The following is a 62,777-nucleotide window of genomic DNA, read 5'->3' on the forward strand; positions in this document are numbered from 1 at the left end:
AAACCCACAAAGAGCACACCAAAAAGATGCTGGCCAGTACCACCAACACAGAGTCCCAACGCATACAGCAAATTAAAAACAAGCAGTAGGGAAAAGAAAGACTACATGCAACCCAGCAACTCCTCAGGAAAAAGACTCACCACAAAATGAAACCACCCACAGATTGCAATGACAGTAACTTGGGAGAACTTCTGAGCCTTCCAGAAAGAGAATTTCAAATTGCTGTGATTAAAAAACTGACAGAAGTCTTAAAGGAAAACAATGATAAGGGAAAAATAATCAATGATCAGAAAAATGAAATTGAGTCCCTAAAGAAGGAAGTAAAAGAAATGCAGGAGATCAAAGAATTAATGGAGGTGCTAAAGAATTCTGGGAAAAGCAATGAAAGCAGAATAGATGAAATGGAAGAACAAATAAGTACTCTCAAACACACAGAAATATAAAGAACCAAAACTGAAAAAGAAAGAGAAGTACGAAGGAAAAATACAGAAATACAGAAGTACGAAGGAAAAATAATGAAGAAAGACTTTGGGAACTATCTGACTCCATGAGGAAAGGAAATATAAGAGTTACAGGAATCCCAGAAGGAGAGGAGATAGATGTAGGAACAGAGAAAATATTCAAGGAGATAATGGAAGAGAACTTCCCAAACGTGAAGAAGGAGCTGAAAATTGATATACAAGAAGCAAGAAGAACACCAAACTTCCATGATGAAAGGAAAAATACAGCAAGACACACAATAGTAAAGCTCCCAAGAATCCAAGACAGGGAAAAAATAATGAAGCGGACAAGAAGGATGAAACAGATAATATTCAAAGGAAAATGAATCAGACTGACATCAGACTTCTCCGAAGAAACACTACGGGTGAGGAGAGAATAGAGGGATATAGTCAACAGACTCCAAGAAAACAGATGCCAACCAAGAATACTCTGTCCTGCAGGCTCTCCTTCCTCTATGAAGAAAGAATAAGGACCTTCCCAGACAAACAGAAACTCTGGAATTTCATTACGACTAAACCCCCACTCCAAAAACACTACAAGGAGTCCTAAAGTCAGAACCTCAGAGGGACGAATAACAATGAAAGAAGGCCAAAAAAAAGTTATTAAAAGAATAAATAAATAAAATCAAAGGAAAGACAAACACAATGGCAAATACAGATGCTAACATATCAATATTAACTCTAAATGTAAATGGACTAAACTCTTCAATAAAAAGACACAGAGTCACAGGCTGGATTAAGAAACAAAACCTAACCTTTTGCTGTCTCCAGGAAACACATTTAGCTACAAAAGATAAAAATAGGCTCAAAGTTAAAGGATGGAAAACAATCCTACAAGCAAATGGACCAAAAAAGAAAGCAGGAACAGCTATAATTATATCAGATAAGACAGATTTCAAACTCAAAAATGTAAAAAGAGACTCCAACGGTCACTACATTATGATCAAGGGGACAATACTTCAAGAAGAAATAACACTCATTAACATATATTCACCAAACGAAGGAGCAGCAAAATATATCAGACAACTATTCTCATCTTTGAAAACAGACATCAGAGAAACACATACGTGGTGGGAGAATTCAACACACCACTACCAAAAATGGATAGATCAACGAGACAAAAAATAAGTAAAGACACGAAAGTTCTAAATAAGGATGTAGAACGCTTGGGCTTAACAGACATCCATAGAACACTAAACCCAAAAAAACCTGAGTACATGTTTTTCTCAAGTGCACATGGATCATTCTCCAGGATGGATCACATACTGGGGCCCAAGACATACATCAACAAATACACCAAGATTGAAATCATACCAAGCATCTTTTCTGACCATGAAGGCATCAAACTAGAAATAAACCATAAAAAGAAGGCAAGGAACTCTCCTACCTCATGGAGACTAAAAACCACACTTCTGGAGGACCACTGGACTAATGAGGAGATCAAAGAAGAAATTAAAAAAATCTTTGAATTGAATGACAAGGAGGACACCAATTTCCTAAATGTATGGGATGCAGCAAAAGCAGTAATAAGAGGAAAATATATTGCAATAGAAGCTCACATCAAGAAACAAGAAAGATCTCAAAGAAACAGCCTAATCTCGAAGCTCAAAGATCTAGAAAAAGAACAACAAAAAAAACCCCAAAACCAGTAGAAGAAAAGAAATAATAAAAACCAAAGCAGAAATAAATGAAATTGAAACTAAAAAAACAATCCAAATGATTATTGAAACCAAGAGCTGGTTCTTCGAAAAAATAGGTAAAATAGACAAACCCCTAGCCAGGCTCACAAAGGAAAAAAGGGAGAAAGCACAAATAAACAGGATCATAAATGAAAGAGGAGAAATCACAATGGACACAGCAGAATAATGAAACAAGTTCAACAATCTAGAGGAGATGGACAAATTCCTACAACTCTACAATCACCCAAAGCTAGATAAAGAAGAAATAGAACATCTAAACAGGCCAATTACAAGCAGCGAAATTGAAATGGTAATCAAAAACCTCCCCAAAAACAAAAGCCCAGGACCTGATGGATTTACAAATGAATTCTACCAGACATTCAGAAACGAATTAGTGCCTATCCTTCACAAACTCTTACAAAAAATTGAGAAGGAAGGGATAATACCAAACACATTCTATGAAGCCAATATTACACTAATACCAAAACTGAACAAGGACAACACAGAAAAAGAAAACTACAGGCCAATCTCTCTAATGAACACTGATGCAAAAATCCTCAATAAAATTTTAGCTATCAGAATCCAACAATGTATCCATAAGATAATTCACCACGACCAAGTAGGATTCATGCCAGGAACACAAGGATGGTTCAACATCCAAAAATCAATCAACGTTATCCAACACATCAACACACAAAAGGAAATATAAAAAAACATATGATAATATCAATAGATGCCGAGAAAGCTTTTGACAAAGTGCAACTCCCATTCATGATAAAAGCCCTTGAAATTCTTGGGATACAAGGAACATACCTCAACATCATAAAGGCCATATATGACAAGCCAATAGCCAGTATCATTCTCATGGCAAAAAGCTGAAAGCATTCCCATTAAGATCTGGAACAAGAGAAGGATGTTCACTCTCACCACTGCTTTTCAATATAATACTGGAAGTCCTAGCCAGAGCAATAAGACATGAGTAAGACATACAAGGAATCCAAACAGGAAAAGAGGAAGTCAAACTATCACTATTTGCAGATGATATGATAATATACATAGAGAACCCCAAAAACTCCACAGAAAAACTAATTCCATTAATCAATCAGTTCCGTAAAGTGGCAGGATACAAAATCAACACGCAAAAGTCAGTAGCCTTCCTATGCACAAACAATAAATCTGAAGAAGAAGAAATAAAAAAAAATCCCTTTTATAATTGAAACAAAATAAAATCAAATACTTGGGAATAAATCTAACAAAAGAGGCAAAGGACCTATACAAAGAAAACTATAAAACACTGTTAAAAGAAATAGAAGAAGACACAAAGAAATGGAAAGACATAACCTGCTCATGGATTGGAAGAATAAACATTATTAAAATGGCCATCCTACCAAAAGCAATATACAGCTTCAATGCTATTCCAATCAAAATTTCAATGTCATTCTTCAAAGAAATAGAACAATTATTGATGAAATTTGTATGGAATCACCAAAAACCCCGAATAGCCAAAGCTCTCCTGAAAAAAAAAGAAGGGAATGGAGGCATCACTTTCCCAGACTTCAAACTGTGCTACAAAGCCATAATCATCAAAACTTCATGGTATTGGAACAACAACAGACACACAGACCAATGGAATCGAATAGAAAATCCAGAAATAAACCCACAGATTTAAGGTCAACTAATCTTTGACAAAGGAGCAAGGAATATGCATTGGAGTAAAGAAAGTTTGTTCAATAAATGGTGCTGGGAAAACTGGGTTGCTACATGCAAAAGAATGAAGCTTGACTACTACCTAACACCATGCACAAAAACCAACTCAAAATGGATTAAAGAACTAGACAGAAGACCTGAAACCATAAAATACATAGAAGGAAATATAGGCGAAACACTCCATGATATGCACCTGAAAGACATCTTTACAGGCACATCACCCAAAGCAGTGATAGTGAAGGCAAAGATAAACAGCTGGGACTACATCAAATTAAAGAGCTTCTGCACAGCAAAAGAGACAATAACCAAAACATAGAGAAACCCCACCAACTGGGAGAACATTTTTTTTTTTATAATCTTTATTTTTTTTTTTTAATAGAGGCATGTTTTTATTTATTTATTTTATTTGTTTGTTTGCTTGTTTATACATGCACTGGGTACAGTCAGAAGTGCGGGAGGGTGAGAGAATTCACCAGATCCAGAGCGGGGAGCAGAGCAGGCAGAAGGACCGAAGTACACTGCTGAGGGGAGCAGCGGGCGGCAGGAGAGGTCTGCGCGCCATGTGGGACCCTCCTCTGGTGGCCGAGGAGCAGCTGGGGATTGAACCGGCGCCGCAGAGGCCGCGGGCAACTTTGCAACCCAGCGCTCAACCGCTGCGACACCGGGGAGGCCCTGGGAGAACATTTTTGCACACAACACTAATGATAAAGGACTGATCACAAAAATCTGCAAATTGCTGATGAGACTCAACAAAAACAAAGAAAATAATCCAGTCAAAAAATTGGCAGAAGAGCTAAAAAGAAACTTCTCTGAAGAGGAAATGCAAATGGCCAACAGGCATATGAAAAATGTTCAACATCACTTGTAATCAGGGAAATGCAAATCAAAACTACCATGAGATACCATCTTACACCAGTGAGAATGGCACATATTAAAAAACTAGCAACAACAAATGTTGGCGAGGATGTGGAGAAAAAGGAACTCTTCTGCACTGCTGGTGGGAGTGCAAATTGGTCCAACCACTATGGAGAGCTGTGTGGAGATTTCTGGACCTACTAAACATAGAACTTCCATATGATCCAGCAATCCCACTACTAGGTATTTACCCAAAGGACACAGAAACCTCAGTTCCAAAGAGCACCTGCACCCCTAAGTTTCTAGCAGCACTATTTACAATAGCTAAGCTTTGGAAACAACCCAAATGCCCAAAAATAGATGACTGGATCAAGAAGATGTGGTACATATACACCATGGAATATTACTCAGCATTCAAAAAAGATAAACACATGCAATTTGCAGCAACATGAATGGCGCTGGAAGGGATCATGCTCAGCGAAGTAAGCCAGAAAGAAAAAGAAAAATACCGGATGGTCTCACTTATAGCAGGAACCTAGAAAACTTAAATAAGAGACAAGGAAAAGAATAACTATAAGAAAGTAAAAATCAAAATCAACAAACAACTATGAGCCAGAGACACTCTATGGGGCATGGGGTCCAGGGAAAAGAGTGATTGGGGTCAAAATAAGGGGGTTGCAATTGTATGGGGAATATAAAAATAAAATTTAAATTAAAAAATAAATTATTGACCATCTCTTCTATAACAAAACATGCTTTCCAATACAATAATTTAGTAAGGCTACATTTTGAAATCAAATTTTCTCATTCCATTAATTTATTAAAGTACAGAACTTAGGAAGTTCACCTTTATACCTTGACTTGTACACAGGCTTCACTCACTTCCATAAAACTCTAGGGTCACTATTCTAGCATATTCACCTCTCTACTTCCTCCTACCTCTCCTGATCTACCCTTTTGTAAACACATGATTTTCAGAGTTTAAAGTTATTTTTGTTGTGTTTTACCACTTTTATTTTTGTGTTCCTTTCGTGAGTGAACAGTCCCTTAATGCTCACTGACAGATGACTAGATAAAAAAAAAAATCTATTTTGTCCAAAAATTATAATTCCACCTCAATGATGTTAATTTCAACATGAATATTGCTGAAATTTCCTGTGACTCCTATGGTGCATCCGGTCAATTCTTGTATTTCTAATGACTAATAACTACATTTAAAGTTACTTCTGCATAATGATTTGTCTACTTAGCTCAGGGTTGATAGCTTTCTTAATTCATGCTGTGATATATGGTTCTCTACAGCGTTATGGAATACAAGTTCCATTTACAGACTGACATGAACTAGTCATTCTCATTTTGTTTTATTCTTGTAAAATTAAATCATGCTTAATTGAAGAACATTTGTAAAATGATTAAAAAGAAACAAAAAGTATATTCTTTACCTGTACCCTAGACAGCAATAAATCATTGCAAAATGTCCATGTTTTTCATCTAGTGTGTGTATTTGTCCTGTTGAAAGGAATTAGGGAAGACAAAAAATGGAAAGATAGTCTGTGTTCATGCATTAGAGCAATGACCTCTTTTCTTAGGTTGATTCCCAGGTATACTATTTTTTTGTTTCAATTATAAAACAGATGGTTTTCTTCTTCATATTGATTGTTTGTATATAGGACGACCACTGATTTGTGTGTGTTGATTTTGTATCCTGCTACTTTACTAACCTGGTTGATTATTTTGATTAGTTTTTCTATGGAGTTTTTAGGGTTCTCTATGTATATTATCATGTCCTCTGCAAATAATGGTAGTTTTATTTCTTCTTTTCCTATTTGGAGTCCTTATATGTCTTTCTCTTGTCTTATTGCTCTGGCTAGGACTTCCAGTATTATATTGAAAAGCAGTGGTGAGAGTGGACATCCTTGTCTTGTTCCAGATCTTAAGAGAAAGGCTTTTAGCTTTTCACCACTGAGAATGATATTGTCTAATGGGTTTGTTGTATATGGCCTTTATTACATTAAGGAATGTTCCTCCTATCCTGAGGATTTCATGGGCCTTCATCATAAATGGATATTGAACTTTGTCAGATGCTTTCTCAGCATCTTTTGATATGATCATATGATTTTTCTTTTTCTTTTTGTTGATTGATGTGTTGGATTACACTGATTGATTTTCATATGTTGAACCATCCTTGTGTCCCTGGAATAAATCCCACTTGGTCATGGTGAATTATCTTTTTGATGCACTGTTGGAGTCTGTTAGCTAGGATTTCATGGAGGGATTTTGCGTTAGTGTTCATTAGAGAAACTGGCCTATAGTTTTCCTTTTTCATCTTGTCCTTGTTTGGCTTTGGTATTAATGTAATGTTGGCTTCATAAAACATATTTGGTAGTATACTTTCCTTCTCAATTTTTTTAAAGAGTTTGTGTAGGATAGGTTTTTATTTTTCCCTCATAAAGGTAGGAGAGCTTTGTGGGACAGAGTATTCTAAGTTGGAATTTATTGATTTGGAGTTTGTTAAATATGTCCCTCCATTCTCTTCTTCCCCATAGTGTTTTGTCAGAGAAGTCTGATGTCAGCCTAATTGGTTTTCCCTTATAGTTTATCTGTTTCTTCTCCATCATGAGTTTCATTATTTTTTCCTTGTCTTGGACCTTTGGAAACTTTACTATTTTGTGTCTTGCCATAGTTTTCCTTTTATTGTAGTTATTTTGTGTTCTTATAGCTTCCTGTATGTCTATTTTCATTTCCTTCTTCATCCTTGGGAAATTCTCTTCAATTATCTCCTTGAATAGTTTCTTGGTTCCGTTTTCTCTCTCCTTACTTCCTATGACTGTTATATTTCCTTTCCTCATGGTGACACATAGTTCTCAACGTGTTTCTTCATTCTTTTTTATTTGTACTTCTCTTCTCTTTCCTTTTCTTTTTTGGTTTTTTTTCTGTGTTTATCTTCAGGAGTACTGAATTGTTTCTCCATTTCTTCCATTCTATTTTCATGGGTTTTCCATGAATTCTTAAGCTCCTCTGCTAATCTCTGGATATCTTCAAGTTCCTTCACTTTCTTCCTCAGTTCATTGATTATATTCTTATCTCATTCTGCACTTTTTCTTAACTCTTAAATTATTTTCATTATGGTTTTTTTGAATTCTTTGTCTGGAGGGGGAGATATTTTTCTGTGTTCTGTTATTGGGTTCTGGAGGTTGACTTTCTTTCTGTGGCGTATTGTTCCCAGAAGAGCCTGCTTGATCATTTGTAATTTTCTTTCTTCCCATTGTTAGCCTTTGACTTTGTCCTGTTCATAGTGCCTCTGTACTGCAGTGCTGGTGGGCATTACTTCTGACTTCTCTTACTCAGGCACTGACTTCTCTTACCTGCCTAGTGTCGCATATGCTGTGGCTGCATACACATCCAGACACTCTTCAATTTTGGTAGGTGTTATCCTGAGCTGTGCTTTATACCAGAATCCTTGCTTTTCCAGCCCCACTATGTAGAAGGGGATCTGATGTCTCAGCCTGTGGTAATCCAGTGTCTCTTGTGGAGTATTGCACCTCCAGACACATGCTGAGGCCATGTCCACAGGGAGGTGCCTGCAGTCTGGGTGGAATGTATTTCTCTGTTGAATGTATTTCTCTGGCCCATTTAGGTGTGTCTTAGGAAAATACCAGGATCAAAAGAGAATAAGGAGAGAAAGATGGGATGAGAGGAAAGAGGAGGATGATACAGAAATGTAGAAGGGAAAAAGGTGAAAGAAAGAAGGGATTAGATGGGGGAGGAGGAAAGTGGAGGAGGAGGGAATGTAGCAGAAAGAAAAGAGAAAGTGATGGTAATGTTGAATGAGAGAAAGAAGTAAGATAGAAGAATCAGAATACAGAAATAATAGAGAGGGAAATGAATACTAGACCAGCAACAGAATGATAAACAAAAACACACACAAACAGATGGGGGAGAATTGCTTCTCAGGACTCTGATGGTTCTCAGTGGGGTAGTTGTTGCTCTTTTAGTCTTGTCTCCTGGGGACCACTGTGGGGCCGAGTAATGCAGTCTTCCCAGGGAGGATAGATAAAAAAACAAGCACAAAAGGGCATGGAATGAGCTGTAGCTGTTTGTGTGGGAGGATCGGCAGAACTTATGGGCCCATGAGGTGTTGGGTGGGTGATGGTACTCCTACAACCTCCCTCATGTGAAGGTTTTGAGTACCAAGCACCCCCAATGTCAGGACCAGCCCTATTTGGCACCCCTGATATTCTTCCTGCTTAAGTGCAACAGAGTGGTTAAATGATTCCACCGGTCTCTAGGAGGGAGGAGAGGTAGGCACCATAATAAAGGGGCCTGATCCCAGCACTGCATGTTTGTGGAGAGACCCTGCTTGTCCACCTTTCATTGTCTGGACCCCTCAGATGTCTCAGGATTCTCCTGGCTTCTTGTCTTCAAGCTGTTCCTCCCTTACTTCTAGATGTAGTGGGCCGACTTTGTGGGTGGGTAAGGGTGAAGGGTTCTGATGATTTTTTGTCTTCCCTTCTCCCGTCTTTCCAAATTCCCTGGACGGTCTGAGAGAATCACAGGTGCTGCCAAGTCTGTCTTACATGTCTGGGTCCTTCCATTATCTTGCCATTATAACTCCCTATCAGATGTTTTCATGGGGACTTTGATCCCAGTGTCCCTTCACCGCCATGTTGATGACATCCTAACACTGAAACCTTCATGGTGATTTCCACACGTCATGCCTGCCTGGACATCCCTTTAAGAATCCATTGTATTCCATGCACTATTTGGAGATCCAATAATCAAACTCAATTCTATAATATTTACTGAAGGTAAGATCAAGTTACACAGGCTAAAGGTTCAGTACTACAAATTTGCCCCACACAACAACATCAAGTTTCTCATGACCTCCTAAAAACAGACCCTGTAGTCACATGCTCAGTTGTTTGCTGTGTTTCTGACTGAATGGTTATAAATCAGAGCTTTCCAAGATTCCATCCTAAAGTTCAGTAAATTTGCTAAAACTTCTTTTGGTTTCCATTTGCATGGAATTTTTTCTGTCACTTTACAGTCTGCCTGTGTGTCCTTATATCTGATGAGAGTTCTTTAGGTAACATATAGATGGGTCATATTTTTTAAAATAATTTCAGCCAATCGATGTCTTTTGATTTGAGAATTTAGTCGATTTTTATTTTAAGCAAGTATTAGTAAGCAGATACACTTTCCATTTTTCATTTGATTTGAGTGTTTTAGAATTGTTTCTTTCTTTCTTTTTCCTTTCTCTCTTTTTTAAAGATTTATTTATTTATTTATGCAAGAACTGGGGTACAGGCCAGATGCATGGAAGTGTGAGAGGATTCACCAGAGACAGAGCGGGGAACAGAACAGGCAGACTGACTGAAATACACTGCTGAGGGGTGCAGCAGGTGAGACAGGAGAGGTCTGCTGCGCCAGGTGGGACCCTTGCCTGGCGGCTCGGATGGAAACGGCTCTGCAGAGGCTGTGGACAGCTTCATGTGCTGCGCTCAACTGCCTACACCACTACGGGAGGCCCTTTCCTTTTCTCTTTGGTTGTGGTTTTCTTGTCCTTTCATCTGGAACATATTCCTCTACTCCTTCATTTTTCTTAATTCTCTGAGTTGGTTTCTATGCATTAGATGAAATAACCACCTTTTACTGTCTTGTAGGAGTGGCCTCATATGGGGTACAACCTTAGCTAGGTTGTCTCTCAAATTTTTGTGATTATCAAAATAGTTTATTTTATTTTTAGGGTTCCTAGAAATAGCGAGTTTGTGCCAAGATATACCAATGTCTCCAAGGAGAAGAATTCAGCTGGCACCTAAAATTTGTTTTAGGTGGAAATCATACACTGGAAATCAGACACTCAAGGAAAGATTTCTAAAAATGCAACTAATACTCTTTCATGGGATAACTGGGTGATGGGTGTTCCTCTAAGCTCCATTTGTTTTCAACCTAGTGTGACAATTTAAAATGTTGTTTTATTGTACAATATGTAAGATTCTTCAGCCTTAGGACTCAGAAATGACTATTCCCTTTTGTCCTTTTCTGTTCTGACAGTCTTCTGGCAACAGAACAGGAAACATTTTGCTGTGATATACACAGCAGTTGCCACACAGGCCAGCAGGAGCCCGATCATATCCAAGGAATGGTACTGGACCCAGGTGAGGTGATGGGAGGCTGGCCACACGTGCTTGGCTCCCTTATTATGCACAACAAACTCGATTCAGAAGACCACTCGATCCAGAGACTTCACAGCTGATCGTGTTGTATCCTTGATAATTTCATGATATTTTCTTCATATCTAGGGAGAAACAAAATTTATAGATATTGGAAGGGAGCTAACTTACCTAAGCATATCATTTTCTGAACGTTTTATACAAGGTCATAAATATGTTTCAAAATAAATGCCATAGATTTGGATATGAAGATAAAATATAAGGTGGGATGTTAAGACTTTTCTATCAGATGAAATGTTATGATATATCAATATAGGGTAATACTTATAGTAGTAATGAAAACTGAATTGGTGGGCACCATAAGAGGCACTACAATATCTACCACATTATTTTCCTATAGGGCATGAAAAATGTTAAATATTTATTTTTTTGATACAATATCTTTTATGTTTTCAAGGACACACCCAGAGTATGAAAATGAACTCACCAGGTTTGAGATTAAGTGTTTATAAATCATACATCGCTTTATATACCTGTGTCTACAGTATAATAATAAATACAATGAATAATTCTTTATGCCCAACAGAAAGAAGACATCCAAATTCATAACTTATCAAAATATTGAAATACACATTTTTCAAAAGAAGATATGTGACTGGCCAACAAGAATTTGAGAAGACACTCAATAATTTGTGTGTAAGGGAGATACAAATCAATACCACAATGCAAGCCCACTTTCCCACCACTAGGGTGACTAAAATTAAAAAGACAAGTGATAGCAATCAATGATAACAATGTGCAGAACTCTCAAACAAGATGGTGGGAATGTAAAATGATGAACTTCTCTCAACATCGGTTTGGAAATTTCTTATAAAATTACCCCATGCTATATCAATTTGTCAGGCAACCAACCCACACCGGGTAGGTTCATTACTGGTTCTAGCAGCCCTGCTGGTGTCTCCATGCTCTCCGCTTTTAGTCATCACCGTACACTGTCGCACTCTGCCACTCCACTCCCCTGTCCGAGGCACTGCACCACACTGCACTGTGCTGCGACGCCACGCACACCACGCCACGCCACGCATGCCACGCCATTTGGCTGAGTGCGCATGAGCAGTGGGAGGGCAGAAAAGCCTGAAGATTTCCCCCCTACTTCCCCTACAATCCACCCCCTCAGGGTTTTCTGCTATATAGTCTATATACAAGTATATACAAGTTTCCTTTAACAAACATAAGCACTGCAGCCATGGCCTACAAAAGCAAACAGTATATACATCACAACATAACTAAGTTCAATTCTCCTAGGGGTGGAAAAATAAAGAAGTTATTGGTACCAGCAATGGGAGATCCCTCCCATCTGGCAATATACATGCCAATTTTGTGTCTGAAGATAATATTGTAGCTGGCATCAGTGGCCTTCCAAGTCGTGAGTACCACACTCGCTTTGCCAGTGAAGAGGCATCAATGGGCTCTACGTGTAGCAAGAGTGGAGAGCTCATTATAGGCCACAGAGTCATGACAAATGTACCCTTTAGGATCACCCGCTGATCTGCCACCCCAGGGTGGGTAACACGCACCCGTGGCGGCCACTGTGCAGTCACCTATGGCGTTATTTGTAAATTGGCCTCCAGGCCACGACCCCAAGGGGCTATCAGAGCCACCCAGTGCATGTGAGGAGTCTTCACAGTTCAGGGCTAGTCCCAGTCCACAGTATGCCCTGGGTCCACTCCGGTTGGGGCTGGCAATAAAATGTTGCCCTGCTGTCCAAATCCGGGCTTTAACAAAATACCTGAAGTTTGTATCTGCAATTGAATGGGAGCAGTGGCACGATGCAGCAATGCCTCCACTGGAGCCAGGCCGCCTTTCCTGCTCCTCTCATTTAGTGTTCGTAGTACATCCCACAGACCTTGGCTCCACCCGGCCAGCATTGGAGTGGGGGCAGTGACTCTCAGTCCTTGCTTTAGCAGTCCGTTATAACTTGTTCTATGATCCCTGCCGCTTTGGGATTATAAGGAGTGTGAAACTTCCATTCAACACCCATGTTCTTGGCCCACTGCTGCACCCAGGCTCCTGTAAAATGAGTCCCTTGGTCACTCTCCACTGCCAGCGGACGTCCATATGCAGCACATAGACGTGCCAGTGCTGTCAAAACTGCCTTTTGGTCTGCATGTGGAGCAAGGTAAGCTGCCAATAACCCAGTAGCAGTGTCCACACAGGTGACTGCATAGTGTTGTCCATTGGAGCAAGGTAGTGGTCCAATGATATCAACCTGCCAGCGTGTCAGGTGTACCTGTCCCCGAAACACCTGGCCTGTAGATGCAAAAGGTCTCCGCGGTAAGTCCTGGAACACACTACACATTGTTCACAAACAGTCTGAACCTCCTCTAAAGGTAGACCCCAGGCTGCACAGTGGCCCACATTGTCTTTTGCCCTGCGTGGAGCAAGCATCTGTGCAGCCACTGCACAATATCCCGCCCCAGAGCAGTTTTAAGCCATCGAACCTGGGCTAGGGTATCTGCTTCATCGTTGCCTGGTGAGGCCAATGGGGCATGTCCTGTGACATGATAAACAGTCACCTGCTTCTGATGCCCTAGATCCCATAGATCTTTCTATAGGCCTGGCCCCACAATGGCTGATGCATGACTGTCCAGTCAGGTCCCTGTAGCCCAACTCTCAGTACAAATTACTAGAGGGGAAGGCCCATGGGCCACCACCATCCATACAGCTCCCAGTTCAGCCCATTGGCTGCTCTGTTCTGTCCCAGTTTCAAACCAAATACTGTCTGTTTCTGGGTGTACAGCCACAACTGTCCAAGAGGATGGCTGGCCCCAGCTGGATACCAGGCCTCTGCTGGAATCGGTGCTCATCCCTTCTTGTAGGGACTAGCTTCAGGTTTGGCTTCTACACAGGCTTCTGAAGTTGGTTCCATACTGACATACGTCACCAGACTAAGAACCTCCAGCAACTATGCCCTTAAGGGGCTAGTTGACAGCGTACAGCGCTGTTCTAGGTATGCCCCCCACTTTGGTAAAGTGGGCATTTGAGCAGTACCACTATGGGGCTTTGTCATCCATCCCGTACCCATCTGGCTATTGGGTAAGTGGTTCTCACTAAGACAGGAGCTGTGGCAGTTATACTTGCAGTAGCTAGTAAGGCTGCATATACCACAGCTTGCTGCTTTTCAATTAAGGAATACCTAACCTCAGCCCCCTTCCAGAGTTGGGTCCAGAACCCAATAGGCTGTCATAACCTCTCTGATTTCTGCCAGAGTCCCCACCCGAACCCTTCCTAAGTAACATGCACATCTAGCTCACAGGGTCGGGCTGGGTCAAAAACCAGCAAGGCCTGAGCAGTCTTTATAGTTTGTTTGGACGTGGCAAATGCTGTATTTGCCTCAGCTGACCAATCCCACTTGGCCCCCATACGTATCAACATATACAAGGGTCATAGGCCATGTGAGGTATAAATGCCCTCCGGTAACCCAGCAGGCCCAGAAAGGCTTGCACCTGCTTCACTGTGGTTGGAGTGGGGTAAGCTTGTACTTTATCTGTTACAGCATCAGGAATAACCTTTGTCTTACCTGACCAAACAACCCCCAAGAACTTAACCTTCCCACCGGGCCAAATCTGCTGCCACCAGCCCGTGGCACAGAGTAGGGCTGTGCAGGTATCCCTGTGGGAGCACAGTAAATGTCCACTGCTGGCCTTCCCACATGAAGGCAAACTGGTTTTGACTCTCTGGACCTGTATCTATCGGGAAAAAATATATTTGCCAGATCGGCTACAAAATGACACATGCCTATCTCCTGGCTCAGATGATCCATCAAGTCTGCCACTGAAGGCACTGCAGCATACAAGGGGGGAACTACCTTATTTATCTCACAATAGTCTACTGTCATGTGCCAAGAGCCATCGGGCTTCTTCACTGTCCACACCAGCAAATTGTAGGGGCTGTGGGCAGTACGCACAATGCCTACTTTCTCCAATTCTGATATTACGCCCGTAATTTCCTTGTGGCCATTGGGCAACAGATATTGCTTGGTATTAGTCACTCGCCTAGCAACTGGCAGTTGTATGGGCAGATGCTTAGCATGTCCTCTCACCACTGCTTTTACCACACACACTCTAAGGTGAAACTCTCCGGCTGTGGTCTCTAGCCATAAGCCACGTACGTAGTACATCCACCCCCAGGATGTACTCCGGCATGGGCGATACATATACTTTGTGCTCCTTCGGGGGTAATCACCCAGTCCCCAGAGACAGTCTCACTGATGTCACCTTGACACTCCGGCCTCCATAGCCATCAATATAGCAAGCAGACCCTTGAAATTTTCCTGGATTTCCATAGAGCAGAGTACATTCTGCTCCTGTATCTACCAAAGCCAAAACCCTTTGCACGTTAGTCAGGGACCAGTGGATGGCAAGCTCCACATGTGGCCTCCGATCCTCGCCTGTCCCCCGTGGATGTGTTCCTTGGCCCTCACCCTATTCCAAAGTGATCAGGCCATCGCCTGAGGACAGGGTTGGCAGCAAGTGGTCTTCCAGGTGCAGGGCGCATGCCTGAGGCCTGAAGCTTCCAGGCTTCCCCTTAGCAGCAGTCCTTCTCATGGGCATGAACCTCTGGTCTTCTCGCAGCTGCTTCCATAATTCTAAAAAATATGCATTGGGCTTTGCATGTATTTTAGTGCGATCTACACCTGCTCTCTCTGTCTGTATTTGGTTACGGGTGACTTTAACAGATTCTACGGTGCCAAGAGGCTTCCTTGCCCTCCTTTGCATTCCTTTTGGCTGTTCAACAACTACCCATATTCCTTTCTGAGTTTGAGAGTGCCGGCTCTCAACTTCGCCCAAGCTAGTTATCATTGTTGTGACGTCGTGTATTTGACACCCCACATAGTGTGCTAGAACTGCCATAAAGGATCCAAATGAGGATGAGGGGGCACTCTTTAATACCAAGTCTCTCATCCCTGCTGTGAAATGCTCGTCGTCAGGACCACGCGTATTCACATTAAACATGGCCTGCCGCATCCCCAATTCCCGAAGTACCTGTACCAGCTTGGTGTACGTCTGCCATCTGCTCACTGTCTCTGGCACGTCTCTTGCATCAGCCCATACTTTTCATATGGCAGCAATTATCCACTCCAGGAGGGTGTGGTTGCCCTGGCCATACCGCCGGCTGTTCTGCAGCCTCTGTCTCAAGAATGGGTGTAAAGTCATGGAGGCCAGTCTCTCCATCTTTTGTGCCATGCAAATAATTCCACCTACCCCTAGATCCCACAAACGCAGCAGCCAGGCTGCCAAGGGTTCCCCTGGTTTCTGGCAGAACTCTTTGCCCAAGTCCACCAGTTCCACCTTGGTGTATGGTTGGTAAATTCTGTCATCTGAGGTGGTCCAGCAGCCTCACCTCCTGGGGCCATGGGTCGCTGCCGCTTCATTTTCTGATTCATCATCGGGCGGACCTGAAGCATGAAACCAGCCTTCTCCTTCTCTCCAGAGGAGTCTGGCATCTCTGGAGTCGCATGTTGTTTTACTACTACTGGCTGCAGCTCCGGCAAAGGGCCAGCCTCCCTGTCCATCTCTCCTGAGGAGTCTGGCAACTCCAGAGTTACAGGTTGTTTTGCCACCTCCGGCTGCGACTTGGGCAAAGGGCCAGCCTCCCTCTCCTCCTCCCCTGAGAAGGAGTCTGGCATCTCTGGAATGCTGAGTTGGTTTCCCCGAACTTCTTCCTCCAGAATCCTCAAGCATTGTTGCAGTATCTACATCTCTTCCCACATCTCATCAAGTACTTGCTGGATTCTGGATCACTCTTCCTGCCTACACTCTTGCAGAGCTGTGAGAAACACCCATCCCACTGGCCCTGCGGCCTCGCAGGCACTGTATCTATCCAGGGTCTCTTCGATTTCATATAGGGCCTGTTTCAGCTGCACCAGGGATGCATCTACCTCTGGCCATTCCTGGGGAGGTGCCCACTGGGAGAGGAGGCTGGCCACCAAGAACAATCTGCTCACGGCCAACCACCCAGCAATCCCTCCATCGAGCCATCCTGCTTTGAGCCATCCTGCCGACTATACCAAATGTCACACAACCAACCCACACTGGGTAGGTTTATTACAGGTTCTAGCAGCCCTGTTGGTGTCTTCATGTTCTCTGCTTTTAGTCATCGCCATACTCTGTTGCACTCTGCCACACCACTCTCCGTCCTAGGCACCACACCGCACTGCACTGCGCTGCAAGGCCACGAATGCCACACAGTTTTGCTGAATGTGCATGTGCAGTGGGAGGGCTGAAAAGCCTGAAGCTTTCCCGCCTACTTACCTCACACAATTCAACTCCTAATTTATATTCAAAAGAAATGAAAACATATCACAGAAAAGCATGTACAGCAATGTTCATAATGGCATAACATAAACACAAAATGTTCAGGAATGATAAGTGTGCAAATAAGTGTAGCAAAGCCATACCATAGAACAGTATGATTATTCAAAAAATCAAGGGTACCATGTGGGTGAAACTAAAATATCTGAAGATATGAGAGAGAAACCAGTTGTAATATACAAATCATTTCAAATGATTCTGATTATATGAAAAAGCCACATTAGGGCAATTTATAGGGACAGAAAATAGAATAATGGTTGTGTAAGAAGAGAGGCATGGAAACCAACTTCTAAGTTACATAAGATTTTTTTTAGATGTGTTGAAAATGTTCTATCCTTGAATTATACTGATGGTTTAATAACTGTAATATACTGCATTTACTTGAAATTTATATATAAGCTATTGAATTTTATTATATATAACTTGTACTTATTTATAAAATCTGTTAAAATAATAACAAAAATTATATTTTGGTCAAAAGTAGATTTATACTTTTTTTTTTTTAGATTTGTTTGTTTTGTTTGTTTATTTGTTTATTTATACAAGCACTGGGTACAGTCAGAAGCACGGGAGGGTGAGAGAATTCACCAGAGCCAGAGTGGGGAGCAGAGCAGGCAGAAGGACCGAAGTACACTGCTGAGGGGAGCAGCGGGCGGCAGGAGAGGTCTGCGCGCCATGTGGGACCCTCCTCCGGTGGCTGGGGAGCAGCCGGGGATGGAACCGGCGCTGCAGAGGCTGCGGGCAGCCTCGCAACCCAGCGCTCAACTGCTGCGCCACCGGGGAGGCCCAAAAGTAGATTTATACTTTCTGAAATTTTAGGTGCAAACCTAAAACTCAACCTCAAGTTCTTCATTCATGTTTTCCTGTGGTTTCTATAAAAGTTTACAATCACCTATAGAATTAAGCATTTGCTCTTGCAGAAAATTATTGCATAATTATTAACCCATTCACTCAAGCAGGATCAAAATGAAACTTTGAAATTAACGTCTGATTGAAAATAAAAATGCATTTGATAGGTTATATCATCTTAGTAGTTGCGTTATTATTAAAAAAGAGAAGAAACATTGTTTAATAAAAATGTTTGTAAACATTATTGAGAAAAATTCTGATACTCACCAAGGGTCATTAATAACCATCTTCAGTGCATGGAGCAAATCTGTGCTTGATATTTTTTGTAAGTCCAGTGCAACAGCTGCTCCTTTCACCATCATATGAGTAATGCCCATCATCAGGGGAATGCCCATCATCAGGATGCCATGGTAGATTGCCTCATAGACACCATTGGCTCCAGCATGGGTAATAAAAGCCTTGGTTTTTGGATGACCTATACTGGGTGAATTTCAAGACATAAATTATAACTCTGAGGAAACAAATGAGAGTCAAACAATTTAGGAGACTGAAAGTGGCATAGTTTTCTCCAGAACAGATTATTATTCACCTAAAATTCATTAATAACTTTCTTTTTTTTTAAAGATTTATTGATTTATTTATATAAGCACTGGGTACAGTCAGAAGCACGGGAGGGTGAGAGAATTCACCAGAGCCAGAGCGGGGAACAGAACAGGCAGACTGATGAAATGCACGCTGAGGGGAGCTGCGGGCGTGGCAGGAGAGGTCTGTGTACCATGTGGGACTCTCGCTGGCAGCCGGGGATTGAACTAGCACTGCAGAGGCTGCAGGCAGCTTCGCAGCCCAGCACTCAACCACTGGGCCACCAGGAAAGGCTGCTCATTAATAACTTTCTTATCTCAGGCAAGCATACTTAAGATTATTTTCCCCCAGCTCTATACCTTCTATGGTATTTATCCTTTCTCTCTCTCAGCTCCCTTTTAACTTTAGAGCCTTCACTTAGTTTATTAGTGTCTATCGATTTAAACAAATATAGCTGTTTGCTATTTAAGACAATATTTGTCTTTGTCATTCAGACTTGCCTTACACTACACACAATTCCTTAGAAATCTTCCCATTTTGCCATACATCCCCAGTATTTGATCTTTCCTTATGTCTGATTACTCTGCAATCCTGTGGATCTACCAGTCTTTGTTATCAATCTTGTGTCAGTGGACTTCAGGATGTTTCCCAGGGCTACATTCAGTAAATAATAAGCAATGAATATTGTAGAGCATATAATTTTTTGAGTTAATGGTTTCAAGGCCTTTGGAGAAATGTCCTAGTGTGAATTGGATCATAGGATATTTCCATTTTTGGTTGTAAGATAAAATCAGATTGCTTCCATAATGGCTGCAGCAGTTTACATTCCTACTAAGAGCTCACAGGGCTCCTTTCCTCCACATCCTTTCCACCACTTGTTGCTATACACTTCTCACAGGTATCAGATCATATCTCATTGTGGTTTTAACGTGAATCTCTATTAAAAGTGACAATGAACATTATCTTTATGGATGTTTTATCATTCTGGGTATCTTTCTTGGTGAATTGTTTGTTCAGATATGCCACCCACTTATTAATTAAGGAATTTGTTTTTCTATTGTGAATCAATATATGAGTTTTTAAATATCCTGGAAATGAACTCACTGTAGGTTTTGTAATCTTCAATTTTACTGTGTAAAAGCTTTTTAATTTGATATAATAGCAATTTCTTATTTTTTTATTTTTTCCCTGTTCTAGGGATTTATCCTTCATAACCAACTTTATCACTGATGTCATTAAGCATATAATCAATGTTTTCTGCTACGTACTTTATAGCTTCAGGTTTTTGCTCTCACTACTCTAGTAAAAAAAAAAAAAAACACTATATGGTATTAGCATAGCAAAGGACAAATACATAGATGGACCTAAATCAAATGTGCAGAATTCAATTTGCATACATAGCAATACATAATTTATGATACAGCATACAAAACGGGGAAAAAAGTCTCTCTAATAAATGGCTCTGGAAATATTGAGTACATGTAAATAAATAATGTCGAATCATTCTCTTAGTCTGTGCACCAAAACTAAACTAAAAATGGATTAAAGATCCAGCAATAAGATCTTCAGCAATAAAGCACATAGCTGAAAATACTGCTGATGTGTTCCATAACACACATATAATATATGTTTTTGGAGACTTGTCCCCTGTAACAATAATATAAAAGGAAAAATAAAAAATTAGGATTACCTCAATTCAGAAAGCTTTCTGTTGTGAAAGAAAATGAAAGCATGTTAACAGGATGTTATTGGGTGAAAATACACACCACATGACTTGCAGGAGGTTAAATTCCAAAATATATTTTTAAAAATCCAACAATTAAAATAAAACAAATAGGGCCTCCCCGGTGGCACAGCGGTTGAGCGCTGGGTTGCGAAGCTGCCCGCAGCTTCTGCAGCGCCGGTTCGATCCCCGACTGCTTCCCGGCCACCGGAGGAGGGTCCCACATGGCTCTTAGACCTCTCCTGCTGCCCGCTGCTCCCCTCAGCAGTGTACTTCGGTCCTTCTGCCTGTTCTGCTCCCTGCTCTGGCTCTGGTGAATTCTCTCACCCTCCCGCGCTTCTGACTGTACCCAGTGCTTGTATAAATAATAAATAAATAAATAAATCTTTAAAAAAAAATAAAACAAATAACCCAATTAATAAATGGGCAGCAGATCTGGATAAATAATTCATGAAAAAAGATAGTCAAAAGGATTAAGCATAGATGAGAAGAATATTCATTATCTAAACTTTTAATAAGGAGGTACAGTTTAAAACCACAAAGATATAGCATCTGACGCTTGTGAGGATTGTACTCAAAAAGATCTCCAACAACAAGTGGTGGAGAAGATGAAAATGAGGAAATGAGGAAAATGAGCCCTACTTATTAATAGGAATAAACTGTGCAGCCACAATGGAAAGCAGTCTGGATTTTACTTAAAAAACCAAAAATACGGAAATTCTCTATGACTCAGAAAATCCACATAAAGGTATCTATCTAAAGAATATAAAACCATTAACTCAAAAAAGCATATTGCCTACAGTGGTGATTACAACAGTATTTATAATAGCTAGGACATGGGGTAACCTACCTAGTGATTAAAGATTGGATCAGGAAGAAGTGGTATAGTCACATTACAGAATACTATTCAGCCAGAAGAAAAGAAGTACTGGAATACAAAAAAATGGAAAGAGTTCAAGGGAATTATATGTAGTAAAGCAAGTCATAATGACAAATATAATAACTGGAGATTTAGATAGCACACAATTTGGGAGAGTAAAATAGTGAAAAAACTGGCTGATTTTAATAAAACAAGTGATGTTTTCTGCTATTCACGGGGAGGTAGAGGGAGAAAAATTCAAGTAGATATGCGAGATGGTGGTGGGGGAAAGAAAAGAAATATTATGGCCAAAAAAATCTCCTAGAGAAGTAGTTACACATGAAATAAGGACACCTTGATTCTAGTCATAAGGAATGTGATTAATATATTAAATTAAAAAGTTTATATATTATCTTTCTCCCATATTACTGAAAAATAAATACAAAGAGCTAAATCTTCCTTATATTTTCAATAATAAATGTTCAATAAATTTGTTTCCTTCTGAACTATTATCTCAGAATGGTTGAACTTACTCTAATTTCATTGTTTTTTTTTTTTTTCCCAGGCTCTTACCCAGAAGGTCATTTTGGGGGAGCCATTTATAGAGCCAAGTGTTTGCCCCTAAGGTAGCTGGCTTCTTGCCAACAAATCTCCATAGAACCTGTTAGGGTAAAGAATATATCTTACTCCAATAGTGAAGTTTAAAAGTTATAATGTAAGTTATAACATTATAATTATAATGTTATAATTAAAGACATTTGGAGATCATCAATTCACACATATGCATTAGATGTTAAAACTGAAAAATGTTAAAACGCTGATAGTTACACACACTTTTTTATATTCATGCAAGTATGAATCCAATCATATAGTAAGTACAGTCAGGTACTTTTTTTATCACTAGCTATTAAGCACTGCGTGAAGCCAGGACATTATTTATGTTTTTAACTTTGGAAATTCATTTAGTATAAAAAAAGAAGGCCTATTTTAACTACATAAAATATACTTTTAATATACGAAATCAAAATGTTGTTACTGAAAAAAATTCAAATTGTGATGATGCCAATTTTTTTAAGTGTAAGAGTGTGGTATGTAGGATCATCAATTGTTAAAAATTAATCATTTTTCTTGAACTGCTGTTGAGCATCCTATGCAGAATATGTGCAGAGTTATTTATGACATCCGCAATCAATATTCCCATGAAATTAAAATTGTGCATAAAATAATGTTACAAACACAATAAGCAAAAATGGATGTGATATTGCAAGAGATATTCAGTGCTTAATTTGAGTTTTCTGAGTCTGTAAGGTATTTCATATTTGTCATGGATTACAAGTTTCAAATTACCCTGCAGTTTCAATCTTTCCTGCAATAGTTGTGAGATTGAATGATCATTCTTATTATTATTCATCACTGCACTTCTAAAAGACAAATTTCTCTGACCATATAGTTATGAAAATTACCACAAAGATCCTGGTATAGGTAAGACATAGCTCTACAAATTTAAAACTTGACTTAACCTAGTACTTCACTATAAAGCTCATTCCATGGTTTCTTATTTATTGTTTGGAACCAAAAGTCAAAGTAGAGCACATATATCATATTTTTCACCCTCTCCATGAATGTCATTTTATCACTTAATTCTGACAAAACAACAGGTACATAGGATGGTGGCAGTGGAAGTTTTCCAATATGCTTTTCAAATTGATTTCCAGGTGTGAAACGGAGACTGTACACAAATGGTACTTTAAGCAGCTCTGTGAGCAGCTCACCACAGGGTCCTATGGCATCTGCGAGAACCATGTCAAATCTTGATTCTTGGAGTTTTTTTTTTTATAAGGTTTTCATTCTTGACTACATCTTTACAGAGCTTTTGAACAGCATCAAAAAACTTCCAAAGCATATCTTGCGATTTTGAAAAATGTGTCCAAAAGGAGTCTTTAGGCAACTCATATGAGCAATCTATCACTACTTGCTTGAACACACCTGAAAACTCAGATTTAGAGAGAGATGTAGGGTAAATCTCAAATTTAATGGCAGATGGATTGTTGGGATCAATAAGAATGGAAGTTGAACGTGTCAGAACAACCACTTCGTGACCTCTCTCAACAAGTTCATCCAGGATTGTTTTCATATTCATCCAAGGACTGTATTCTGTAGGCCACACCAGCACCTTTTCACAACTCCCAGAGCTAAAGTAAAAACCCAGCTGGAGCAGCAGAAAAGCTGAAGTCCATTTCACAGACATCCTGGTAAAATGTGGTGCTTCTTTAAAAAAATGGCTTTCCCTTCTCATTTCTCAGGGTTATATCCTGGAGAAATAAGACACAAAGTTAAACTATAACTGCCACCTCTCAAAGTCAATAGATTGTTTTGACAATCAGAACTCTGTGTGGTGTGTGGAGAAAGCAAAGGTAGATGAACTTGCTTGTATACAAACAACATGAACTTGATTGATCTCAGGGTCTGTTTGAAGATTATAAATGCTATTACCAGTTAAGAGTTAATAATCTTACAAATGTAAGTCACTTATCTTACATGATATATTCTAGAAGAGTGTCAGGAAGAGTGGACAATGAGAGATGACCATGTTTATCACCTGCTGACAGATAAATTAAAGAGAAAACTCTTCTGCTGCTGAGTCCTAATGACTTGGAATCCTTGTTTAAGAGATTGTTTTGTTTGGTTTTATAAATGCTTTTCTTAACATTTAATTCACATTCTATTCACTTGCTGAATTCAAAATGTAGAATTCAGTCTTTCATAGTATTTTCATAGAATTTTGCAGCTTCTATGATATTAAATTCAGAGATTTTTATTATCCCCTAAAGGAGCATTTACACTTTAACTGTATCTTGCTAAGTTCTGTCTTTTTCTTGTTCTAGTCAGTAATAAATCTAGTTTTGTCTCTATAGATTTGCTTTATCTGAACAATTTCTGTGAAAGGAATCATGTAATTTACATTCTTTTGACTTGTGAACCTATTCCCCTAGATCATATACAATGTTGTAACCTAGTGTAACCTGAACAATAAATAAATAAGTAAACAAATAAATAAATAGATGTCAATGGATTTCACAAGAGTATTATACTTTATTTAGTTCTTCTAAGATAGTTGCTTTCACACTGGTATTTAGTCATCAATATATATTTATAAAGAGGATATATAATGTAGTATAGGATTATTATAAATAAAATAATTGTGTGTTAAAAATGAAATAATGAATAATTATAAATTAAACAATTACAATGGTATAATCTTTTATTTATTTAAATTAATTTATTAGTCTTTATTATTAAGCTGTAATACTGCTTTATTTATCCTAGATAGAAGTCCCTTAATGTTTTCTATTTGTGGATTTTCTTCACTTGTTTGATAGTACCTTTTTCAGGTACAAAAATTTTTAATTTTGATGAATTCCATCTTATCTATTTCTCTCTTTTAGTGTGCTTTATTTTTGTTTCTCAGCAGTCTTTGCCTATCCAAATTCATTATGATTTATCCATACTTTCTTAAGTGAATTTTGTCATTTCACAATTATAGCTAGTACAGTTATATCTTTTATCCATTTTTAGTTAATTTTAGGTTGTTGTACCACAAAGTTTTCAAAAGTGTTCTTGCACATGGACATCTAGGTGTCTCAGCACTATTTGCTGCAAAGACAGTACTTTTCTTACTGAATTGTCTTTGCACTCTTGCTGAAAAATGGAATCCATTGATCATAAGGCTGATTTCTAGACCTTCAAAATATTTAATTCATATGTATGTACTGACACCTTTTTGTTTTCACCAATTATGTTCACTGACATGAAGTTGGTTTATGACATTGTATTAGTTTAGGGTTATAGATTCAAGCATCTTCAAATGTATGTTTTCATATCATTCCCACTATGGTAGCCCCAATAATCCTACACTTTGCTGCACTGGACTCTGTACTTCCCCATTCCCATACCTCCAACCTCCCTTTCAGTTTTGCATTCAGGTGTCAAGATTTTGTTATCGGCTGGATGAGTCCCATCAGTGAGACACACCAGCTTAAGATGCAAGGCAACTACTCCCATTGTTCCTTTCCTTTTCTGACCACTTCTAGCAACAAAACAGACAACATTTTGAGATGACGTACATAGCAGGTGCCACATAGGACCCCAGGAACCCGATCACATTCAGCAAGTGCTGCTGGATCCAGGTGAGGTCATGGAGGCTGGCTGCAGATGCTTGGCTCCCTTATTAAGCATGACAAACTACTTCAACAATGAAGATCAATATTGTCAATAGACTGCACTTGGTTGGCAACTAGTTTTCTTTCATCATTTTGAAATTATAACGCTGGTAGCTTCTGACCTGTAAAGTTTCTGAAATATCGAATAGTGTTATGGGGGGTTCCTTTACACATAACAAGTTGTTTTCCTCTTAATGTAATACTCTCTTATCTTTAACATTTGCCCCTTTAGGGGGCCTCCCCAGTGGCACAGCAGGCTGAGTGCAGTGCTGTGAAGCTCTCTGCAGCCTTCGCAGCGCTGGTTTGATTCCCAGCCGGCCAGGGAGATTCCCACATGGCGAGGCAGACCTCTCTTGCCTCACCCGCTAATTCCCTCAGCAGTGCTCTCAGCCCCTCTGACTGTTCTGCTCCCCGCTCTGTCTCTGGTGAATCCTCTCACCCTCCTGCGACTCTGGCCTGCACCCCAGCTCTTGTATAAATAAAAACAAATCTTTGTTTTTAAAAAGCAAAAACTTTTGAACCTTTAATTATGTTGTGTAGTGAATCTCATAAGTTCCTCATATTTGGGAAATTTTGGACATTCTGGTTTTAGATGTTGCTTTCTTTCTCAGATTAGGGAATTTTCAGTCTTTATTTTTTTATGATGAATTTTCTTCCCTCGGTCTCTCTCTCTCTGACTTATTGAAAACTTAGGATGTGAATGTTGGTTCACTTGATATTGACTAATAAGTGCCTTAAGCTATTTTCTTTTTTTTTTTTACATTTTTCATTTTGCTCCTCTGATTGTGACTTTCACTGCTGTCTTTGATTTTATTTATTTTTTCATCTATTTTAACTGGTTTAATAATGAAACCCTCTAGTGTATTGTTCACAGTTATTTTATTCTCCATTGGTGAGGGTTTTTTGCAACTATATTTAGTTTTCTTTCTCATTATTGAAATTACCACTTTATCCTCTCTTCTCTGAGCTTGGTAAAGTTGAGAGGCATCAATTTGACTAGTGTTTTTAACTCTTTATCAAATATGTCAACTTAATATTATTAAGATTAAATTAGACAAAGCATATTCATTTGGTATCAACATATTGCAACAAAAGGTACATGGGTACAGGTAGAAAACCTAAAATATGCTCCAAGAATATCAATATGATACATCTTTATGGGAAAAATAATGGAAGATAAGTTAGGTGGTTAAAAAAAGAGTACTGATTAGTATTATCAAACTTCATTTAATTATTAATTGACTATACATAATTGACAACTACTCTTTAGAAAAGAGAAAAGGGATTTTGACTGATTCTGCCCTTCATTTGCAAGTCCATAATTATCATTGCTCATGATCTGGATTACTTCTTAAACATTTGTTTGCTCGATACCTTCTTTTTTTTTTTAAGATTTATTTATTTATTTATACAAGCACTGGGTATAGTCAGAAGCTCAGGAGGGTGAGAGAATTCACCAGACCAGAGCGGGGAGCAGAGGAGGCAGAAGGACCGAAGTACACTGCTGAGGGGAGCAGCGGGCGGCAGGAGAGGTCTGCGCGCCATGTGGGACCCTCCTCCGGTGGCCGGGGAGCAGCCGGGGAAGGAACCGGCGCTGCAGAGGCTGCGGGCAGCTTCGCAACCCAGCTCTCAACCGCTGCGCCAGCGGGGAGGCCCTGCTTGATACCTTCTTAAAGCAACTTATTATGGCACTGGCTATATGTCTTTAATTCAGTTCAAGGAAACCGATAATGCAATTCTCCATAACGACAGTCTGATTCCACTTTAAGAATGGCTTCACAGGGCCTCCCCTGGTGGCGCAGCGATTGAGCGCTGGGCTGCGAAGCTGCCTGCAGCCTCTGCAGCAACGGTTAGATCCCGGCTCCCAGCGAGGGTCCCACATGGCGTGCAGACCTCTCCTGCCACCCGCTGCTCCCCTCAGCAGTGTATTTCGTCAGTCTGCCTGCTCTGCTCCCCGCTCTGGCTCTGGTGAATTCTCTCACCCTCCCGCGCTTCTGACCATACCCAGTGCTTGTATAAATAAATCTTAAAGAAAAAAGAAAAAGTGTTCCTCAATGCTGTTTTTAAAAAAAAGAATGGCTTCACAGATGTCAAGATTTTGATCACTTATGTACATTTCATTAATATCATTGTAGCTTTCTCATTCTTTCATTTGGAAAATATTCCTGTATATTCCTTTTTCTTAATTCTCTGTGTTGGTTTCTATACATTAGATGATATAATCACCTCTCACTGTCTTGAAGGAGTTGCCTCCTATTGGATTCAACCTTAGAGCTGCCTTAGCTTTAGGTTGTCCTTTAAATTTTTGTGATTATCTATGTGGTGCATTTTATTTTTAGGGTTCCTAGATATAGCTAGTTTGTGCCAAGATTTATCAATGTCTCCAAGGAAAAAGATCTCAGCCAGGACCTAAGTTCTGGTTGGCAAAATAACACACTCAGGCAAAAGCTTTTAAATATGCTACTAAGCCTCTTTCATGGGATAACTGGGTGATGGGAGTTTCTCTAAACTCCATTTATTTGAACCTTGATATGATAATTAAAAATCGTTGTTGTATTGTTTTCATCCCATTGAACCAAAAACACAATTTCACTGGTCACCAAGAAGTCCTACTAAAATATATGCAATATAGGCAAGAGACACAAATGTCATTTTAGACTAGACAACAGGTTTTTGTGGATAGAGAAATAGAGACATACTTATCTTGTTAAACATGATAGTAATAATTATCTCAAACTTCCTTCAACAAGACCATTGAGTAGCTTACTATGTCATTAAGTAGCTGAGAGAAGCTGTGCCTTGGTTTGATAAAAGCAGGCATATGGAAAATATGAAAAGAATTAACTATCAGTAAGCCTCATTGTAAAGATTCTGTATTGTTACAACCTATAGTTGATACCTTACACCCTCTATTACTACTAAAAATGTGAGTGAATGCAACGGGATGGAAAGCTTTGTAGGACTGAGAGTTTAAGAGAACAGATTAGAGAACTAAAATCTTCCATGACATTTTATTTATAAAATATTTTATTTATAAGAGGAAGTGGGCAGCAGTTTCTATACTTCTATATTCAATATATTACACTGAGAAATGACTTCAAATGGATGAAGGCAATATCTTGCAAAGATATAGGTAAAAGATATTACTGAGGCTGGAAAATAGCCCAACAGTATTTTTGAAAAATAAGTTGAAGAGTATATCTTTTTCACAATTCTATTTAAATGATTCTATAGTAAAATTCAAAACTACAAATGCCCTGTACCTAAATAAGGTAAATTTTCTATTCTCAAAATAAAACTGATATTGTTTATAGAATATGAAATATTTCTGTACCCATACACAATGCTTGAAAATTAATTGATCCAGTAGTTTTTGGTAGAATTTTTAATTAGAATAACATAGTTCATTTTATATGCACTTAGCTTTATTTTTGTTTTATTCTTCCCTGGTATTTTCTCTTTTGAATGGCATATCTTTAACTCTTAATTAGGTGATAAATCTCTTGGAGAAAAGTCTTGATTTGAGAAGTGAAATTTTAAGAAGCAATTATAATAAGAGAAAGGAACCCTTATACCACAACTTCTTATGGAAACACCAGAGGAACCTCATCTGTGAGGCCCACCAGCTTCAGGACTCAGAAACAACTATTCCCTTTTTCCTTTCCTGTTCTGACAATATTCTAGCAACAAAACAGACAGCATTTTATGATGAATATATAGCAGTTGCCACACAGGCCAGCAAGAACCCAATCACATCCAAGGAGTGCTAATGGGCCCAAGTGAGGTCATGGGAGGCTGGGCACAGTGCTTGGCTCCTTTATTATGCATGACAAACTCAATCCAGAAGACAGCTGGATCTAGCAGCTTCATTGGATTGTCCTGCTTTATTTTTGATAATTTATAATATTTTCTTTATATGAAGAGAAAAAATTTATTGATAGTGGAAGAGAGCTAATTTGCCTAATCATATCAATAACTGAACCTTTTTTAAAAGGTCATACACATGATTCAAAATAAATGTTAATGCAACTCAGATTCCAGATAAATTCAGCCCAGTTGATAGGTAGAAAATATTCCATTCAGAAAAATAACAAGTAGCACTCAAAAAGCCATAAAATACAGGTTTATTCCATAAAATGCAAAGTTGTTTTTCTGTCTCATGAATAGTGTTGCATATGAAATTTTTCGTTGTTCTGGTTGTTTCAGATTCACTCCTTTTGATATTCTCTTCTCGCCTCAAATTCTGTCATTGTGTCTGGTTCGGGTACATGGAAATAGCTTGGTGAACCCTGGCCATTCTTTATCTGAATAGTACCTTGAACTATAACAGGCTAATTCCAAAAGATTTAGAGAAAGAAAAAAAAAAAAACCTCAATTACTGATAAGTCAAAATTGCATGATGCCTTCATACTTTATCAATTACCTGCTTAAGGTTACTATTAAAATATAATCCTTTCTGATAACATCAGTACCATGGCATGTACTATGCCCTCATAATATTTGCAAGTAAAACAGAACAAATGACAGGGAAGGATTTTGTCTTTCAACTACCTTCCCACAATACCATTATAATAGCAAGTCTTCACTCTGTGCCAGTTATTGACATTTCATTTCTATCACAATGTTAATACCAAGAGATTATCATACAAAATACCCTTCCTAGTGTTGTTTCTTTCCTGAGATTAGGAAATGTGTTCAGCCATTATGATTTATGATAACTTTTCATCACCTTCCCTTTCTCTTTCTTTGACTTCCAGAAAACTTAGAATTTGAATGTTGGTCTATTTAATTCTTTATTGCTAAGTTTTTTCTACTTTTATTTCCTATCTCATCATTGAAATTATCAATTTTTTTTGATCCTCTCTACTTTGAGTTTATACTCCTCTATACTCTATACATGGAGAGACAATTATTTGACTATTATTTTTAACTATTTACAAATACATCATTGTCAACTTAAAATCATTAAGAGGAAATAACAAAAATCATATTTATTTGGGATTAAAGAGTTGCAATGAAAGGTACATGGGTACAGGTACAAACTTAAAACATGTCCCAAGTGGATTAATATCAGGGATTTTCAGAGGAAAAATAGAGGAAGATAAGTTAGATGGTTAAAAAAAAGAGCATTGATTAGTTTTAGCAAATTTCTTGACTATACACAATTGGCAACTTATTCTTTAGAAAGGATAAAAAGGGAAGTTGACCTATTCTGTCCTTCGGCTGAAAGTCCATAATATCAGTGCTCATGATCTGGATGAATTCTCAAACATGTTTGCTTGATATTTTCTCAAAAAATTTTATTTTGGCACAGGCTAGATGTCTATAATGCAATTCCAGGAAACAGATCATGCAATTACACCATACTGACTGTCTGGTTCCACTTTAGGAAGGGCTTTGCAGATGTCAACATTTTGATCACTTATGTACATTTCATTAATATCTCTGTTTGTGGTCTCTTCTCATTCTTTCATTTGGAACACATTCCTGGATATTCCCTTTTCTTTATTCTCTGTGTTGGTTTCTATACATTAGATGACATAATCACCTCTCACTGTCTGAAGGAGTGGCCTCCTATTGGCCTCAGAGTTGCCTTAGCTTTAGGTTGTCCTTTAAATTTTTTGTGTTTATCTAAGTAGTTTATTTTTAGGGTTCTTAGAAATAATGAGCTTGTGCCAAGAATTATCATAGTTTCCAAGGAGAAGATCTCAGCCAACACCTAAATTCTCGTTGCTTGGAAATCACATGCTCAGGCAAACTTTCAAATAGGCAACTAAACCTCTTTCATGGGCTCACTTGGTGATGGGAATTTCTCTAAGGTCCATTTGTTTTGAACCTTGATGTGATAATTAAAAATAGTCGTTTTATTGTTTTCATCCCATTGAATTAAGAACACAAGCCCCTGGTCACCAAAACCATCCTCCTAAACGATAGGCCCTACAGGCAACAGACACAAATGTCATGTCAGTCTAGACAACAGGTTTTTGTTGATAGAAAGAAAAATAGAGACATGCTTATCTGGTTGAACATGATAGTAATAATTATCTCAAACTTATTATTACTGAGGTCAGGAAAAAGCCCAACAGTGTTAGGTGTCCCTGAAAAATAAATTGAAGAGTAAATCTTTTTCACAATTCTAACAATTTAAATGATTCTATAGCAAAATTCAAAACTACAACTCTCTGTACCAAATTAAGTTAAATTTTCTATTCTCACACAAAAAATGATATTTTCTATAGAATCTGTGTTCCCGTGTCTAAGAACAATGCTTGAAAATTAATCGTTCCAGTAATTCTTGGTTCAATTTTTGAATTAGAATAATAATGTTCATTTTCTATGAATACAGCTTTATTTTTGTTTTGTACTTCCCAGTTACTCTCTCTTTTGAATGGCATATCTGTAACTCTTAATTGGGTAATAAATCTCTTGGAAACAAGTCTTGATGAGAAGTGAAATTGTAAGAAGCAAGTGTCATGGAAGAAAAGGACCCTTATACCACAACTTCTTCTGCAACAAATTTAAGGAATCCCATCTCTGAGACATAGCAGCCTCAGGACTCAGGACCAGCTACTCTCTTTTGTCCTTTCTGGTTTTGATCACTTTCCGCCAACAGAACAGAAAACATTTTGCTGTGATATACACAGCAGATGCCACACAGGCCAGCAGGAACCCGATCACATCCAATGAGTGGTACTGGACCCAGGTGAGGTGATGGGAGGCTGGCCGCAGGTGCTTGGCTCCCTTATTACGCATGACAAACTCGATCCAGAAGACAGCTCGATCCAGAGGCTTCATTGGCCGATCGTGATGTATCCTTGATAATTTCATAGCATTTTCTTTGTATCTAAGGAGAAATCAAACTTATTGATAATGGAAGGAAGCTAATTTGCCTAAGCATATCATTTACTGAAAGTGTTTTAAAATGTCATGCATATAATTCAAAATGTCATGGATTTTCAGATGAAATATTATATTTTATTTGGATATTCAGTGTTTGACATTTTAATTGAATTTTTCTAAATGACAAATATTTTAAAAGTGAAATTGAGTATAAGGTGTGATGTTAAGTTTTTTCGGCTAGAAATGGCATGATTGAAGATAGCAATTGTAAATAGATTGTAAATATTAACTTTTTTTGAATGATGCTTACAAAACATTTATAGATTTATGATATCATGGGTAAAATCACTCAATGGTTCATTTGCTTTCACTCTTCTCTTTTTTACTCTGTATTTTCCATTCTGTAGTCCTAACAATTCCTGAAATAAGCTTCATATTATAACACACTGTCCTCAACATTTCCATTTGATTCTCATCACATTAAAACCAACTATGATAGTTTGGACTGCAGTATTTTGCATGTTCATACCAAATGATTTCTTTTATTACTTTGCTTCATGTACACTCGGGCATAGACAGGTTGGTTTTCTAGATGTTCATTGAAATTGCCTAATACATCTTACAGCAGCTCCTTTGCACTTGGTTCCCCTTCTTTCACCTAAACCTCTCTTCTAGTAACACCTGGAAGCTTGCCTCTACCTTTTGAATGAGTCCTCAGCTTCTTGTTACATATTAAAAATGCTTTTGCTGGCCTTAACATGAGAGCACTGCTATTCCTTTCTTTCTTTTTTTTTTTTTTTTGTTTATTTTGCTACTTGTGTCCTACAATTTAAAAAGGCATTATAATTTCTATCCTAAGCATTTAAGGATGAATACATAGTAAGGATGCATATATCTTAAGTGAGCAGCTCAAATCTCCAATTTAGAAAATTATTATAAATTATATTATGAAGTCAAAACACCCATGTAACTATTACCATGATACTGAGTTAGGATACCACACACTACCTGTGAGTGTAACTTTTGTGTCACTAATCCCTTCCTGGATCCTTGAGTCACTGCTCCCTTCTTGAATCAACTACTGGCCTATCTTTTTACACTTTAAGTTAGTTTTCTATATATGTATTATAATCATATTATATGTACATATTTGTTTTTATCTGTTATATATCAATTGTTGGTTAATTCCTTTTTCTCTATCATATGATAGTAACACATTTTTTTTTTCATTTTATGATCAGTGGCATTTGTATTGTAAACATTACTATCAATGTTTTAATAAATATCTCATATATGTCTTTAGCTTAACATATAAATAAATACACACATATATACACACAAATACATATATCTATACAAACATTTCTGTTGAAGACATATCATGAAGTGAAATTGCTGAGAAGTTAGATGTATGATTATGTTACTTTGTTACTTCATGGCTTGATTTCCAAAATATATATATATATATATATATATATATATATATATATATATATATATATATATATATTTTCCTTTTAGTGATTTCTAAGAAAATCCAGAAATGCTACATAATATACTCTTTACATATATATGTATCTAATTTTCTGAGTTATCTTATTACCTTGGACATCATCAATTCCAGCAACTGTTTCAATCTTTTAAAAAAGTATATTCTCTATTGTTACTTTACATACAATTTGTTATATTTATAATTTTTTTCAAAACTGTAAGATACTAATCCATTTTCTGACATAATTTTCTATTTTATTGAAAATATTTTAAAACTGCCTTTTATTCCTATGGTTTGTACGTTTTGTTTTTTTGGCCTACATTTGTTTTCATTATTTTGAAGTTTTATTATTACATATTATCAGTGATGATTTGCATTGTTTTGAAGGATTGATCCACTTATCATTGTGAAATATTAATCTTTATTTTGGTAGTTCTTCTGGTATGTCTGATAATAATATAAATGCAGTATCTATGCTTATTTTGAAATAGATATTTGACTACCTAAGTGCCTACAAGCTTTTGTATACTTCTTTATAAGCATGTCTATAGCTATTAGAGAGCTAATTTTTTAAATTGCTGTGTGACAATGATAGTTTTTAAAAATTTGGTCTTTTAGATTTGACACAAGCACTGGCATAGTTACATTTAAAATTGTATTCTACATTTTCTTTTTTATTTTTTAAAGTGCTTTATATTTCTTTTTATATCGTCTCTTGCCCCCTCCAAGTATTTTTCAATTCAATTTTATTGTAGCTAATACATTTTCAAATGTTCCACAATATAGTCCATATGGTAATAATGAAAACTGAATTGATGGGCACCATGCTAAGCACCACAAAATCTAGCACATTATTTTCCTGTGGGGTATGGAAAAATACAGTATCATCCTTATCATATACGAGATCTTTAATGTTTTCAAGGACACATTCAGAAAGGAAAAAAAAAATCAACTCACCAGAATTGAGATTATTTGTAAATCATACATCTTTTAATATATTTGTCTCTATAATATAATAATAAATATAATGAATAATACTTTATGCCCAGTAGTAAGATGACAACAAAATTTATAAATTGTCTAAGTATTGGAATAGACATTTTTCAAAAGAAGATATATCTTTAGCCTACTTAAATATGAGAAGACATTCAATAACTTGTGGTATATATCACAATGGAATACTGTTCAGCAATCAAAAAAGATAAACTAATGCCATTTGCAGCAGTGTGGATGGAGCTAGAAGGGATTATGCTCAGTGAAATAAGTCAGAAGGAAAAAAATGTTGGATGGTTTCCCTTGTCAGAGGAATATGTGGGGGATTGCTTCTTGGCCTTTTGGCTAAGATCAAGTGCAGGAATATAGGGGAGCCAAATAAGAGATCAGGGGAAATAATAATAACAATAAAAAACACAACATAGCAAAACAAAAATGAACAGACAGCTATAAATCAGAGACATTCTGCAGGGTAGGGGGAGACAGATGGATCAAAATGAGGGTGGGAAAAGCACAAGGGACTGTGGTGATGGTGCATGGGTGAACTGGTGGTGGAAATTCTATGGGGTTTACATCTGAGAAAAGAAAGCAAACCTTGTTAAAAAAATGAGCAATGATGTAAAATATATATAAATAAATAAATCAGTAAAATAAAAAAATAATGGGAGTAAGGGAGGTACAAATCAATACCACAATGTAAGACCACTTTCTCACTCACTAAGGTGAATAAGAGAAAGTGAAGTAATACCAACTAATGACAACACTATGCAGAACTCTCAAACAAGATGGTGGGGATGTAAAATGGTAAACTTCTCGCATCAGTTTGGAAGTTCCTTATAAAATTATCACATGCTATATCTATTCTACTCAAAGGAAATGAAAACATGTTCACACAAAAACATGTAGAACAATTTTCATAATAGCCTAATATAAAAACAAAAAAATATTTATGAATAAGTGTGCAAATAGTTGTACCATAGAATATTATTCAGAAATTCAAGACTACCATGTGGGTAAAACTAAAGTATTTTATGGCAGGAAAAAGAGACCAGTTGCACTTTACCAATTGATTGAAATGATTCTGTTGTATGAAAAATTCAGATTATGGCAATTCATAGGGCCAGAAAATAGAATAATGGTAGTATAAGAAGAGAGAAATGAAGACTGACTTCTAAAGTATATAAGAATTCTTTTAGGTGGATAAAAATGTCCTATATTTGAATTTTACTGATAGTTTAATAACTGAATATACTATATTTACTTGAGATTTATATGTAAAACATTGAATTATATATAATTTGCCTATTTATGAAATCTGTTAAAATAATAACAAAAATTAATTTTTGATCAAAAGGCTTATACTTTCTGAAATTTTTGGCACTGACTTAAATATTTTATATAACTTCAAACTCTTCATTTTTTCCCCTGTGGTTTCTATAAACTTTTATTTATTTTTTATTTTATTTTATTTTATTTTTTTTTTTTAATTAATAAATTTTATTTTTATATTCCCCATACAATTGCAATCCCCCCATTCTGACCCCAATCCCTCCCCTCCCGCCCCCACCCCCCAAAAAGTATCTCTGGTTCATAGTTTTTGTTGATTTTGATTTTCACTTTCTTATAGTTATTCATTTTCCTGGTCCTTTATTTAAGTATTCTAGATTCCTGCTATGAGTGAGACCATCCGGTATTTTTCTTTTTCTTTTTGGCTTATTTCACTGAGCATGATCCCTTCCAGCGCCATCCATGTTGCTGCAAATTGCATGTGTTTATCTTTTTTGAATGCTGAGTAATATTCCATGGTATATATGTACCACATCTTCTTGATCCAGTCATCTATTTTTGGGCATTTGGGCTGTTTCCAAAGCTTAGCTATTGTAAATAGTGCTACTATAAACATAGGGTGCAGGTGTTCTTTGGAATTGATGTTTCTGTGTCCTTTGGGTAAATACCTAGGAGTGGAATTGCTGGATCCTGTGGAAGCTCTATGTTTAGTAGGTCCAGAAATCTCCACACAGCTCTCCATAGTGGTTGGACCAGTTTGCACTCCCACCAACAGTGCAGAAGAGTTCCTTTTTCTCCACATAAATAGTATACTTTCTTCAATTACCTATATAGTTTTTGCCTTTGCTCATATAAAAACAATGTTTTATAAGAGATACCCATTTCCCAAGCAGGGTCAAAATGAAACATTGAAATTAATGTCTGATTGAAAATGAAAACAGATTTGATAGTTTAAAACATGTTAATAGTTACATAATTATCAAAAGAAAGAAGAAGCTCATACTGTTGAGAAAATAATCTGCTCACATTATTGAGAAAGATTTTGATACTCACGAGGGGTCATTAATAACAGTCTTTAATGCATTCAGCAAATCTGTGCTTGTCATTTTTCGTAAGTCCAGTGCAACAGCTGCTCCCTTGTGTGTCATATGAGCAATGTTATCAGGTTGATCCAAAAACAGGGGAATGCCCACCATCGGGACGCCATGGTAGATTGCCTCATAGATGCCGTTGGAGCCACCATGGGTTATAAAAGCCTTGGTTTTGGGATGACCTAAAATTGGATGGATTTCAAGAAATTAAATATAATTCTGAGGAATAAAATGAGAGTAGAACAACAGAAAACACTTAAAGTGGCACTGTTTTCTAGATAACAGATTATTATTCACATAAAATTTATTAATAACTTTCTTATTTCAAGCAAGAAGTACTTAAGATTATTTTTCCCCATCACCATACCTTTAAATCCCTTTACTCGCTCTACTTTCTGATTCCTTATAACTTTTGAAACTTCATTTAGTTCATAGTGTCTGCCAGTTTTTAAAATATTTTGCCTGGTCCGTGGTGTCTTCAGTAAGCCAATATTTGTCTTTGTTATTTTGACTTGTTTTTCTATAAATAATTCCTTAGAGTTCCTTCCATTTTGCTGTAAGTGCTGGCATTTGATCTTTCCTTATGTCTGACTACTATTCCATGGTGTGGATATACCACTCATTGAAATCCAATCTTCTGTCAGTTGTCTTCAGGGTGTTTCCCAGTCCTACATTTAGTAAGTAATAAGCAATAAACACTGTTGAGCATATGATTTCTTGAGTTAATGGTTTCACGTTCTTTGGATAGATATCCAAGAGTATGATGGCTGGGTCAAACAGTATTTCTACTTTTTGGTTTTAAGGTAGAGTCAGATTGCTTTCCACAATGGTTGCACCAGTCTACATTCCTACTAACAGTCAATAGGGCTCCTGTTCCTCCATATCCTCTCCACCACTAGTTGTTGGGGTCCTTTACCTTCTCACAAGTATCAAATGATATGTCATTGTGGTTAACCTGCACCTCAGTATTAAAAGTGATAATGAACATTTTTTATGGTTGCTTTATCTGTCTGGGTGAATTGTTTGCTCAGATATGCTGTCTATTTGTTATTATTTTGTTTTTCTATTTTGAGTTAGTGAGTTTTTTGGTATATCTTGGAAATTAACCCATTCTGAGCTATTTAATGGGTAAATATTTTCTCCTACTCAGTAGCATGTCTTTTTAATCTATTTATCTTTGCTTTCACGATTTAAAAGATTTTTAATTTAGGGTAATATCAATTGGTTTTTAAAATTTTATTTTATTTCCCTTGCTATAGGTATTGGTTCTCATAAAAACCTTTATCATTGATGCATGAAATATATGATCAATGTTTTCTGCTATGTACTTTATAAGTGCAGGCCTTACATATATTAATTTTAATCCAGTACTGCAATGAATTCATTAATTTGCTGTTGCTACCTTACTAGAAACAATCTGGTGTTGGCATAACTAAGGGTAAATACATTAATAAAACAGAATCCAATGTGCAGAATTCAATTTGCATATGTAGCAATACATAATTTATGATATGCCATCATAAGCATACAATAGGGAAAGAAAAGTCTCTTTAATAAATGGTGCTGAGCAAGTGCATAGTGGGTCACACATTGAGCCTACCTGAAAGGAAACAACTAGGAGAAAGAAAGATATAGGGAGGCACTGGGATTAAAGTCTCACTGCTATCAAATTATGGCCAGCCACTGCAGCATGAGTTCTATCCCTGACCATGAAGTTAACCACATGGCACTGCAGACTTCTCCTGTCTTGACCACTGCTCCCCTCAGCAGTGTATTTCAGTAGAACTGCCTGCTCTGCTCCCCACTCTGTCTCTGGCGAATCATCTCACTTTCCACACTGCTGGCTTATACATCAGTTCTTGTATGCATCAATAAATAAAAATAAATCTTTAAAAAAGAAGAAAGACGTAAATAGTCAAACAAGCTGTACCGTGAACTATACATCACAGAAAGAAAATCAGCTGCCAGAACCTAATGACACTAACATGAAAGAATCTCAGCCTGGCAGATAAAGTATTCAGAATTATCTTAACTAAAAAAGTAAAAAAGCTGAAAAAGAACAGAATGCAATGAAAAACACAATCAAAAAACTAAAGAATGAGAATGAATCTTTAAATATGATAATAGAGGAATTGCAGTATGTTAAAAGATCAATGGAGGAATTAAAAAGTTCTGGAAAAAGCCACAAAAAAAAAAAAAAAACCAGAACAGATGAAATGGAAGAATGAATCAGTGTGTTTGAAGATACAGATATAAAAAGAACCAAAAAAGAAAAGGAAGTAGATACAAGGGGAAAAGGATGAAGAAACACTATTAGATATCTGACAGCATGAGGAAAGGGTATATGAGTCATTGGAATCCCAGAAGATGAAGAAAGAGACAAAGGACTGAGAACTTATTCAAAGAAACGATTGAAGAGAATTTCCCAAACTTGAAAATTAAAACGCAAAAATATTAAATTGAAAGAAAACTTGTGCTCCTATTTTACTACAGCATTGTATACAATAGCTAGGATATGGCAACAACCTAAATGCCCAAAGATCTTCTAGATCAAGAAGATCTGGTATATATAGGTATATATACACAATGAAATACTATTTGTCAATCAAAAAAGATAAACTTATGCCACTCACAGCAACATGACCAGAACTAGAAGTTATGCTCAGTGAAATAAGTCAGAGGAAAAAGAAAAATATCACATGGTTTCACTTATAGGAGGAATATAGGGAAACTGAACAAAGGGTCAAAAAAAAAGAGAGACACAACCTGCAGGCAAACTGGATCTGAGGCATATAACAAGGGAGGGGGGAGGAGCTGGTTCAAAATATCACTAGGATATAAGGGACTATGGCGTTGGTACATGGTGATGTAGTGGTGGGAGATTGATGTTGACTACACACGAGGGGAGAAAACAAATGCTGTACAAAAGTAAACAACAATGTAAGTCAATAAAAAAGTTTTATAAAAAAATAAATAAGTGGTGCTGGGAAAGCTTAAGGTCACTTGTAAATGAATAATGTTGAATCACTGTCTTATTTTAATCACCAAAAATGCATTAAAGATCAAGATATAATGGCTTCCACAATAGATTACAGATATAGTTGTAAATATTGGTGATTTGTTCCATGACATGAATTACATAAAGATGTTTTTGGAGACGACCCCTATGGCAAGTAAAATAAAAGCAAAAATAGACAATTGGGATTGCCTCAAATCAAAAAGATTTTTTGTTGTGAATGAAAAAAAGTGTAGATTAAAAAGACTCGTTAGGGTAGATACTACATGTCACATAACTTACGGGGGGTTATATTCCAAAATATATTTTTAAAAATCCAACAATGAAATAAAACAAATGGACCAATTAATAACTAGGCAGCAGATCTGCCTAGCAATTCACAAAGAAAGATATACAATAAGGCTAAACATACATGAACAAAGTATTCATTATCACTTTTAATATGGAGGAAAAGTGAGATATGAGATATCATCTGACAGATGTGAGGATGATACACATAAAAATATCCCAAAGAAGTGTTGGAGAAGATGGGCAGGAAAATGAGTCTAATTAACAGTGGCAGGAATGTAAACTGTGCAGCCAGATGAAAAGCAATCTGGAATTACCTTAAAAAATGAAAAATTACAATACTACATGACCCAACAAACTCACATAAGGGTGTCTATATAAAGAATACAAAACCGTTAATACAAAAAGCATATTGTCTACAATGTTTATTGCAGCAATATTTACAATAGCTAGGACATGGGGGTAAGCTAACTATCTATTGATTAAAGACTGGCTCAAGAAGAAGTGGTATATTCACATTATAGAATACTACTCAGCTATAAGAAAAGAAGAAATACTGGAATGCAGAAAAATGGAGAGTTCAAGGGCATTACATGTAGTAAAACAAGTCATAATGACAAAGATAGTAATTGGAGATCTATATAGCATACAATTTAAGAAAGTAAAATACTATAAAAACTGGCAATATCAATAAAAGAAGTGATTTTTTTCTGAGTTAGTTAAAAGGTAGGGGGAAGTAGAAAAATTCAAGAAGATATAAGAGCTGGTGGTGGAGGAAAGCAAAGAAACAGTATCACTAAAAAAAATATCTCCAGAGAAGTGTTACACCTGAAATAAAGACACTTTGATTCTAGTCATAAGGAATGTGACTATTATATTAAATTGACAACTTTTATACATGATCTTTTCTGCCATATGACTGGAAAAAAATACAAGAAAGGTAAATATGATATTCTCAATAATAAATGTTCCATGAATTTGTTTCCTTCTGAACTATTATCAAAATGGTTGAACTTACTCTTATTTCAGAGTTTGTTTTCCAGTATCTTACCAAGGAGGTCATTTTGGGGGAGCCATTTATACAACCGAGTGTTTGTCCCTAAGGCATCTGGCTTCTTGCCATCGAATTTCCATAGAACCTGTTAGGGCAAAGAATATATCTTACTCCAATAGTGAGTTTTCAAAGTAATAATGTGTTTTATTCTAAAGACTTTCAGAGATTATCAAATTTAACACCATTCATACGCACTACATTAGATGTTAAAACTGAGAAATGTTAAAACACTGGTGTGATAGTTAGACCCACATTTGTGAACCAATTTTTATATTCGTGCAAGTATGAATCCAATGATTCCCTTCACATATAGGGAAATGACTAATAATATTATTAATAATTATAAAAATTAAGATACTTTAGATGTATATAATATAGTTTAAATATGTGAGCAATTAGTAGGAACTTTGAATTTACTTTCTGATTTATTATAGTTACTCTCAAAATTCCAATGTACCATTAACCTATTGATTCCTTTTTAAGTGTCACAATAGGGAGTTTATTTAATTCAATTTGCTCCAAAGGTTACATTAATAAAAATGTGCATAATTTAGTTTATATAAAGGTTAGGCAATGTAATTCTGCACTCAAGAGAAATAATAATTCTGTTTAGAGATAATTTACTATAATATAATTAATTTCTGCTTAGTAAGTACATTCAGCTACTTTTTGATTACTGGTTATTAAGCACTGCATGAACCCAGGATATTACTCCAAAGAGGAAATACTAATGGCCAACAGGCATATGAAAAAATGTTCAACATCACTTACAATCAGGGAAATGCAAATCAAAACTACCATGAGATACCATCTCACACCAGTGAGAATGGCACATATTAAAAAAACTAGCAACAACAAATGTTGATGAGGATGTGGAGAAAAAGGAACTCTCCTGCACTGCTGGTGGAAGTGCAAGCTGATGCCAATTTTTTAAAGCAACTTTTAACATGTTAACAATGCACTACCAAACCTAGAGACCACTGACTAAACTGAGACCTTAGTCATTACTTCTCTGAAGAGCATGGTAACAGCAATCTGAATGGACCCATTTCAAAAGCCTGACTTCCCCACAATCCTCCACTGCATAATTACCTTCATGCTTTATCAATTTCTGCCTTCATTATTAAAATGTAACTCCTTGCTGATAACATTTGCATTGTGTACTTGAGCTCTGAATTCCAATAAAAACCAGCAGACGACAATGCAGTATATGGTTATTTCTGTATCTTCCCACAATACCTTTATAATGTAAACTTGCACTGTCGCCACTTAAATATATTTTATTTTGATCACAATGTTAATGCCAAATTATTGTCACTCAAAAAAGTCCACTGTACATTTTAGTACCTGCCATGTATATTTTGTTTGAAGTGATGTCCAAGAAATAAAATAGAACTATATGATTGTTTACATATCCTACAAAAAATTTCTGTAATCAAGCCCTTTACAAAATGCCCACACATGGAGGCTCTGTCCACATGAAGTGACTTTATCTAACCTTTTGTGGAATCTGGGCCAGGGCCGATGCAATCACATTGGCTCTCTCTTCTGGCATGTTACTGACCATCGAGCCCAGAGAAAACACAACAATACCATTTTCTCCAGAGCTCTGTGCAAACTCTTCCATTTCCTGTGAAGAAAGAATTTGTTCATCAAAAAGGAGAAACAGCATTGCAAACAATATTAAAACAATGAACAACTATAGAGTTCAACTTTTACCAGGAATGATTACATTAGCACCTGTGGTAAAATTCGTATAACCTAACTTTTACTGTCTTAATCACTTCTAAGAGTATAGTTCAGTGGTGTTAAGTAAATTCCCTTTGTGTTGCAACCAATATTCAGAAATGTTTCATCTTGCAATACTGGATTTCTATAACCATTAAACATTAATTCTCCACTTACCTCTTCACTAGTCTGCTACCAGCTATCATTCTACTTGCAGATTCTATTTATTTGGCTATTTTAGACACCTTTTAAAAATGGAACCATACAATACTTGTCCTTTTGTGAGTGGCCCAACTCAGTTAGCAAGCACTCATAATTTTTGCATTTCAGCCGGTTGGAATTTCCTCTATTTTAATGATGAATAGCATTCAATAGTGTATCTATATCCATTGTATTTATTGATTCATCCATAGATGAACGTTCTTGCTTCCACCTTTTTGTTCTTGAGTATGGTTTCAGTGAAGGTGTGTGTGCAAATATCATCAAATTCCCTATGTTAATTTATATTGGTGTATACCTATAAGTATAATTGCTGGGATATAGGTCAATCATACTTTTAATTTTATGAGAAGTTCTAATCTAATTTCATTATATAGCCAGAAATGAAGCAGAACCAGTGCACAGTGTGAAGAGGAGGTGCTCTTTGACCATGTATTCCAAACTCTTCATTTATAATTTCAGAAATATCTAGGAGGAGAACACACAGGAGGATCTTACTCATTTTTAACTCTTTATCCTATTTTAGGTTAGTCATCCATATTTTATTTTTCTGAGTAACAACAATAAGATAAAGTTAGTCATGTGGAAAGAGTTTGTCTTTGTCTCTATGCCTTTAATCCTTACTTTCAATTCTGTCAGATGTTTCCAGACACTTCCTATTTTTTTTGATAATAGTTTATTAAGAATTGCTGATATTCAGGAGTCTGCTATAATGATTTGCCATTTCCTTGAAATAGTCTGAAGAGCCTCATTTAGTATTGTTATTTTCGAGGTAACCGTATTTCTGGGCTTCCTTAAGTGTAAAACACCTTTTACCCCTAATTCATATTGTAAAATTGGTGTTCCATTAGTTTCTGCTGTGTGAGAGTAGCTGTGAAGGATACTCACTGTCTACTATTTCCAGGGAGCATATTCATCAAAGTGGCAGGAGTATTCCAGGACTTTCTTCGACAGAGATCTGATCACCCTCCTGAGTAAGTGACTGCCAACTGTATAAATCATCAGCAAAGTCTGTTTGCCTGAAATTGTTTGAGACCAATTCTGATTGTAGCTTAATCCTTTCCAATTAAAAAAGTAAGTTTAATTACTTCCAGCACTGGAGCAATTCCTTACTGTTAAATGTAATCTCACCAAATTAATGATATACAGAGGGGTCAGAAACTCCTAGATATCTTGTTAACATGTATACTTGTATCTTTTTTGAAGTTGTTGTACCTGCTGTTTTAAATATCATTTCTTCTTTTCTCGGTTCAAGATGACAAACCTTCCAAAATGAAATATATTTTCTAATAAATTATTATAAGATACTTTTTGAAGTTCTTTCGAACAGATTAATGTGCAAAGGATACAGTTTTTCCAAATTTTGTCAACGCAGACTATACATTGCCCACAGAATTCTCATAACTGTGATTCTATTCTGACAATTTTATTTTATATTTTATTATTTATTTATTTATTTATTTATTTATACAAGCACTGGGTACAGTCATAAGCGCCAGAGGGTGAGAGAATTCACCAGAGCCACAGAGGGGAACAGAACAGGCAGACTGACTAAAGACACTGCTGAGGGGAGCAGCGGGTGCCTCAGGAGAGGTCTGTGCTCCATGTGGGATCCTGGCCAATGGCGGGGATCAAACCGGCACTGCAGAGGCTGGGGGCAGCTTCACAACCCTGTGCTCAACCGCTGCACCACCGGGGGAGGTCCTTTTCCGACAATTTTAGATAAAATGTGATGTTCACTAAAATTTCCTATGACTCACATGGTGTATCTAGGTTATATGTGCCATTCCAATACCTATAGCAACATTTAAATTTATCTGTGTTCAATGTTGTGTCTCTTTAGCTCACTAGCCATAGCTTTCTTAATCATGTTGTAGTAGATGTCTTCTAAGTAGCAGAGTGATCCAAGCTCTGTGTATTAGATTAGTCACTAAATTGGACTGTTTCATCTCATTCTCTTGACATCGTTGTAAAAAGACCTCATGCTTGGGGCCTCCTTGGTGGTGTAGCGGGTTGAGATCAGGGCTGTGATGCTGTCTGCAGCCTCTGCAGCGTCGGTTTGATCCCGGCGGGCTGGGAAGATGCCCACATGACATGGGAGACCTCTTCTGCCTGCCCACTGCTCCCCTCAGCAGGATGTGTCAGTCAGTCTGCCTGTTCTGTTCCCCGCTCTGTCTCTGGTGAATCCTCTCAACTTTGCGCATATCTGGCCTGTACCCCAGTTCTTGTATAAAAAAATAAATCTTTTAAAATAAAAGACCTTATGCCCACAGTGATAACATTTAGATAAGTAGAACAATGACAAAAAGAAAATCACTATCCATTCTCTATCCAGCAAATAATCTCTTGGCAAATAAAACACCCTAATCGCAGAAGATATGGCTTTAAATAGACAAAGCAAATTTTAACAGCACTGCTTGTTCTTTTCAATACATAGACAGCATCTAATAGATACCTGAAGTGGACACCTGACCAGATCCTTGAATGTTTCTCCTGAAAACTGTATAAATTGCTCATTGAAAAGATCAAAGCTCGCATAGTTTTGCAAGAGCTATCACAGGCTGTTCCTGGACTTGAGGCCTGAGGTTTGAGTCTTTAATGAACACACTTATTTTTTATTTGTCTCATTTTATTTAAGCTAATATATTCATGATGAAAACCTTCAATTACCTGGGCAGAGATGGCTTTGATGTAATGAAGACTGTATATGACAAATTCCCATTAACATAAAATGCTCAGTGTTGGAAAGCTAAGAATTATGACTCTAAGATCTTGGATAAGGATATCCATTATTCCGTTTTTATTCAACATACTTCATGAATCCATAGTCAGTCAGATTATTTAGGCAAGAAAAATATATAATAGGGGCCTCCCCGGTGGTGCAGCGGTTGAGCGCTGGGTTGCGAAGCTGCCCGCAGCCTCTGCAGCGCCGGTTCGATCCCCGGCTGCTCCCCGGCCACCGGAGGAGGGTCCCACATGGCGCGCAGACCTCTCCTGCCGCCCGCTGCTCCCCTCAGCAGTGTACTTCGGTCCTTCTGCCTGCTCTGCTCCCCGCTCTGGCTCTGGTGAATTCTCTCACCCTCCCGCGCGTCTGACTGTGCCCAGTGCTTGTATAAATAAACAAACAAATAAATAAATAAAAAGAAAAATATATAAAAAATATATAAAAATATATAATATAGGCGGAGAGGAAAGGAGGGGAGGGGGGAGGGGGGAGGGGGGAGGGGGAGGGGGGAGGGGGGAGGGGGGGGGGGGAGGGGGAGGGGGAGGGGGAGGGGGGAGGGGAAAGGAAAAGGAATAGAATGGATGGGAAGGGAAGGAAACAGAAGTGAAGGAAAGAGGTTGGAGAAAATTTTTTCTAATTCTAGCTACAAAATAATATATATGGAAAACATAAGGATTCCACTAAAATACTCTTAGAGTTAATAACCTCAGTTGAGTTTTAGGATACAAAATTAACATATAAAATATGTTGCACATTTATACAGTAATAATAAAAAGTCAGGGAGGAAAAAAAGTCCTTGGTATTAGTCTTGGCAATGATTTTTGGATAAGACATGAAAACTACAGGAAGACTTTTATACAGTTAGATCAATGACAAAATTAAATGACAGCCTATGGAGTGAGAAAAAGTAACTGCAAATTTAAGTGTTACTAACCAATACATAAAAAGTTCATAACTCCTTAGCAAAATACTAATTAATCTGACAAAAAATAAAATCTGGCCAAGGGACTGAATGGACATTTTCCAAAGAAGGCAAACAAATGACCAACAGGTATTTGTAAAGGGGTTCAAGGTCACTTGATAATTATCATGAAAATGCAAATCAAAGCCACAATGATATACCACCTCCCACCTCTTAGACTGTCATAAAAAAAGGAAAAAGACAAAGTTTGGAGACAGTGTGGAACAAAGGATTACTTTGTGCTTGTTGATGGGACTATAACTTTTTACAGGCATATGGAAAACTGTATGATAGCTTTAAAATATAAATAGAACTACCAGATAATGCAACAATCCCACCTCTGGGTATATATCTGAAGACTATAAAAAAAGATTTGTATCCAACATTTATCACAGCGTTATTTATAATAACCAAGATATGGAAACATCCTGTCTGTCAAGAAATGAATGGATGGAGACTGTGTGATATATTTATACAGTGGAATATTACTTAGTCATGAGAAAGAAAGAAAAGTGTGCTGATGATGACACTATGAATGGGATTCGTGGACATTATGTTAAGTGAAATAAGATAGCTAGAAATACAGCATAGTATAATTCACCTGTATAATTTAAAAATAGGTAAAACTCAAAGAAAGTAAGTAGAAATGTGGGTGCTGGGAGCTAGGGATGGAGGAAATTGGGAAAGATTGCTTTAAGATTACAACCCTTTATGTAAATATGAGTAAGATAGGAGGATATCATATGTAATTCACTATATATAGTCTCTAGAACTGTATTTCATATTTGAAATTTGCTGCAATTAGAATTTGTGTCCTTAAGGAAAACAAACCATCATTATGTGATATAGCGTGTGTACCAAATAACATAAGGCATTTTCTTCACAATGTGTATGCATACAAATTCACAATGATGCACATTTTAAATATCTTGCAATTTTATATGTCAAACATAACTCAATAAAGTTGAAGAAGTAGGATGAGACTGAATAGAAATTTTGCCTCATACTCTAGACCTTGTGAGAGTTGCCCAATACAGTTAAATTTTGCAATCAAAACAATACAGTTAATCCTTTAATATAAGAGTTTTATTTACTGCCAATTAGAAGGTAGGCAAACAGGATGTCTTTGGAGATGGTAAAATAATTCAGTGAAGGGTACTTATTTTAAAATTATATTTATACACATCTGATACAAATTTAAACTATCTCCTTTACAAGCAATATCATCCTATATGCTAACAGAATTCTTTTCAGATTTATACTATGGTGTGTTTTCAGGTATAAGTAGCAGAGCTCGTTTGGTATTTATTCTATATGTAGAATTTATGGTCTTTATTTTCAGTACTGCACATTTTCTCTGTGCTCATTTGTCAGTCTGCTCTGATATGGGGAACCATGATCTGCAATGGTACTTAACCAAGGTTTTGTACAAATGGGGTGTGTGGTTATGCTTTCCTTTTAAGCTAGAATTTTTTATTGTTGAAGATCCTCAAAGCAAATGAAAGAAACAGGAGTAGGTTACCTTAGGTAGGGGTTTGGCAGGTTTGCAGTGGAGTCCTCCAATAAACTCAAAATTTGGTAAGAGTGGGCGAGGATACTCAAAATCCCAATAGTTTCGAACGAGCCATATTTCAGCTTTCCCTATTATCTCATATATTGTAGTAGGTCTTCCTGAAGGGAGAAAAGAAACAAATGATTGAGGAAATGAGAATATTTTGATGTGACTATTTTCTTTTTTTTTTTTTTTTTTTTTTTTTTTAAATAGAGGCATGTTTATTTATTTATTTATTATATTTGTTTGTTTGTTTTGTTTATACATGCACTGGGTACAGTCAGAAGCGCGGGAGGGTGAGAGAATTCACCAGAGCCAGAGTGGGGAGCAGAGCAGGCAGAAGGACTGAAGTACACTGCTGAGGGGAGCAGCGGGTGGCAGGAGGGGTCTGCGCACCATGTGGGATCCTCCTCTGGTGGCCGGGGAGCAGCCGGGGATTGAACCGGCGCCGCAGAGGCCGCGGGCAGCTTCGCAACCCAGCGCTCAACCGCTGCGCCACCGGGGAGGCCCTTGATGTGACTATTTTCAATATTTGAATATGAAAAATAATTTTCCTTTTTAAGATTTATTTATTTATGCATACAAGAACTGCGGTACAGGCCAGAGGTGCAGGGCATGAGAGGATTCACCAGAGACAGAGTGGGGAACAGAACAGGTAGATTGAAATATACTGCTGAGGGAAGCAGTGGGAAAGACAGGAGAAGTATACTGAGCCATGTGGGTAGCTCCCTGGCCAGGGATCGAAATCCTGCTGCAGTGGCTGCAGATAGCCTCATAGTGCTGACATTCAATCCCTTGTGTCACCCAAGAGGCCCAGAAAAACAATTTTCTGAAAGGAGTTTGGAATGATATAGTCAAAGATGTTTAAAACTGTCTGTGGTTTGATAGTACAAATATACAAACATATGGTGTATACCTATAAATGTTATATCTATTATATATAGGGATAAAGCTATCGAGATTTTCATCTCTAGTATCAAATCACTACATTCATAGTCACAAGCAATCATTAAACACAAGTCATTAAACAATTAAAATTCATTTACATTCAAGTACTCAGTCTAACTCCTGCCACTTAGAAAAATATTCCTTTGATAATAGATTATTCAAGAAAACAGATTTTTTTGAAAGACAAAATCATAGTGGTTTAATTGAGAGAGATGTTTATTCTTATTTTTTCATTAGTTTCTGATTTTATTTTATCTTATATATTTTTTACATCATTTTTCATTCTTGTACAATGTATGCATTTTCATCTAAGTTATAGTCCCCATACAATTCCCACCCTACTCCCTTCTTCCTCCCCGCCGCCCACAGTGTGTCTCCAGTTTATAGTTGCTTCTTGATTTTGATTTTTACTTTATTATAATTAGTCTTAGGAAAACAGATTTTTTAGAGAATGACTAGATTCTTTATATATACACCTGCATTTGCTTCATGTTAAGATCATTATAATATTTAGTATGAATATTAATAATAAATACTAGGTTGAAATATTTCCTTAAATTTGAAAAAAGATGTGATTTGACTCATTGTGTGTCTTTTAATTGTATTTTTTAATATACCTACTCCAGAATCATGTATCTATTGAGTGAGGAAGAAGATGGCAGAGGGGGAAATGGTAGAGGTTTTCTGGATTGATAAAATTTTTTGAAATTAGGAAGCAGACTCACCATTTTAGAATAGGGACCTTTGCTTCAATAAAGACTGCTTGAAAACGGGAGAAGGCTCCCCACATAGCCAGAGGTGAGCTGAGAAGCAGCCCCATGCCAGGCCCTGTCTGGCCAGCAGTCTGAGCTCCGAGGCAGAGCGGACATCCAAGGCCGGCCATGGCAGACCACAGTGCAGGAAAGTGTGCGTCCAACTGACCATTTTAGAATAGGGACCTTTGCTTCAACCAAGGCTGCATGGAAATGGGAGAGGGTTACCCCAGCAGCCAGAGGTGAGCTGAAAGCCACCACAGGCATGTCCCCCCTGGCAGGGAGTTGGAGTCCAGAGTGCAATCCAGTTATCCCACCTCCAGGGCAGTCTGCGGGACTTTAGGACACACCTTTGGAATTAAACAAACACAGAAGGAGGAGATATTCTGTGAGAGTGACAATTAACATAGTACCACTGCCTCACTGGACTTCTGGCATAACAGTATTTGACTCAATTGGACCACCAGTTTCTGAAATCCCAGAAAGAGAACACCAAAAAGATGCAGGCCAGTACCAGCGACAAAATGTCCCAATTCATAGGACAAATTAGAAAACAACTAGCAGGGAGAAGAAAAACTACATGCAACCTAGCAACTCCTCAGGAAAAAGACACACCACAAAAAGAAAACCACCCACCAGATTTAACAATAGTTACTTGGAAGAACTTCTGAGCCTTTCAGAAAGAGAATTTAAAAGTGCCGTGATTAAAAAACTGACAGAAGTCATTAAGGAAAACAACAATCAGAAGAATGAAATTGAGTCCCTAAAGAGGGAAGTGAAGGAAAGGCAGAAGTACAAAGGATTAATGGAAGAGCTAAAGAACTCTGGGAAAAGCAGTGATAACAGAATAGATGAAATGGAAGAATGAATAAGCACTCTCGAAGACACAGAAATAAAAACTAAACAGAAAAGGAAAGAAAAGCACGAACAAAAAAGACTGAAGAAAGACTTTGGGAATTTTCTGACTCCACAAGGAAAGGAAACATAAGAGTTATAGAAATCCCAGAAGAGAGGAGAGAGACATAGGAACAGAGAAAATATTCAAGGAAATAATAGAAGAGAACCTCCCAAACATGAAGAAGGAGCTGAAATAGACATACAAGAAGCAAGAAGAACACCAATCTTCCTGATGAAAGGAAAAATACAGCAAGACACATAATAGTAAAGCACCCAAGAATCCAAGACAAGGAAAAAATAATGAAGATGGCAAGAGGGAAGAAACAGACAACATACAAAAGAAGGCATAATACCAAACACGTCTATGAAGCCAACATTACACTAATACCAAAACCAAAGAAGGACAACACAAAAAAAGAAAACTACAGGCCAATAACGCTAATGAACACAGGTGCAAAAATCCTCAATAAAATTTTTGCTATCAGAATCCAACAATGTATCCATAAGATAATTCACCATGACCAAGTAGGATTCATGCCAGGGACACAAGGATGGTTCAACATCTGAAAATTAATCAATGTAATCCAAAACATCAACAAAAAGAAATATAAAAACCATCTGATAATATCAATAGATGTTGAGAAAGCTTTCGACAAAGTACAACACCCATTTATGATAAAGGCCCTTGAAATTCTCGGGATACAAGGAACATACCTCAACATCATGAATGCAAACCCATAGCCAATATCATTCTCAATGGTGAAAAGCTGAAAGCATTTCCATTAAGATCTGGAATAAGACAAGGATGTCCACTCTCACCACTGCTTTTCAATATAGCACTGGAATTCCTAGCCAGAGCAATAAGACAAGAGAAAGATATACAAGGAATCCAAATGGTGAAGGAAGAAGTCAAACTATCACTATTCACAGATGATATGATAACATACATAGAGAACCCCAAAAATGCCACAGAAAAACTAATTCAACTAAACAATCAGTTTAGTAAAGTGGCAGGATACAAAATCAACACACAAAAATCATTAGCCTTCCTATACACAAACAATAAATCTGAAGAAGAAGAAATCAAGAAAACCACCTTTGATTATTGAAACAAAAAAAAATAAATACTAGGGTAATGAACCTAACAAAAGAAGTAAAGGACCTATGCAAATAAAATTATGAAACACTGTTAAAAGAAATAGAAGAAGACACAAAGAAAGGGAAAGACATACCCTGCTCATGGATTGGAAGAATTAACATTATCAAAATGGCCATCCTACTAAAAGCAATCTACAGATTCATGCTATTCCAATAAAAATTTCAGTGTCATTCTTCAAAGAAATAGAACAAATATTGATGAAATTCATATGGAGCCACGCAAAACCCTGAATAGCCAAAACCCTCCTGAAAAAAAAATAGTAGGGAATGGAGGCATCACTCTCCCAGATTTCAAACTATACTACAAAGCCACACTAATCAAAACTGCATGGTATTGGAAACAGGACAGACACAAGGACCCATGGAACCGAATAGAAAACTCAGAAATACATCCACAGATTTATGGTCAAATAATCTTTGACAAAGGATCAAAGAATGTGCACTGGAGCAAAGAAAGTTTGTTCAATGAATGGTGCTGGGAAAACTGGGTCACCACATGCAAAAGAATGAAACTTGACTACTACCGAACACCATGCACAAAACCAACTCAAAATGGATTAAAGAACTAGACATAAGACCTGAAACCATAAAATATATAGAAGGAAATATGGGCGAAACACTACATGACATGCACCTCAAAGACATCTTTACAGACACATCACCCAAAGCAGTGATAATGAAGGCAAAGATAAACAGCTAGGGTTATACCAAATTAAAGAGCTTCTCCACAGCAAAAGAGTAATAACCTAAACAAGGAGAAACCCCACCGACTGGGAGAACATTTTTGCACACAACACTAGTGATAAAGGACTGATAGCAAAAATCTACAAAGAGCTGATGAGACTCAACAAAAACAAAGAAAAGAATCCAGTCAAAAAAAGGGCAGAAGAGCTAAAAAGAAACTTCTCAAAAGAGGAAATGCAAATGGCCAACAGCCATATGGAAAAATGTTCAACATCACTTATAATCAGGGAAGTGAAAATGAAAACTTCAATGAGATACCATCTCACACCAGTGAGAATGGCACATATTAAAGAAACTAGCAACAACAAATGTTGGCGAGGATGTGGAGAAAAAGGAACTCTCCTGCACTGTTGGTGGAAGTGCAAACTGGTCCAACCACTATGGAGAGCTGTGTGGAGATTTCTTGACCTACTAAACATAGAGCTTCCATATGATCCAGCAATTCCACTCCTAGGTATTTACCCAAAGGACACAGAAACATCAATTCCAAAGAGCACCTGCACCCCTATGTTTATAGCAGCACTATGTACAATAGCTAAGCTTTGGAAAACAACCCAGATGCCCAAAAATAGTTGACTGGATCAAGAAGATATGGTATATATACACAATGGAATATCACTCAGCAATCAAAAAAGATAAACTCATGCAATTTGCAGCAACATGGATGGATCTGGAAGAGATCATGTGCAGCCAAATAAGCCAGAAAGAAAAAGAAAAATACTGGATGGTCTACTCATAGCAGGAGTTTAGAAAACCTAAATTAGGGACCAGGGAAAAGAATAACTATAATTAAGAAAAAATCAAAATAAACAAGCAACTATAAACCAGAGACACACTACAGGAGCAGGGGATAGGAGGGATTGGGGTCAAAATAAGGGGGGTGCAATTGTATGGGGAATATAACTAAGATGAAAATGCATACATTGTGCAAAAATGAAAAATGATGTAAGAAATACATATATATAAAATAAAGTAGTAACCAGTAAAAAAAAAACCAGATATGTAGTATGTTTACATATTCTTATTATAAATAAGACTATATCAAAATGCAGTGACAGATTCAGTAAACATATTTTAAAAGAAGTGATGAAAAAAATTATATTTCAAGATATTTGCAACAACCATAAAGTTAATTTAAAATACCTGTAAACTATAGTGGTGACAGTGTTAGCGGGTACTAACGATACTGCTGTGGCATACAGCTTGTTAGAACCTAGTGAAAATAAAAAAAAATTTTTCTCCATATGAAAAAAAAAAAAGAAATTAGGAAGCAGTAGTGGTTACACACTATTTCATATGTGCTAAATGCCACTAGACTGTACAGTTTAAAATGATAGATTTTAAAAGAATTTTATCTCAATTAAAAACAGTTTAATATTACAAAAAGAGAAATATACCATTTTTTAACATTTGTGGGGACACCCCTTTTTTTCTGGTGCTTGTCTCTTCTTCTGTGTCACCCCAGAGTCCTATTCTTGAGTCTTTATAAAGATTGGACCCTTGGGCTAGGCAGAGTTGTTATAAGTTAATCTCCTTATATTTTCCCTCAGTTAGCACTTATTCTTCCCCAGAAATGTATACATTAATAATATTCTCCAATTTGCCTAATTTTCTTCATGGCAAATTCATTTACTTCAAGAATCTGTACATCTGTGTTCAAGACTAGACCTTTTTAAAAATGACAAAAACTCTAGAAAATTGGAATTTTGGAAACTGACAGTTTTAAATTAATAATTATTGGTTTTTCAAAGCCAGGAGTAAGAATGCAACAAGTACAGTTTAATTTTTTAACTGAAAATCTCCTTTACTCCTGTATTTTTATTTAATTTCTTTATTGTTGTCCTCTGTAAAATATTTTAATAAAATTGTTTTCTTCTTGCCAACTTCGCTATTGCAGCCTCAAAGTAACGGAAGATGCTAAAGTGAGTCTACTTGTAAAAGTAGAAAAAGTATAACCACATACGTACTGCTGTCACTGGGCAATGATAATTCATATTTTGGGTTTAGAGTGCCCCGCTGGGAGAACATAGCTAGGAAGAGGTTGCAGAGGAGGATGGAGAGAATGGGCACAAGGCAGGAAGAGGAGTCAAATCGGGTTGAGGAAGCAGAGGAATCAGGAGAGTGGGCTTTTGGAGAACTAGCATCCTGCATGCATTGTCAGGTAAGAACCCCTAAGATCACTTCCGATCATTTAAGATTAGCCCTGCCTTTATAATGCTATGAGAACTTCTGAGTGGAATAATATCCAAGTTTGGTGGTTTTGTTCTTTTTACTAGATCACTATTTTCTTCCTTTGTTCCTTTCTTCCTCCTATTTTCCCTCCTTCCTTCTTTCCTCCTTCAAGTTTTGTCTTATGTATTGAGGAAGTACTCGACTACAACACCTTATATGATTTAGGAGCACAGGTTCACACCTCTTCAGGTGTATGTTAACACACCAGGTCCAACACCAAAGTACCCATAGTTCCTCACCACACTTCCTTTGGCCTCCTCCCAGCTTTGCTACAATCTCACTTTTCTCCTAGTAGGCTCAATTCTGCAGTCAGATTTTAAAGATTTGTTTTAGTTTAGTTTTGTATGTTGTCTCTATTGGGAGATATAAATCTCATAAATATAGACTAATATTTCTATTCATCAACAACATCTGAGACCTTGGCAAGATGATTTGTAAGTACTTAGGGTAAGATTCAGAAACTTTGGTTATAATTCGATAAGTCTGGGGTAGAGCCACTCTCTCTCTATTGGAAAAAAATCTTTCAGGAAATGTTATAAAATGATCTAATTTTTAAATAAGGAAACTGAGGATAAACAAGTGGAAAAAATTTCTTTAATGCTCCAAGAGACAGTCTTGCTAGAAATAGGTAATATTCCAATTTACAATCTACTTAGAACAAGCTAGTTAATGAAAATATCTTTCTACCTTGAAAGATAGAAAACAAGAATAGTAAATTAATCATGTTGGATGAATTTAGCACAGAGAATTTCTGGGACAGCACAGATACTTTTTAGGGCAATAAAATTACACTGCATAATAATGTTGAATAAGTGTCATTATGTATTTTCAAAACACATACAGTATATAACACTAAGAATGAATTTGAACATAAATTATGGGCTTTGGATAATAGTGAGTGTGAATATAGTTCAACTTTTACAAATATATGCCTGTGGTAGAGAATGTTGATAATTGGGGAGTCAGTACATGTTCGGTGGCAGAGTTTATAAGGCAAATCTCTACTTGATAATGCTCTGTATCTAAAATTTTTGTGTACAAGGGCAAAATAACCTTCGGCAAAGTATTAGACCATATTGAATTAACAAAATTCTTGTTTAAAAGAAAGACTATTGCAAGCAAATAATCTAGACTGGATATGTAACTGCCTCAAGAGATCCTCAGTTTTTCCTTTGTGATTTGTTACACTGTGCATTGTCCTTACTGATAATGGATCACAGAGTTCTATGCAATGATGCAAATTAGCCTTTCCATAATAGTTGTGAGATTGAGAGCTCATTTTATGTTACCATTTCATCACTTCACTTGTAAAAAATTTTTACTTTATATTTTCACAATCTCACCTTCCAACAGACAAGGAAAATTAAGATATCACCCTATCAACCAATAACATTACTTACCCAGGACTTCACTATAAAACTGAGTCCACTTTTCAGTGACTCTTTCAAACTGAAAGTCAAAGTAGAGCACATATATCATATTTTCCACTCTCTCCATGAAAGTCATTTGATCACTCAATTTTGAGAAAACAGCAGGTACATAGGATGGTGGGAGTGGAAGTTGTCCACCATACCTTGAAAACAAATCTCCAGGCATGAAGCGGATAATGTGCACAAAAGGTATTTTAAGCATCTCTGCCAGCAGGTCACCACCAAATGCCATAGCATCAGCAAGAAGGAGATCAAATCTTGGTTCTTGGAGTTTTGCCAATAGAGTCTTGTTTAAAAATATATCTTTACCTTGAATTTCAGCTATATCAAAACATTTCTGAAAGAATTCTTGTATTTTTTGAAAATATATCCAAAGACTGTCATTTTCTGTATCATATGTCAATTTATTAAGAAGCTGCATGATATAAAACTCAAAATCCTCTTTTTTCCAAGTTACAGGAAAAATCTCAAATTTAATGGCAGATGGTTTGCTGAGATCCAAAAAAATGGAATTTGAAGGGGTCAGAACAACCACTTCGTGACCTCTTTCAACAAGTTCATCCAAGATTGTCTTCATATTCATCCAATGACTATACTCCGAGGGCCACACCAGCACCTTTCCACAACTCCCACAGCTAAAGTAACAACTCAGCTGAAATAGCAGAAGAGCTGAAGTCCATTTCACAGACATCTTGGTAGAATGCAGTGTTCCTTTCAATTATCCTTTCTGCAATTACACATTTTTTTTTTTTTCAGAAAAATATCAATCAGGAAGTTAAAATTTAACGGCTAGACCTCAAGCCAACCCATTACATGAACTGTTCATAGCATTTGGATGTGGAAATGAAAAGGTAGATGCTTGTTTTAAAAGATTTATTTATTTATGCATACGAGACTGAGGTGTAGGCCAGAGGTGCAGGGCGTAAGAGGATCCACCAGAGACAGAGCAGAGAACAGAACAGGCAGATCTACTGAAATACACTGCTGGGGGACCAATGGGCAAGACAGGAGAGGTCTGCTGTGCCATGTGGGTAGCTCCCAGGCCGGCCATGGATCAAAGTCGTGCTGCAGTCACTGAGGATAGTTTCACAGTGCTGTGCTTAACCCCTTTCACCACCAGAGAGGCCCAAAAGAGAGATGCTTTTTGTGTACAAATATTTTTAATGTCCGTTTGAATAGATTATAAATGCTATCACTCAGCTAAGAGGTGATAACCTTGATTGTGAAAGCCGTATTTCTGAGATGATAATACTATACGTTTAAGAAGAGTGTCATGAACTAGTGAGAGGTGACTGTTTCTATACTCTCCTGAAGAGGAATTAGAAATGTAACTCTGTTATACATCTGTTGTGGATATTTTTGGATATGGTGGTTCAAGTGATTTTTAAAATAAAAGCACTGTTGTGTAAATAACGTATCACACAATTGCCACATTTCAAGTGTCCAATGCAATGGCTCAAATTACATGCACACTATTGTGTAACCATGTTGAAAAAGTTTAGAACATTTCATCACTGCAGATAACCTTTCTGCTGGGATGAAATTGTATTTTTGCAACTTCCCCAACTTTAATCTACTTTCTGCCTTATATATTTGCTTATTTTGAGCATTTCACTTAAGTGAATTTCTAAATGGTGTGGTTTTTATAACTATTGAGATATGAGCAATTATAATAAATGCAGCAAGATATATAAGGTGATTACTTGATTTAGTTAAACACAGTGAAGTGGTTTCACAAAAAGATCATCTTTATATAATTCTTTTTTAATATGTGGTCAGGACTTTTAAGACCTCGTAAATTATCACCTTATATGTAATACTGTATTTTTAGTTATAGTCACCATGCTATCCATGAGATCTAGAGGAATTAGATTTTATTCATCTGAACTGGAAATTTTTGTCCTTTAATCCCCTTCACATCCTTTTCTACCTGCTTACTTCAGGCAATCACAGAAAAAGAAAGCCTCTGTTTTTGTGAATTCTGTACTTTCAACTTGCACAATAAGTGCCCATTTTCAGTTGGTAAAGTTTTTCTAACTATCATGAATTGATGTATACTTTTACCAAATGGTTTTCTGTAACCATTGAATTGTCATAATATTTTTCTTTTTGATGCTGACATTTGTTGAATTATACTGTCTTTTGCCAAATATTTAGGAAAACTTTTAATCCCAGATTAGCCCATTTTGGTCACAATGTTTTATTCTTTCTGTATTACTTTATTTTGTTTTATATTAGTTGATTTAGAAAAGAAATTTTTGTGAAATTTTTCTTCGTTTTAATGTCACTGTTTAATTTTGCTTGTAAAATTATCATGGCCTCATGCAATGAAATGGAAATTGTTGAGATGCTTGAAATTATCTAGAAGAGTTTGTAGAAGATCGGTGGTCTTTATTGCTTAAGTATTTAGAACTATTCTCTGTCGTGTGCATCAGAGCTACCAGTTTCTTTGCGACTAAGTTTTAACAAAGATGCAATTGCAAGTTTTAATAGTTTTTGTTGGACACCCCCTAAGGCATAAAGTGCTGAAGCAAGGAAAGTCTCAAGGTGGACAAAGGGAGAGTCCAGTTCCCCTACAGCTGGAAGACAGCAGAGACATACCAATGATCTCAACACTGGAGAAAAATGTCCAGGCAACTGCTTGTTGAGACAGGGGCAGCCCCTACCAGCCAGCCACAGTGAGTTGCACACCTTCTTGATGACACTTTTTTAAAATATCCCCAACTCTGTCCCAAGTTTCAATATCCAGAAACCCCTCGTCTGAAACCAAGGACAGGTTTCCAGAACTCAAGAAAGTAATTTTACCAAGTAGTAACTGAAGCTCATTTCAGGTTTGAGCAGGTACTTGAAAGGTGAGACATAATGTGCAGAATGAGACAAGGGGAGGTTGTTACCCATGTTTCTAAGAGGGAAAGGACACACTCAACTGAAAATTTCACAGGCTCGGGGTCTGTGGGCTTTTTACCAGACTGATCTGAAAGAAAATTAGATAGGAAAGATTTTACTGAAAACGTCACATACTCCAGGTCTGTAGTCCTTTTACCAAGCTATTTAAACATTTCACTTCATCCCATTGTTACCCTGTGAGTTCCGAAGTTTTCCCAGATCTGAGGAATCAGCAATAGAGTCTTTTCCCATACGTTTACCCCCACGTGGGCAGATCTTATCCTCCCTCAGTTCCCTGTTCAGGTGCCACTTGCCAGAGATCAGCCCCAGTGAGCAGGGTTGAGGCAAGGAATCCAAAAGAACCAAGAAGTAAAGAGCTGACAGACACAAAATAGAGTGTAAGAGAAGCAGGACCCTGGCTATGCACGTGCAAACTTCCTGAGTGCCAGGTGCAACACATTTTTATTGAGACAAGCCAGCCCGCACTCTCTTTTAGGTTAGTTACAAGACAATGATCTATTCTCTTGGTTTTCTGCATTAATCTGGCACAAATTCACCCTCAAGGACTCTGTGTAATCAGGTTGTTTGGTTCCCAGTCCTGTTTCTCAATCAAACTTAGTTTTGCTGTTCCAAGGAAGAACATGTTCTCAGCACGGGCCAGCCCATATTGACCAGTCTTCCAGACATGACCTTGAGACTTTCCTTGCTTCAGTACCTCATGTCTTTGGGGTCTCCAACAAGTTTTAACAAATATTCTATTTCTTTAATCAGTGTTAGGTATTTCAACTTTTCATTTTATTTTGATGTCATTTTGTATAAATTGTGTCTCTAATTTTTTTCATTATCTGGAATTTGTTATACACTGTTATGACATGTTTTAAGACTGATAACTCAGTTGTTGTTGTTTTATTCCTTAAGTACAGACTTGCTTTCTTTCTTTCTTGATCCAAATTGTTAGGATTTTTGTCAACTTGGAATTCCATGGTAGAGGACTTCATAGATGCCATTGCCACCAAGCATGAGTGATAAAAAACTTTGGTTGTGGGTGATGTAAGCAAAAGATCAATGAAAACAATACATTGTGAGCTCCACAGTCAGGAAAAGAAATTTGTAGTATAAATAATAAGGAAAGTGATTTTTTTTCTTCAGGACTACTTTGTTCATGAGATCATATAAATATTTGTAGATTTCCAAAAGAAAGTTTTCTGGGGAAATGAGAGGTGATTTTTTTTTCCAGAGGTGATTTTAGAATGAAGTTGTTCTTTGTCCTGGAAAGCAGAAAATTGTGGGAGTGAATCTGGATTTAAATAACATCAATTTCAAAATCAAGTAAGTAAAGGAACATCATCTCTGAAATAAGAATTAATTCACTCTGGAACACACACACACATACACACACACACACACCCCTTGGGGTGCTTGGAAATAAAGGACAAATGATGGATGTATCAAGCACAAAGTGTTTCACAGCCTATCAGATGAGATTATTTTTAGGTTCTGTGAATTACTGAGTTCATAGAAAAGTAGTGGTATTGACTTCTAGTATCTTAAGTATCAGCACTATAAAAGCAGTGAGAAATACAGATCTGTGTTAGGGGCAGATGAAAATAAGAAGACCAATGAAGAAGCTATTGAGAATTATGGATGTTAGATGATTAACTCCTTGTTTTTGTTGGCAGCCTGCCACTCTAAGGGGAACCAGAGTCTTCTGAGAGCCCCGTTTACTCTGTACATGGAGTTACAAGAGTTTAGAAGTTCTGCAAACAGAACTTACCAGAATTGACGCAACTTCTCTGAGGGTGTACTGACTGTGTACATGATCCATACTAACTAGAAAAATTTGTTCCAGCAGTAACTTTTCACTTTGTATAAGTATAAGCACATTTGCATGCTATTTCCTTGTCCCTTGTTCATATCTTTAATAAAAGCTTGGGCTGGGAGAATGAGAAGCAGAGTTACTCTCCAGGGCACTCTCCCCAGCCTGTCCCTGCTGCAATTTCATTTTGACTCAAAGTCTTCATTCATAGATGAGAACTTTTCATCTGCTGTCAGTGGCAGTTTTTGATATTTTCAAAGCAAATGTCTCACTACATTGTTGTTCCACTACTTTCCCTCTGACTTCTATTTAGTATGTTATTATTTATTTGGTATAATCTTACCAAGAACATCATTCTGTGGACTCTAATTAAGGAGTTGAGAGTTGGGTCTTAACGTATTACATTTTTTTCCTATTGAATCTCTACACACCAACATGAAAATGTTCCACTCTACAAGTGAGAATCCATGAAAGTGAGTTGCCAAAGTTAATAAGGTACTCTCACCTCTGCAGCCTTTCTAGGTCGTTCCTCATAGGCAATAAAGATTCATTTCTATTTTATGCATATAAAGTCAGCTAATATTTTTTTCTAGGTCAGTATTTTTCTATGCTCTTTTAAGTGTGTGATGAATAGAGCATTCTAAATGGCTATCTTCTCATTTTTCAGTCCCAAAGCATTATGTTTATATTTATTTGAAAAATTTTGTGACATATTAATTCTGTGGCTGTTTAAACATACTTTATTTTCTTCACTAACTGATGATCTTCATCTTTCAGGAGGAGCCATGAGACATAGACCCTGCTCAACCTATTTTGCTGCTCCTTAAACTTCTGAAAATGCCTCAAAGCCAATGCTATTAGTAGGTGAATACATTGTTTTCTGCAGATCATAGAGAACTTATACATTAAACATGGATTGGTCTACAAAAATGACAAATGATGTAAAATCTATCTATCTATCTATCTATCTATAAAATAATTAATAAAAAACAAAGATGGGGTCTCCCTGGTGGTGCAGAGGTTAAAGACTCAGTGCTATTAAGCTATCTCCAGCCACTATGGCACAAGTTTGATCCTGTGCCAGGGAGCTAACCCTCATGGCTCAGCAAACCTCTCCTTTCTTGCCCGCTGCTCTCCACAGCAGCGT

At 37.1% G+C, this 62,777-nt stretch overlaps 1 protein-coding gene and 1 pseudogene across 4 annotated transcripts; both read right to left on the reverse strand.

Moving 5' to 3' along the window:
• Window positions 1-10,763: 10,763 nt before the first annotated feature.
• Window positions 10,764-23,549, reverse strand: LOC119260314 (UDP-glucuronosyltransferase 2B31-like; annotated as a pseudogene).
• An 8,539-nt stretch (window positions 23,550-32,088) lies between these two features.
• On the reverse strand, window positions 32,089-57,619 carry LOC119260482 (UDP-glucuronosyltransferase 2B31-like). 4 transcript variants are annotated; one of them, XM_037529407.1, is made up of 7 exons: window positions 57,299-57,619; window positions 56,899-56,953; window positions 48,738-48,886; window positions 43,081-43,212; window positions 41,580-41,667; window positions 37,187-37,406; window positions 32,089-32,365 (listed from the first exon to the last, which is right to left on the reverse strand). In XM_037529407.1, the coding sequence occupies exons 1-7, from the start codon at window positions 57,617-57,619 to the stop codon at window positions 32,089-32,091; spliced, it is 1,242 nt and encodes a 413-aa protein (XP_037385304.1). The 4 variants fall into 4 exon arrangements, with proteins under 4 accessions (XP_037385304.1, XP_037385303.1, XP_037385301.1 ...); XM_037529406.1 differs by lacking the exon at window positions 56,899-56,953 and having other exon boundaries at window positions 48,738-48,901; window positions 57,163-57,619; XM_037529404.1 differs by having other exon boundaries at window positions 56,899-57,619.
• Between the last annotated feature and the right edge of the window lie 5,158 nt (window positions 57,620-62,777).

This window comes from Talpa occidentalis, unplaced genomic scaffold (genome assembly GCF_014898055.3).
Source record: "Talpa occidentalis isolate TD23 unplaced genomic scaffold, MPIMG_talOcc4v2.1 talOcc4.6, whole genome shotgun sequence".
Lineage (NCBI taxonomy): Eukaryota > Metazoa > Chordata > Mammalia > Eulipotyphla > Talpidae > Talpa > Talpa occidentalis.

Coding starts and splice junctions, on each gene's coding strand:
- LOC119260482 (XM_037529404.1), bottom strand. CDS start 57,619: ATGTCTGTGAAATGGACTTCAGCTCTTCTGCTATTTCAGCTGAGTTGT. Junction 48,887..56,898: donor GTTTTATAGTGAAGTCCTGG/GTAAGTAATGTT, acceptor TTCTCCCTTCAG/GAAGACCTACTACAATATAT. Junction 37,407..41,579: donor CCCCCAAAATGACCTCCTTG/GTAAGATACTGG, acceptor ATCCAATTTTAG/GTCATCCCAAAACCAAGGCT.